Below are 72,089 nucleotides of genomic sequence, written 5' to 3' on the forward strand. Positions count from 1 at the left end.
TGTAGGTATGTGTGCTTAAAAATGGGGTTTTTTAACTGTTTTAAATTTTAAATTGTAAATTATTAGATTTGTCAGGAACAGTTTTTTGTTGTGTTGTGAGCCGCCCCGAGTCTATGGAGAGGGGCGGCATACAAATCTAATAAATAAATGAATGAATGAATGAATGAATGAATGAATGAATGAATAAATAAATAAATAAATAAATAAATAAATAAATAATGGAATGGAATGGAAAGGAAAGGAAAGGAAAGGAAAGGAAAGGAATGGAAAGGAAAGGAAAGGAAAGGAAAGGAATGGAATGGAAAGGAAAGGAAAGGAATGGAAAGGAAAGGAAAGGAATGGAATGGAAAGGAAAGGAAAGGAATGGAAAGGAAAGGAAAGGAATGGAATGGAAAGGAAAGGAATGGAATGGAATGGAAAGGAAAGGAAAGGAAAGGAATGGAAAGGAAAGGAAAGGAATGGAAAGGAATGGAATGGAATGGAATGGAATGGAAAGGAAAGGAAAGGAAAGGAAAGGAAAGGAAAGGAATGGAAAGGAAAGGAAAGGAATGGAATGGAAAGGAAAGGAATGGAATGGAATGGAAAGGAAAGGAAAGGAATGGAATGGAATGGAAAGGAAAGGAAAGGAAAGGAAAGGAAAGGAAAGGAATGGAATGGAATGGAATGGAAAGGAAAGGAAAGGAATGGAAAGGAAAGGAAAGGAATGGAATGGAAAGGAAAGGAAAGGAATGGAAAGGAAAGGAAAGGAATGGAATGGAAAGGAAAGGAATGGAATGGAATGGAATGGAAAGGAAAGGAAAGGAAAGGAAAGGAATGGAAAGGAAAGGAATGGAAAGGAAAGGAATGGAATGGAATGGAAAGGAATGGAATGGAATGGAATGGAATGGAAAGGAAAGGAAAGGAAAGGAAAGGAAAGGAAAGGAAAGGAATGGAAAGGAAAGGAAAGGAATGGAATGGAATGGAATGGAAAGGAAAGGAATGGAATGGAATGGAATGGAATGGAATGGAATGGAATGGAAAGGAAAGGAAAGGAATGGAAAGGAAAGGAAAGGAATGGAAAGGAAAGGAAAGGAATGGAAAGGAAAGGAAAGGAAAGGAATGGAAAGGAAAGGAAAGGAAAGGAATGGAATGGAAAGGAAAGGAATGGAAAGGAAAGGAAAGGAAAGGAATGGAAAGGAAAGGAATGGAATGGAATGGAAAGGAAAGGAAAGGAAAGGAATGGAAAGGAAAGGAAAGGAAAGGAAAGGAAAGGAATGGAAAGGAAAGGAATGGAATGGAATGGAAAGGAAAGGAAAGGAAAGGAAAGGAAAAAGGGATAAAGTATGTTTTTACACTTTTTAGATGGCATTGGGGGCCAAGAATGTAATGTGGATCTTCCCCTGAACAAACATGTCTTTATTAGTTTACAACCTCTCTGATTTCCCACCCCCTCTGGCATTTAGTTGTGGTTAGCCAAGGATGATGTAAAGAGATGAGAAAATGTCTAACAGAAAATAGTATCAGCAATAACTCAAGAGAACTTTACCATGCGTTCACTCTCTCCCTGCTGTTTCCTTTAAAACAGCTTTGGTTTAAGCAATTTGTGTTGGGTGGAATGTTTACAGATTCTGGTTTATTAGTCTATTTTGTTAGTCCATAAATAGGCATATTGGTATAATGGTACCGGAGTATACACTGGATTCAACTATATTGTCCTGTATCTTACACAGTTGCAACATGGGAGGTTGGAAGCAAATAAAGTTCAGAGAGGAGAAACAATCACCATATCTGAAACACATGATGCCATGGAAAACGTGGTTAATTTGTCCTGCAGGCCCAACAAACTTTAGAGAGGCAGAATATGCAACAACAACGGAACAGACGGTATCCTGATGGCATTTTTTGTGCTGACACACAAGGGCGACCGAGAGCATAATAATACAGAAATGCCTGTAGTGGGATTTCTAAATAAACATGCATGGGATTGAATTGCTTATAAGTAATAATCAGAATACATACCAAGAAGCCAAAATACAAAGGTATATTACTTTATTATTCTGGAATCATATCAGGATCCTCTATACGTGAGAGAATCGCAATACAAAATGTAAAGAACCTAGAAAATATTTTGCAAACAGAAAATGTGTGACGCAATGGAGTAGCAATCGCTTGAGTGTCTTTTATTTTTATGAAACGCTTAGCTGCTAAATGCTTCTTCTGTTGGTCCCTCATCTGTTGCTGCAACAATGCAGATGTCTACAAGTTTTTATTCAGCGTTATTAACTACATGTGGAAGACTGTCATTGTGACGAGGAACAGTTCGCTCTCTTCAAGGTCACGTTAATTTGGTACCGGAAGACAGTAAGTGAGTGAAGACATCATAATCATTACATTATGGATTATATCATTATCACCACCTTGATGCTGTTGCAAATTAAAATGGACAGCTGCTGGGCTGAGTGGCTTTTAGTCTTTCGTCTCCTGCTTGCTGAAGTGCAGAAACTCTGCACCCTGCAATGAGGAGTGAAAGAGGATGAGGCCAATTCACACAAGGAATGTTACGCTATTCTGGGATATCTTACTTGATACTTGCAATACTTAGCAATTGAAGCAGACCTGCTTATTGTTAGCCGCCCCGAGTCTACGGAGAGGGGCGGCATACAAATCCAATAAATTATTATTAATTATTATTATCAAGCTGTAGCTCTGATTATTTCATTTATTTTATGAAGCAATGAGGCTGATCAAATTTACAATTGTTGCTTCAAGGTAAGTAAGCAGCTTCAACTATTTAAGTGACTGAAAGGCCTCTACTCCAATGTTTCCCAACCTTGGCAACTTGAAGATATTTGGACTTCAACTCCCAGAATTCTGGGAGTTGAAGTCCAAATATCTTCAAGTTGCCAAGGTTGGGAAACACTGCTCTACTCTAATCAAACTTCACTAATGATATTTCCAGCCATAACTGTGAGTGCCACTATTTTACTGCACTTCCAGTTCCAGGCCTAGTTTAAAAAAAAAGGTGGACATTTATTTCCAAAGTACCATCTACAGCAGGAGTGTCAAACTCAAGGCCCACTAGTCAGATTTGGCCTGTGGGGTGTTTAGATCTGGTCTGCAGGGCTGGCTTGGAAACATTAAAGAATTGGCCCACAGTGCCTCTGCCAGCAAAAGCAGACTGTATGGGGGAGGGGCCCCCACACCCCATTTTTGGCCACAATGACCTCTTGCAGCCCTCTGCCAGGGAAAACGGAGCCCAGGAGGGTTGCATGCGCCTAGCCAAGCTCCATTTTTGCTTGCAGAAAACAAACAAAACAAAAGGAGAAATGTTTCCCCTTTTGCTTAAATTTTATAATTTAGGTAAGAAGGGACAGGAAAGGAGAAAGGGAAAGAGGAAAGACAAAGAAAAAGAAAGAAAATGGGAAGAGAGCAACAAAGGAAAAATAAGGAAGGAGAGGAAGGAAGGAAGGGAGGGAGGAAGGAAGGAAGAGAAGAAGGAAGGAAGGAAGAGAGGAAGGAAGGAAGGAAGAGAGGAAGGAAGAGAGGAAGGAAGGAAGATTATAATGAGAGTGAGGAAAGGTCTCAGGGAAGTCCTGTTTTAGCACTTGGCCACCACAGGCGCCCCCGACGCGAGTGATGTCAAGCTGGCCACGCCCACCCCTGGCCATGCCCACCCCTGGTCACACCCATCTCTGGCCACGCCCACACCCAGCCGTCCGAGGTCAAACACAACCTGATGCGACCTTCAACGAGTTTGACACCCCTGGTCTACAGTGTCCAATCAATGTTACAGTTGCTTAATTCTCTGTTCTAACGCGATGACCTCTCTTTCCATCTCATACGGGAGGTCGGCGTTCACTTGCTCTGCAAAATATTTCTTAATTTCTTCCACCTCCTTCTCCCAAAACTCTTTGGAAACGTTGCAGAGTTTCTGCAGGCTAACCCTTTCCAAGCCTTTCAAGTTCAGTCCTGTGTCGCTGGGGATGTAGCCAATGGCCGTCAGCTGCGCGCAGTCTTCTTCTCCCTGGATGCGGTTAAACATCCATTCCAGCACCCGAGAGTTTTCGCCGAAGCCGGGCCAGAGGAATCTTCCTTGTTCATCTTTCCGGAACCAGTTGACATGGAAGATCTTTGGCAGTTTTGCTGTAGGCCGATGGGCCATGCTGAGCCAGTGGGAAAGATATTGACCGAAGTTGTACCCGAAGAAAGGCCTCATGGCAAAAGGATCGTGCATGATGATCTTCCCTGAGAAGAAAAATAAAAGCATCCACAGTTAGTCTAGCATTATGTCTACGATCACCTGGCCAACATTTTATTCACTTGAAATCTTTATTTACCCAATGACCTAATTGCAGGCCCTGCATGGGGTGGCAATTGTTTACATCAGTGATTAAATTCAATTTTTTTACTGTCAGTTTGGTAGGCATGGCTTGGTGGGCATGGCAGGGGAAGGATACTGCAAAATCCCCATTCCCTCCCCACTCCTGAGGGAAGGATATTGCAAAATCCCCATTCCCTCCCCATGCCTAGGGGAAGGATACTGCAAAATCCCTATTCCCTCCCCACTCCTGGGGGAAGGATATTGCAAAATCCCCATTCCCTCCCCATTCCTGGGGGAAGGATACTGCAAAATCCCCATTCCTGGGGGAAGGATACTGCAAAATCCCTATTCCCTCCCCACTCCTGGGGGAAGGATATTGCAAAATCCCCATTCCCTCCCCATTCCTGGGGGAAGGATACTGCAAAATCCCCATTCCTGGGGGAAGGATACTGCAAAATCCCCATTCCCTCCCCACTCCTGGGGGAAGGATATTGCAAAATCCCCATTTCCTCCCCATTCCTGGGGGAAGGATACTGCAAAATCCCCATTCCTGGGGGAAGGATACTGCAAAATCCCTATTCCCTCCCCACTCCTGGGGGAAGGATATTGCAAAATCCCCATTCCCTCCCCACTCCTGGGGGAAGGATACTGCAAAATCCCCATTCCCTCCCCACTCCTGGGGGAAGGATATTGCAAAATCCCCATTCCCTCCCCACTCCTGGGGGAAGGATATTGCAAAATCCCCATTCCCTCCCCACTCCTGGGGGAAGGATATTGCAAAATCTCCATTCCCTACCCACTCCTGGGGGAAGGATATTGCAAAATCCCCATTCCCTCCCCACTCCTGGGGGAAGGATATTGCAAAATCCCCATTCCCTCCCCATGCCTGGGGGAAGGATATTGCAAAATCCCCATTCCCTCCCCATGCCTGGGGGAAGGATACTGCAAAATCCCCATTCTCTCCCCACTCCTGGGGGAAGGATATTGCAAAATCCCCATTCCCTCCCCATGCCTGGGGGAAGGATACTGCAAAATCCCCATTCCTGGGGGAAGGATACTGCAAAATCCCCATTCCTGGGGGAAGGATACTGCAAAATCCCCATTCCCTCCCAACTCATGGGGGAAGGATATTGCAAAATCCCCATTCCCTCCCCACTCCTGGGGGAAGGATACTGCAAAATCCCCATTCCCTCCCCACTCCTGGGGGAAGGATACTGCAAAATCCCCATTCCCTCCCCACTCCTGGGGGAAGGATACTGCAAAATCTCCATTCCCACCGCATTCTGGGGCCAGCCAAAAGTGGTTCTCCAAAGTCCAAACTACTCAAAATTTCTCCAAACTACTCAAAATTTCCACTACTGGAACCTGTCAGAACCTGCTGGATTTCATCCCTGGTTTAAGTACCAAAGTGTAGTAGTTTTACTATGTATGTATGTATGTATGTATGTATGTATGTATGTATGTATGTATGTGAGGGAGGGAGGGAGGGAGGGAGGGAGGAAGGAAGGAAGGAAGGAAGGAAGGAAGGAAGGAAGGAAGGAAGGAAAGTTCTTTCAAACGTTCAGAATTTCTAGGTGAAAGTATTGAGCCGCGCACTTTCAATGCCAAGGCATTATTTCACATTAACTTACCTTTATATTCAGCAGCGGCTGTTGCTTCTGATCTCATTGTTGCACCAATGAATACCCCGTGCTGCCAGTTAAAAGCCTCATAAACTAGAGGCACACCTGGAGAAAATAGAATGGTTGGAATATTTAAAGGTTACTGGTGCTGCATCTAATTGAGTTTGCTGCTTTAGATCAGCGGCAGCAGCTGGCCTACGCTCACCAGCGTTTGTAAATTTGGGATCACTGCATAGCCATCCTTCCTGTGGCTTATCTAATCTATTCAGAATGCAAACAGTTCTATCTATTTTAAGGTACAAAGAATCAGGGAAGGGGATTTATGTTAGCTAAGGCACGTTTGCCTCTGCAAAGGTACTGCTGAGTAATACATGGGGTGGGAAGAGAGTTCAGAATTGTGAATGGCAGGAAAATGCGACTTTCTCTGATCAAAGGCTGTTCTATCACTTCTATATTGTTGTGGTTGGCTCTGGCCCTGCTCCTGCCCCAAGGACTGTGGATGTGGGGAGACATCCACATGCTGCAGGCCTGTTTTGTCCCCAGTGGAATCTGCTAATGAAGGCTCCTCTGACCAAGAAGACATGAGTGACAGGGAGGAGGAGAGTGTGGCAGACAGCTCAGAAGGAGATCAATTATCTAGTTCCTCCTTGGATTCAGAACAAGAGTTAATGATACAGCCACGCATGTGGAGAGCGATGCATAGGCAACAACAACTGAGAGATTATTATCAAAGAAAATGAGGCCACCTGTGGTTGGGTGGGGCTGTGGTAATTAGTGAGGCTGCTATAAATAGCAGCCTGTGGGTTTGGCCATTGTGGAGGATTATCTGATCGTTGTGTTTCGTGACTGCTTTATTGACTTTGACTTTTTATGTGCTGATTTTTCCCCGCTTTGAAACTAAACCAGAGCAAAGTGTGTTTCACTTTGTGAAAGAAGGACTGTGAATTGCCTCACAGCTGCAAGCTAAGTTACACAGAACTGATAAGGGACTTGTACAAATTACCAGTTTGTTTGGAGACGAGTGCTCTTTGCTATACCAAAAGAGGGCTTGGTTTAAGTGAATTTTCATTATAAAGAACATTGTTTTGAATTTTCAAACGTGTGTGTGTCTGAAATTTGTACCTGTGCATTTTTGGGAGGATTCTACCAGAGAGCCCGACAGAACATATATGTACCATGAAATGCTATTGCGGTCTACAAATGAACTTCAGCTAGACATATTAAGCCCTATAGTTGGTGCCCTACAGAAATGTTGGGACTGCAATTCTTACCAGATATTCTGCTAAGAAATATCTTTCTTTTCTGCAGCAGCCTAGCCGACTTTAAAAAAAATGCAGGTGGCCTAGAATCATGGCTTAGAAGAGGTCACTTAATTCAACCTCTCTGTTCAAAGAAGGAATTCAAATTAAGGTATCTCTGGGGGCGGGCGTCTAGCTCTGCATAAAGATAACCCAAAAATGAGCACTTCTCCCCAATCATTTCCTTATATATCTTCTAGAGCAGTGGTCACCACCATGGACCACTGGCGGTCTGAAAGAAAAGTTGGTGGTCCACAGTATAATGTTGGTAGTCTGCAGAGTGTTCCAAGTATATCAATGGTTATTGAAAAGGATATCCATGTGCCTCCTGTTTGTTGAAGCAGGCATGATTCCCTTGGGTACCATTTGTTGGGGCTCATGGGAAAGGGAGGGTTTTGCCTTCTCTTTCTGCTCAAGATCCCCATGGACAATTGGTGTGCCACTGTGTGACACAGAATGCTGGACTCGATGGGCTTTGGCCCAATTCAGCATGGCTCTCCTTATGTTCTTATAATAATTATTTGCATTTTTTGTACTGCATTAAATACTATTTATCTTTTTTTAAAAATTCATAGTAGTGGTCAGTGGAATTTAAAATTATGAATTTAGTGGTCCCTGAGATCCAAAAGTTTGGTGATCACTGTTCTAGAGCAGGGGTGACAAACTCAAGGCCCAGGGCCCAGATCCGGCCCATGGGGTGCTTAGATCTGGCCAGTGGGACCATCCTTTAAATAGCAAAGGACCAGCTCGTAATGCCTTTGCCAGCAAAAATAGAGTTTGTTAGGGGTGCGCTTGGGCCCCCAAGCTATGTTTTCACTGGCAGAGGCTTGCAAGAGGCCGTCCCAGTCAAAAATGGAGCTGACGAGCCCGTTTTCACTAGCAGAGCACTTGGGCCACCACAGGCGATTTCCCTACACAAGTGACACCATGCTGGCCACGCCCACCCTGGCCATGCCCACCCGAGTTCAGACACAACCCTGATGCGTCTCTCAATGAAATTGAATTTGACACCGCTGCTCTAGACTTATTTATTTATTTATTTATTTATTTATTAGATTTGTATGCCGCCCCTCTCCGTAGACTCGGGGCGGCTCACAGCATACAATAAGACAATTCACAACAAATCTAATAAATTTAAAAAACATATAAAAACCCCATTATTAAACCAGTCATACACACAGTCACACCATGCATAAATTATATAGGCCTGGGGGAGGGAGGGGGAATGCCTCAATTCCCCCATGCCTGACGGCAGAGGTGAGTTTTGAGGAGTTTATGGAAGGCAAGGAGGGTGGGGGCAGTTCTAATCTCTGGGGGGAGGGTCCAGAGGGTCAGGGCCACCACAGAGAAGGCTCTTCCCCAGGGACCCACCAGACGACATTGTTTAGTCGATGGGACCCGGAGAAGGCCAACTCTGTGGGACCTAATCGGTCACTGAGATTTGTGCGGCAGAAGGTGGTCCCGGAGATATTCTGGTCTGATGCCATGAAGGGCTTTATAGGTCATAACCAACACTTTGAATTGTGACCGGAAATTGATCGGCAACCAATGCAGACTGTGGAGTGTTGTTGTGACATGGGCATACCTGGGGAAGCCCATGATTGCTCTCGCAGCTGCATTCTGCACAATCTGAAGTTTCCGAACACTTTTCAAGGGTAGCCCCATGTAGAGAGCATTACAGTAGTCGAATCTCAAGGTGATGAGGGCGTGAGTGACTGTGAGCAATGAGTCCCGGTCCAGATAGGGCCGCAACTGGTGCACCAGGCGAACCTGGGCAAACGTCCCCCTCACCACAGCTGAAAATCTATCGAAGTAAAATAGTGGTAAGATAGGCTTCATACTCCTATAATAGGGATTGAGTGGTGCTGTGAGGATGCCATTGTCACTAATGAGCAAATGGACTGTCGCTAGTCTAACAATAATTAACTCTTATTGTTAATTAGTAATATTTAACTGAAATCTGACTTCTTACCATTTAAGACAATTAACTCTGTATCTCAGGCACAGAAAAGACATCTTTTATGTGACGCTTTTGTTATTTTCTTTCCTCTTCTTTTCCTGAATGTAATTTGTCCCCAATATTTATCCATATTTTAATTTAATTTAATTTAATTTAATTTAATTTAATTTATTCAACTTCTATGCTGCCCAATCTTGTAGGACTCAGGGCGGCTTACAACAATAAAAATAATACAATGGTACAGTAATAAAAAAATAAGTCAAACAACAACAATAAATAAAACCCCATGACGCTAACAAACCCAATTATAACCACCACCACCCCACCCACCCCAAAACCAATCTAACAAAAATCCATGTCAACGAAGCAGTGGAAGTGATGTGCCGGTGCCTGGAGGCTTTTGGGGTCTGTATGGGTGTCAACAGAATCAAACTCAACCCGGATAAGATGGAGTGGCTGTGGGTTCTGTCTCCCAGGGACAATTCCATCTGTCCATCCATAACCCTGGGGGGGGGAATTATTGACCCCCTCAGAGAGGGTCCGCAACTTGGGCGTCCTCCTCGATCCACAGCTCACATTAGAGAAACATCTTTCAGCTGTGGCGAGGGGGGCGTTTGCCCAGGTTTGCCTGGTGCACCAGTTGTGGCCCTATCTGGACCAGGACTTACTGCTCACAGTCACTCATGCCCTCATCATCTCGAGGTTAGACTACTGTAATGCTCTCTACATGGGGCTACCTTTGAAAAGTGTTCGGAAACTTCAGATCGTGCAGAATGCAGCTGCGAGAGCAATCATGGGCTTCCCAAGGCACAGTCTGCATTGGTTGCCGATCAATTTCCGGTCACAATTCAAAGTGTTGGTTATGACCTATAAAGCCCTTCATGGCATCGGACCAGAATATATCCGGGACCGCCTTCTTCCGCACGAATCCCAGTGACCGGTTAGGTCCCACAGAGTTGGCCTTCTCCGGGTCCCGTCGACTAAACAATGTCATTTGGCGGGACCCAGGAGAAGAGTCTTCTCTGTGGCGGCCCCGACCCTCTGGAACCAGCTCCCCACGGAGATCAGAACTGCCCCCACCCTCCTTGCCTTTCGTAAAGTTCTTAAGACCCATCTCTGCCATCAGGCATGGGGGAATTGAGACATCTCCCCCGGGCCTATACAGTTTATGCATGGTATGTTTGTGTGTATGTTTGCTTTTAATAATGGGGTTTTTAGTGTTTTTTAAATTATTAGATTTGTTCTTACATTGTCTTTGTTATTGTTGTGAGCCACCCCGAGTCTACGGAGAGGGGCAGCATACAAATCTAATAGATAGATAGATAGATAGATAGATAGATAGATAGATAGATAGATAGATAGATAGATAGATAGATATCAAACAAACATGATTCAGCCATGTCTAATATAGTTCATGCCCCCAGGCCTGTCGACAAAGCCAGGTTTTATCAGCTTTTTGAAAAACCAGAAGAGTGGGATCACTACGAACATTGGAGAGGCGTTGGTTCCATAGATTTTTCTAATTTTTTAGACAACCTAATTTACACAAATGACTCTGAATTGTTTTCAATACTTTTTTTAAAGTTGAAAGATCCAGTAATCTTAGTTTGCAGTTCTTACCTTCAGGTCTCCTTCCTCCAAATATGATGCCCTCAATTGGGACCCCTTCTGGATTTTCCCAGGCAGGATCAATTATAGGACACTGGCTAGCAGGACAGCAGAATCGGGAATTGGGATGAGCACAAGGTTCCTCTGTTCAAAAAATATTCAGACAAATATATGTCACATGTCCATCATTGCAGTAACCAGAAATGCAACCCAAATAACAGAGAAATGGAAAGATAGGTCTCCTTCGTACCATTCTCGACAGTCCATTTTTTCTTCTTCCAAGACACGAGAGTAATGTCTGGTGGAAGCACCTGATCAATACCTTCCCAATATATGCCTCCATCACTAGTTTCTCCAACGTTGGTGAAGATGGTATTCTTTTTTATTGTCTTCATAGCATTGGGATTGGTTTTCACAGAGGTTCCAGGGGCAACTCCAAAAAAGCCATTCTCTGGGTTGATGGCTCTTAAATTGCCTAGGAAACATTAGGTAAGATCATCATTTACAAGGTGGTAAGATACCAGAGAGACAGTGGAAATCTTTTCTATTATCATCTCCTCTTCTTTCTGTCCATTCATCACAACTTATTCTCCTCTCTCTGAATCTTCATAGAGATTCCCAGCCATCTGAGCCATTGTTGTGCTTTTTCAAAAGGCAACTGAACTTTGTTTTTGCTTGAAGATGTTTCACTTTTCATCCGAGAACTGAAGAAGCTTCTTGAATGAGAAGCGAAACGTCTTCAAGCAAAAACAAAGGAAGTTCAGTTTATTTATTTGTTTGTTTGTTTGTTTATTTATTAGACTTGTATGCCGCCCCTCTCCGCAGACTCAGGGTGGCTAACAGCAGTAAAAAAGACAAATATAACAAATCTAATATTAAAAAGTAATTTTAAAATTTAAGAAAAACCAATCATACAAACAGACATACCATGCATAAATTTTATAAGCCTAGGGGGAAGGGAATATCTCAATTCCCCCATGCCTGATGACAGAGGTGGGTTTTAAGGAGCTTATGAAAGGCAAGGAGGGTGGGGGCAACCCTGATATCCAGGGGGGGGAGTTGGTTCCAGAGGGTCGGGGCCACCACAGAGAAGGCTCTTCCCCTGGGTCCCGCCAAACGACATTGTTTAGTCAACGGGACCCAGAGAAGGCCCACTCTGTGGGACCTAACCGGTCGCTGGGATTCGTGCGTCAGAAGACAGTCCCGGAGATATTCTGGTCTGATGCCATGAAGGGCTTTATAGGTCATAACCAACACTTTGAATTGTGACCGGAAACCGATCGGCAACTAATGCAGTTGCCTTTTGAAAAAGCATCTTTGGGACCTACCTCCAAATATTCATCAACCCAGTCTTTACCCAACTCTACTGTAACTTTCCCCCTTTTTTCCCCTGCTATTCTTTTTGTCTTCCTTAATTCCATCTGATACTCTCTGGTTGAACCAGGATTACCGCTCCCAAAATTTAAGTTAGCATGGAAGAATAGTGACAGCATAGGGGCAGGCTAACTTAACTTTGAAATGACCCAAGTTGAAATATCATGAGCCCCTTAAATGATCATTTAGGGTTCTTCCCATCCTTCACTTAATCACCTGCATTCACAAAATGTGCTATTTTTCATCCGGCCTTTTTAATTGCCTAGTCTCTCCTGGGAATGTTGGAATAGTCTCCCATTTTTCTAAGCAACTCAGTCTCGTATACTTCAAGGGCTTTCCATATCCTTCACCACTTCCCCTTCTATAAAGAAATCCAGAACATTAGAGAAAGTCCTCGGAGAACAATCGTTCTAACATTCCAGGGCTTGGCATTTGCAGAACCCTTGATTCCAACTAAATCTGGTATGATTTATAAGATAATTGCAGCAAAAACCGCTCATTGGCCATATTTCTGGCAAGCTCAGTAGCTTACTGGAATAATCTCACAGTTGAAATTGAACTCCCCCCCCTTTTCTGAACGCTCCCAGAAAGACACTTAAAACTGAATTATTTTGTAAAGCATTTTGGATTTTACCATCAATTTATTTTTACTGGTAAGTGGGTGTAACTTATGAAATCATTTTGTTTTAGAAGTTTTTAATTTATGCTGTGGATATTTTACTGTTGCCTTATATCATGCAAACTGCAAAGTCGATTTTGACTGCCCAAGGATATAAATCCAATATATAAATAGTGCACACCAATGCCTGTCTCAAATGTGTACAAATTAATCATTACCTTTTCCCTTCTTGGAACAACAACACAATTGATGGGAGGGAAAAGATAAATAGTATAGTTTTCCCCAGTTAACTGGAACAGAGCTTTGGACCATCAACTCCCAGCTGAATTCTAAGTAAATTACCTTTGTCGTCGAATTTCATCCAAGCAATATCGTCTCCAACGCATTCCACTTTCCACCCTGGCAAAGATGGATTCATCATAGCCAGGTTGGTTTTTCCGCACGCGCTAGGAAAGGCTGCTGCAAAGTATTTTTTTTCACCTTTTGGATTTGTGATCCCTAAAATCTGTTAAAAAACACAAGAAATGTTTTTTTCCCCCAAAAAAATAAATCAACATGCAGCACCAAGCAAAATAGCAATACATTTATTGGATGCTTAATGGCATTAAGATATGATGAGTGTTCTTAACAGCAACTTCCAAACTTATTATTATTCTGAAACTTCAACTAATCTTGTTGCAGGTGAAATATAGTTCAGGGAATTTAAGATTATAGTTCACAGCAGGGGTTCCGAGTTTGGTTACTTTAAGACTTGTGGACTCCAACTCCAGAATACCTCAACCATAACATGAAGTTGAAGTCTTAAAGTTACCAAGTAGTTGAAGCAGGGGTGAAATTAAAAATTTGCCTCTATCCGTTCTGTGGGCGTGGCTTGGTAGGCATGGCATGGGAAGGATACTGCAAAAATCTCCGTTCCCACCCCACTCCAGGGGAAGGATATTGCAAAATCCCCATTCGCACCCCACTCTGGGGCCAGTCAGAGGTGGAATTTGCCGGTTCTCAAAACTACTCAACATTTCCATCACCAGTTCTCCAGAACCTGTCAGAACCTGTTGGATTTCACCCAGTAAAAGGCAGCCATTCGCGGCCCTCCTGGAACGCTCCGGTGGGGGGGGAGCACGCGCGTTTGCGCACACCCACCCTTTAGCTTTCTGTGCATTCAAAGAATCATGGCCTGAAGCAGTCCCGCCCAGGAGCCACCAGTGGGAAGAAGTTTGTTTGTTTGTTTGTTTGTTTGTTTGTTTGTTTGTTTGTTTGTTTCTTTCTTTCTTTCTTTCTTTATTTATTTATTTATTTATTTATTTATTTATTTATTTATTTATTTATTTATTTATTTATTTATTTATTTATTTATTTATTTATTTATTTATTTATTTATTTATTTATTTATTTATTTATTTATTTATTTATTTATTTATTTATTTATTTATTTATTTATTATATTTGTATGCCGCCCCTCTCCGTAGAGACTTGGGGGCGGCTCACAATACAATAAAACAGTTCATGACAAATCTAATAATTTACAATTTAAAATATTTAAAAAACCCATTATTAAAAAGACATACATACAAACATACTATACATAAATTATATAGGCCCGGGGGAAATATCTCAGTTCCCCCATGCCTGACGACAAAGGTGAGTTTTGAGAAGTTTACGAAAGGCAAGGAGGGTAGGGGCAGTTCTAATCTCTGGGGGGAGCTGGTTCCAGAGAGTCGGAGCCACCACAGAGAAGGCTCTTCCCCTGGGGCCTGCCAACCGACATTGTTTAGTCGACGGGACCCGGAGAAGGCCGACTCTGTGAGACCTAACCGGTCGCTGGGATTCGTGCGGCAGAAGGCGGTCCCGAAGATATTCTGGTCCGATGCCATGAAGGGCTTTATAAGTCATAACCAACACTTTGAATTGTGACCGGAAATTGATCAGCAATCAATGCAGACTGTGGAGTGTTGGTGTAACATGGGCATACCTTGGGAAGCCCATGATTGCTCTCGCAGCTGCATTCTGCACGATCTGAAGTTTCCGAACACTTTTCAAAGGTAGCCTCATGTAGAAATCCTCCAGGAAGGAGAGCAGCTCGATGGGGAGATGACATCGTTCCCCTGTCACCTGCTTGCCAGAGTCTCCCCAATGAGCTGCTCTCCTTCCTGGAGGATTTCTTCCCATTGGTGGCTGCTGGGCAGGACTGACCGGGGCGCCTCTGCCACTGCTCTGCCACTATTGCTGCTGCAGCAGCCAATCCCACCCAGGAGCCACCGGCAGGAAGAAATCTTCCAGGAAGGAGAGCAGCTTGTTGGGGAGACGACGTAGCTCCCCCATCGTCCACTTTCCAGAGTCTACCCAATGAGCTGCTCTCCTTCATGGAGGATTTCTCCATGCTGGTTGCTCCTGGCCGGGATTGACTGCCACTGTGCCAGCGCCAGCAGCAACAGTGACAGAGGCGCCCTATGTCTGCTAGACAAGCACCATGCTCTCTGGGCCCACCTAGTGGGGGCTGCTGTTGCTGCTGGCTGGGGCAGCAAGATTTGGCTGCTGCACATGCGCAGAAGCAGAATCTTGCGTTCACGGCTGGCAGTGATGGAGCCGTGTGCGATGCTCCATTTCCGCCGGTGAAACGGCGTTCCATGCTGCTGCACTTGCTGCCCAACCCCGATTTCACCTCTGGTTTAAATCCTCAAGTCTTAAAGTAACAGAGGTTGTATACCCTTACTTTACACTATGCTAAAATTGTATAGCTGTACATCAGGTGGGGGTTGCTACTTACTTCTGCCACCAGTACAATGCAGCGTAGCTGCGCATCATCGACATGCATGTGCGCACCCAGTGAGATTTTGCTTATGCGCATGCTCAGGAAGCAAAATCTCAAGAGATGACACATGGCAACTCCAAATCTCAACTAGCAAATGCTCTGTCCTACACATTGGGAAGAAGAATCTGAACTCAAAATACGAACTAAATAATCAAATTATCACAGATAATCCCCACTCGGTTAAAGATCTTGGTATACTAATAACAAAAGATTTAAGTGCCAAAGCCCACTGCAACAATATAGCCAAGAAGGCTTCAAGAGTTGTAAACCTAATCCTACGTAGCTTCTGCTCTGGCAATCTCACACTACTTACCAGAGCTTACAAATCTTTTGCCAGACCCATCCTCGAATACAGCTCATCTGTTTGGAACCCATATCGCATCTCAGACATTAACACCCTTGAAAATGTCCAAAGATACTTCACCAGAAGAGCCCTTCATTCCTCCACTCAAAATAGAATACCCTATGCGACTAGACTTTCAAACCTGGGCCTAGAAAGTTTCAAACTAAGACGCCTTAAACAGCATCGTCAAAGCATCACTTAGCCATTGGGTTGAAGCCTATCTTCATTATTATTTTGGCACAATACAGGTAATCCTCAACTTACAGCAGTTCATTTAGTAACCGTTCAAAGTCAGAGCAGCACTGAAAAACATGACTTATGACTATTTTCAGATTTATGGGCATTGCTGGATCCCAATGGTCACGTGATTTACATTCGAATGCTTGGAGCATCCCCAAAGTCATGTGATCAAAATTCAGCCACTTGGCCACTGACTCATATTTATGATGATTGCATTGTCCCGGAGTCATATGATCGTATGGTCATATGATCCCGTTTTATGATCCTCTGACAATGGGAAAGCTGAATTCACTTAACAACCGTATTCCTAGTTTAACAATTGCAGTGATTCACTCAACAACTGTGGCCTTAAAAATCATAAAATGAGACAAAATTCACTTAACAACAGTTTCGCTTAGCAACATAAATTTTGGGCTCAATTATGGTCATAGGTCAAGGATTACCTGTAGTTTATTTATTTATTTATTAGATTTGTATGCCGCCCCTCTCCGCAGACTCGGGGCGGCTCACAACAATAATAAAACAATGTACAGAGAACAAATCTAATATTTAAAAATATCTAAAACCCATTATTTAAAAGAACATACAGCACAAGCATACCATACATAAAACTATATAGGTCTGGGGGAGATGTCTCAATTTCCCCATGCCTGATGGCAGAGGTGGGTTTCAAGGAGTTTGCGAAAGACAAGGTGGGTGGGGGCAATTCTGATCTCTGGAGGGAGCTGGTTCCAGAGGGTTGGGGATGCCACAGAGAAGGCTCTTCCCCTGGGGCCCGCCAGACAACATTGTTTAGTCGACGGGACCTGGAGAAGGCCAACTCTGTGGGACCTAATCAGTCGCTGGGATTCGTGCGGCAGAAGGCGGTCTCAGAGATATTCTGGTCCGATGCCATGAAGGGCTTTATAGCTCGTAACCAACACTTTGAATTGTGACCGGAAACTGATCGGCAACCAAAGCAGACTGCGGAGTGTTGGTGTAACATGGGCATACCTAGGGAAGCCCATGATTGCTCTCGCAGCTGCATTTTGCACGATCTGAAGTTTCCGAACAATCTTCAAAGGTTGCCCCATGTAGAGAGCATTACAGTAGTCAAACCTCGAGGTGATGAGGGCATGACTGACTGTGAGCAGTGACTCCCGGTCCAGGTAGGGCCACAACTGGTGCACCAGGTGAACCTGGGCAAGCGGCCCCCCCCCCTCGCCACAGCTGAAAGATGGTTCTCTAATGTTAGCTGTGGATCGAGGAGGACGCCCAAGTTGCGAACCCTCTCTGAGGGGGTCAATAATTCCCCCCCCAGGGTTATGGACAGACAGATGGAATTGTCCCTGGGAGGCAAAACCCACAGCCACTCCATCTTATCCGGGTTGAGTTTGAGTCTGTTGACACCCATCCAGACCCCAACAGCCTCCAGGCACCGGCACATCACTTCCACTACTTCACTGACTGGACATGGGGTGGAGGTGAATAATTCTGGATAATACTATAGGTCAGTGGTAGTGAACCTTTTTTTGCTTGGGGGCCAAAAGGGCACATGTGCCTGCAATAGCATGCACATGCATGCCCACACCCATAATGCAATGCTATCCCCCCCCATGCATGCATGCACAACCTCCCTTATGTCCCGTTCCCCCCCGGTGCATGCATGCAGACCTCATTGAAGCCTCCAGAACCTATGGGTGGTGCAAAAAGGGCCCAATAGGCCTACTGGAAGTTCGTTTCTGAACTTTCAATAGTCCAGTGATGGCGAACATTTTTTGGTTCACGTGCCAAAAGGGGTGTTTGTGGATGTGCTAGCATGCATGCATGTGCCCACACCCCTCCCCTCCCCTCCTGATGCATGCGCAACCCCCACGCTGCCCCCTGTGCATGCGCATAAACCTTTCTGAAGCCTGGTAGGTGAAAAAAATGCCCAAACAGGCAAACTGGAGGTTTGGGGATACACACTTCTGGTTTGCCGTTGTGCTGTTTTTTGCACTCTGGAGGGTTTAGCCACCCCGAGTCTTCTGAGAGGGGCGGCATACAAATCTAATATATTATTATTATTATTATTATTATTATTATTATTATTATTATTATTATTTTATGTGTTATGTTTATTAGATTTGTATGCCGCCCCTCTCCGTAGACTTGGGGCGGCTCACAACACAATAAAAACAGTTTATAACAAATCTAATAATTTACAATTTAAGATATTTTAAAAAACCCATTATTAAGCAGACATACATACAAGCATACCATACATAAATTGTATAGGCCCAGGGGAGATATTTCAGTTCCCCCATGCCTGACGACAAAGGTGGGTTTTAAGGAGTTTACGAAAGGCAAGGAGGGTAGGGGCAGTTCTAATCTCCGGGGGGAGCTGGTTCCAGAGAGTTGGGGCCACCACAGAGAAGGCTCTTCCCCTGGGGCCCGCCAACCGACATTGTTTAGTTGATGGGACCCGGAGAAGGCACACATTATTATTATTATTATTATTATTATTATTATTATTATTATTATTATTATTATTATTATTATTATTATTATTACATCACGCAGTCCTAGGTGCTTGGGAAGCGCCCGACTGGTGATGAAATATGAAATCCAGCATAATGATCTCGTTTGCTGTGTTGTACTGTTATTATTATTATTATTATTATTATTATTATTATTATTATTATTATTATTATTATTATTACATCACGCAGTCCTAGGTGCTTGGGAAGCACCCGACTGGTGATGAAATATGAAATCCAGCATAATGATCTTGTTTGCTGTATTGTACTGTAATTATTATTATTATTATTATTATTATTATTATTATTATTATTATTATTATTATTATTATTATTATTATTTAGGGAAGCTTCCTGAAGCTTCCAGAGTGCAAAAAAACAGCACAACCGCAAACCGGAAGTGAGTTTTTCCTAACTTCCGGTTCGTCCATTGGGGGATTTTTTTGCTTCCGGGGCTTCCGGGAAGCTTCCCTAAAACCTCCGAAGGGCGAAATGGCCTTTCCCAAGGCAGAAAATCCGCTGCCATCTCACGCATGTGCACTGGAACTGAAACATGGCAAAGTCCTGTGTGCCCTCCGATATGGCTCTGTGTGCCCCCTGTAGCACCCGTGTCATAGGTTCTCCATCACGGTCTTAAGTCCATTGACTGGAATTGAAAATAACCTAGTCATTAAAACGTTTCTCACCAGCATGTGCTCTGCCAGCCAGCCCTCTTCCTTGGCGATCCTGCTGGCAATTCGGAGAGCAAAACACTTCTTTCCTAGAAGAGAGTTCCCCCCATAGCCGCTTCCAAAAGAAATGATCTCCCTGTGATCTGGGATGTGAGCAATCAAGGTCAAATCTGGATTGCATGGCCAGTTATTCACCAGAGGCTCTGCCAAATGCAAAACAAGAGTTTGTTACTTCCGGTTGACCACTCGAATAAAAGTTACATTATTATTATTTATTTATTATTTATTTATTTAGATTTGTATGCCGCCCCTCTCCGCAGACTCGGGGCGGCTCACAAGAAAGTGAAAAACAATTTATAACAAATCTAAATTTCTACTAAAAACATTTAAAAACCCCATTTTCTAAACACACATACGTACACACATACCATTCATAAATCGTATATGCCCGGGGAAGATGTCTCAGTTCCCCCATGCCTGACGACACAGGTGGGTCTTAAGGAGCTTACGAAAGGCAGGAAGAGTAGGGGCAGTTCTAATCTCCGGGGAGAGTTGGTTCCAGAGGGTCGGGGCCGCCACAGAGAAGGCTCTTCCCCTGGGGCCCGCCAACCAACATTGTTTAGTTGACGGGACCCGGAGAAGGCCCACTCTGTGGGACCTAATCGGTCGCTGGGGTTCGTGCGGCAGCAGGCGGTCTCGGAGATATTCTGGTCCAGTGCCATGAAGGGCTTTAAAGGTCATAACCAACACTTTGAATTGTGACCGGAAATTGATCGGCAACCAATGCATACATCTATTTTTTGTTTTGTCTTTTTGCCATATTACCCTTTCAAAATGAGACAGGTAGCCCTCCACTTACAACAGTTCATTTAGTGACTGTTCAAAGTTCCTTGCCTTTCGTAAACTCCTCTCTGTGGTGGCCCCAGCCCTCTGGAACCAACTCCCCCCGGAGATTAGAACTGCCCCCACCCTCCCTGTCTTTCGTAAACTACTCAAGACTCATTTATACCGCCAGGCATGGGGGAGTTGAGATAGCTCTTCTCCCTAGGCCATTACAAGTTATGCATGGTATGTTTGTGTGTATGTTTGGTTTTATAATAGGGGTTTTTAGTTGTTTAGTTGGATTGTACATGTTGTGTTTATTATTGTTGTTAGCCGCCCTGAGTCTACGGAGAGGGGCGGCATACAAATCCAATAAATTATTATTATTATTATTATTATTATTATTATTATTATTATTATTATTATTAAAACTCCTTAAAACCCACCTCTGTCGTCAGGCATAGGGGAACTGATATAACTTCCCCAGGCCTATATTGTTTATGTATGGCATGTTGTGTGCATTTTTTTTAAAATTATGGGTTTTTAGTTTTAATTATTAGATTTGTATTCTACATTGTTTTTTCTATTACTGTTGTGAGCTGCCCCAAGTCTACGGAGAGGGGCGGCATACAAATTTAATAAATAATAAATAATAATAATAATATAACAGCACAGGAAAAAGTGACATCTTTCACATGATCGTTGCAGCATCCTGTGGTCATGTGACCAAAGTCAGATGCTTGGCAACTGGCACGTACTTATGACAGTTTCAATCTCCTGGGATCCTCTGATTTATTTATTTTATTTATTTAATTTGACTTCTATGCTGCCCAATCCCGAAGGATTTAGGGTGGCTTACAACAATTACAAAACAGTAGAAAGAAGTCAAAAAACTCTAAACTCTAAAACCCTAATAAGGCTAATATTAAATAGACACAACAACATGCATATACAACAACACCAATCCTTCACATTCATATATGTGGCCAGGGACATTGTTAATGATCACCTTTTGCGATCTACTGACCATCAAACTCAATGGGGAAGTCAGATTCATTTATGAACCCTGTTACTACCTTAACAACTGCAGTTACTCACTTAGTGAATGTGGCAAGAAGGGTCGTAAAGTGGCAAAAATTGCCTTAATAAATGTCTCACTTAGCAACAAAAAAAAATTGGGCTCAATAGTAGTCGTAAGTTAAGGACTACCTGTACTCCTTTCTCTTCTGTCTGGTAAATAAAAGTTGAGTTGTAATACAGTGCAGAGCTATTTGCTTAGCTAGCAGTGCTACAGAGGCTCATAGTAGACCATGATCTTCGGGGGAAAAAACCTTAATTCTTCATGGGTGCTTTGAGAAAAAGATGTGATGGGAAACAACGGACCGGATTGCACTTAATTTTCTCATCCAAGCTACAATTCAGTCATTTGGAAGAACCCCAAAATATTTAGGAATGCTTTGTTGGTTCTTTCTTTAATGAATAATTTCTGGTTTGTTGCATTTAATGACCAACCAGTCCCAACTTAGCATCTCTTATTCAAAGAGATACTTGGCAACTCCATCACTACAGCGCTCTGAATATTCTGCTTGGTAAATAAATTAACGACAATTATCTTTTGGGAAAGCCAGGGTGAACAAAGTACATTTTAACTTAAGAATGGCTTACTTTTTAATGGTAAAGGGCACCCAACCGAATGGAGGCATTTTACAAATTCTCCATCACCCAGAGCCTCTAGGACAGATGTTCCCATACGAGTCATAATTTTCATACTGGCCACCACATAAGGAGAATCAGTCAGCTCGATCCCAAACTTGGATAAAGGAGAACCAATCGGTCCCATGCTGAATGGGATGACATACATGGTACGACCTGCAGAAGAGAAACAGAGGATAGAGTGCAGTAATATTTATTTGTCATACAAATATAGTATTATATTGGAGTGTTACTCCAACACTCCGCAGTCTGCATTGGTTGCCGATCAGTTTCCGGTCACAATTCAAATTGTTGGTCATCACCTATAAAGCCCTTCATGGCACCGGACCAGGGTATCTACAAGACCGCCTTCTGCCACACGAATCCCAGCGACCGGTTAGGTCCCACAGAGTTGGTCTCCTCCGGGTCCCATCAATTAAACAATGTCATTTGGCAGGACCCAGAGGAAGAGCCTTCTCTGTGGCGGCTCCAACCTCTGGAATCAGCTCCCTCCAGAGATTAGAACTGCCCCACCCTCCTTGCGTTTCGTAAACTCCTTAAAACCCACCTCTGTCATCAAGCGTGGGGGAACTGAAACATCTCCCCCTGCCTATGTAGTTTTTTGTGTATGATATGACTGTATGGATGTTTTTATATATTGGTTTTTTTTGTTTTTTAGACTTTTTAAATGTATTATTGTTATTTTAGATTCTAACTATTAGATTTGTCATTATATATTGTTTTTATCATTCCTGTAAGCCGCCCCGAGTCTACGGAGAGGGGCTGCATACAAATCTAATAAATAATAATAATAATAATAATAATAATAATAATAATAATAATAATAATAATAGTATTGTAGTGTGTTTAATATAATATAAGTATAAAGTAGAGATAGAAAAGATAAAAAGACATTAGGACATGAACGGTAGGCACAAAGGTACACTTATGCACACCCCTCTGAACTAAATTATAAATCATTACTAAGTTACTATACTGGTCTTAAGAAAAGCTTGGGCAGCCATTTATCCAAAATTGTATAGCTTGAGCAGGTGGTTGAACTAGAAAATCTCCAAGGTCCCTTTCAACTCTGTTATTCTCCCTATTCAGACAGCTTGCAGTTGGACTGCCATCATTCTGGACTCCCATCATTCTAGAATCCCATTATTCTGAGCCAGCATGTAAGTTCAGGCTCAAAACATTTGGGAGAACCAAGTTAACGAAAGCTGCCCCCCATTCAATACTCTTTTCCTCTGTCTCCAATAAAATTCACATTTATGGGTAAAGATTTCGTTTTGTTTACAAAACTTGGGTACAAATCATTTTAATACTAGCTAACATCTGGCAAAATCATCATGTAAGGGCCAGATTCCAAATTCAGAAGAATTAAAAAACATTGTGCCAGTTAATGGGAGTTGGATTTATTGATTACTACTCTTTAGCCCCATGTTTTACTGCAAATTTATGCCAAATCCCAGCAGTACATCATTAAGCTGTTCCAAGTTTAAGTTTAGAAGATAGGTGTAGATTGCAGTCTCATTCTATCTTTGTGGAAACCGTGGTCTCATTTAAAGAGGTTCAACAGGCAGATATGACAACTTCAAAGTTGGACATATCAATAACACTGGGAAACGTTTATGTTTTGCAGAAGTTCTGGAATATCCCCAAAGGAATGATGTTTGAAAAATACAAGGGAGTGGGCAACTCTCGTGGTGGGCTATCAGGTAAGGAAACGGGAGCTGAACAATGACACTTTATATTGTAACTTTTTTTGTTGAAGATCAGTCTTGGCCATCTCAACCCTTCACTCGAAACAGAATACCCTACAAAAATAGACTAACAATCTGGGTCTAGAAAGCTTAGAACTACAACGCCTAAAACATGATTTAAGTATTGCCCGCAAGATCATATGCTGCAACATCCTACCTGTCAATGACTACTTCAGCTTCAACCGTAACAACACAAGAGCACGCGCACAGATTCAAACTTAATATTAACCGCTACAAACTTGACTGTAAAAAATATGACTTTAACAATCGAGTTGTCGAAGCATGGAACTCATTACCAGACTCAATAGTGTCAACCCCTAACCCCGCAACATTTCTCCCTTAGACTATCCACAATTGACCTCTCCAGGTTCCTAAGAGGTCAGTAAGGGGCGTACATAAGTGCACCAGTGTGCCTTTCGTCCGTTGTCCAATTGAATTTCCTTTATCTCATATATCATATATATTTTCTTCCTTTCATATATCTTCTCCTCTATTTTATATTTTTCTTTATATATATATTACCTCATGTCTATTCTCTTCTCTATATATTGTGTATTGGACAAATAAACAAATAAATTTTAAGAATTAGATGACTGGATTCCAAAACTGTAGTTCAAGAGTTACATACTGCTATCCAGTGAAGGCTACCAAAAATTTTACTACCACCTTGTGGGCATGGCTTATCCAGGACGCCCTGCATTTTCTTTCAACATCTTTCAGTGCAAATTGGGTGCTCTGGGGTGGAGCTCCATTTTCGCCATCGCACTGTGTCGTCCCACCCCCTGCTGTTATCCATCCAAATCCAGATGTGACTTCTAAGTAGACTAGCAAATCTAAAGAGAGCTAGTATTAAATACCTGGCATTATAGGCCCACCCAAACACAACTATAAGTAAACCATCATCTACTGGTTTTCCTGAGGATAAAAATAATTATAATAAAGGTGTCGTTGGCTGTGGTGTTCACACTCATTCCATTATTAACAGAATTTGCTCTTTTTGTTGGGCTTACAAAAACTGCTTCGCCATGGAAAAGTTTAAAAAATGTTTTGTGAATATCTTTGAAGCAATGTTCTTCTATCTGTTCTATGTGAAGCGCTGTGGCGTGCAGTACTGTAGGCTACTTCTAGTCACTGCAGATTACCAGCAGTTTGGCAATTTGAATGTCACCAGGCTCAAGGTTGACTCAGCCTTCCTTCCTTCTAAGGTCAGTAAAATGAGGACCCCGATTGTTGGGGGCTAGAGGTTACTCTGTAAATCACTTAGAGAGGGCTGTAAAACACTGTGAAGTGGTATATAAATCTAAGTGCTCATACTATCTCACCACAAGTAGGAAGCTGCAGTACAGTAGTACCTCTACCTACAAACGCCTCTACTTAAGAACTTTTCTAGATAAGAACCGGGTGTTAAAGATTTGTTTGCCTCTTCTCAAGAACCATTTTCCACTTACAAACCCAAGCCTCCAAAATTGTAACCAGAAAAGTTGGGGAGAAGCCTCTGTGGGGCCTGTTTAGGAATCTCCTGGGAGGAAACAGGGCCGGAAAAGGCTGGGAGAAGCCTCCGTGAGGCCTCTCTAGGAATCTCCTGGGAAGAAACAGGGCCTCCATCCTCCCTGTGGTTTCCCCAGTGCACGTATTATATGCTTTTACATTGATTCCAATGGGGAAAATTGCTTCTTTTTACAAACTTTTCTACTTAAGAACCAGGTCATGGAACAAATTAAGTTCATAAGTAGAGGTACCACTGTATTTTATTTCTAACCATAAATTGTTTTTTTTTGTATCTCTACCTTCCATGCATCCAGGGAATCTGACCCTGAAGGCTTTCTCAAAATCTTCTTCTGACATCCACCGTCCCAGCTGGCTCACTCCGCTTTGGGGGATTGGGATGGTGTCTCGCTGCTCTGAAGTCACAATTACAGTTTTACTTTCAATTCTGGCCACGTCCCTTGGATCGGTGCAGGCTAACCAGCTGTGGAGACGAGAAGCTGAACATTTACACTTGTCATGTGAGCAATAAAAATGACAGAAATCCAATTCAATTTCTCCTTATCTCAAGACAGTCTAGCACCATACAATGCTGGATCGTGAAAGGAATATTATTTATTTAAGTGCAGTCAAACCATTTACTCCCGGGGATGTTTTACTAATGAACATGACTTTATTCTGTACAGAGACATTTCACAAATGAAGCCAAACTCCTGCTAGGTTCTCATGCTATCTTTTTTAAAAACTATTTTTAGGGTGGAGAAGCAGGAAGGAGATTTTTAAAAAGGCAATAATCATTATCTAAAATAGTGTCCTGCATTCCCCATTTCTAATTGGAATGAAAAATAATGGAAGTGCTTCCTTATATTTACTTCCAAATATTAAAACTTCCAGATGCTTTATATTTACTTCCAAACATTAAAACTTTGAGAGGGTTTATATTTATTTCCAAATGTTAAACCTTCCAAAGTTTCTAGAATGGAATTTTCAGACTCCATCATTGTAATATTAGAGAGGAGATTTCAAGATACAGTGTTCCCTCGATTTTCGCGGGTTCGAACTTTACGAATAGCCTATACCATGGTTTTTCAAAAAATATTAATTTTAAAATACTTCACAGGGTTTTTTCTATACCACGGTTTTTCCCGCCCGATGACATCATACGTCATCGCCAAACTAATTATTTTTGCAAATAAATAACAAAAAAAATAATTATTGTTAATAAATTATTATGTTTATAAATATCAGGATCACTAAGTGTCTTATTCAATGGTGAGTACCAGTAATAATGGTGAGTAAATGGTTGTTAAGGGAATGGGAAATGGTAATTTAGGGGGTTAAAGTGTTAAGGGAACGCTTGTGATACTGTCCATAGCCAAAAATGGTGTATTTACTTCCGCATCTCTACTTCGCGGAAATTCGACTTTCGCGGGCGGTCTTGGAACGCATCCCCTGCGAAAATCGAGGAAACACTGTACTTTCGGTCCGGGAGAATCTTTAGGGCAGTGGCCCCAACATTTTGGCCAACAGGGACAAGTTACATGAAGAGAGATTTTTCCATGGTCCAGAATGGACGTGATTTTGTGTGCTGCTTGCATCCCTCGGATGGGGCTACACTTGTCTGCTCTATGCAAAATGGTACCCATAATTCATTAGAAGTTGCTGCCTCATCTTAGACACAATAATGGAAAGAAATGAGAATAAGAGCAGTATTTCCTTGAAGGCAGAAGGTGCATGCAAGTATGTATGTATGTATGTATGTATGTATGTATGCAGGGGTGGGCAGCAGGCAGGACGGGGTGGAATGCAGTTCCACCGGCAGAAATGAAGATGCATGCGCAGCTCCAGCTTATTGGCTGCTGTCACTTCCTGGATTACTGGTCTTGGCTTGGCTCTCCTTTTTTTCCCTGCTGCTGCTGCTGCTGCTGCGTCTGCACTCCTTGCTTTTTTCCTCTTTCCTCCTTCCTGGCCTCGGATGAGGTTCCCTCTCTCCTGCCTGGCTCCACTCCAGCCTCACACGGCCACCTCCCACCTGAGGTGCAAGCAGAAGGTGTGGGTGGAAGCGGCGCTGGCAGCATTTATGCTTCTGGCAGCACCCGTTCGCCTAGCTACCCAGCCTGACCCAGGTGTGTATGTTTTATGTTTCCCTGAAAATAAGACCGTGTCTTATATTTTTTTGAACCCTGAAATAAGCACTTGGCCTTATTGCTGTGCATTCAAAAGCCCAATTGGACTTATCAGGGATTGTCTTATTTGGGGAAAACTGGGTATTATTATTATTATTATTATTAATAATAATAATAATAATAATAATAATAATAATAATAATAATAATATTTATGCGGCTCCTCTCCAAGGACTCTGGGCGGCTTACAACATATTAAAAAAAGGTAGTATATATTGAGATACAGTTAATATTAGATTAAAAGTTACATTTAAAACGTTATATTTAAAAGCTAAAAAAATATCTCTTGCATGTATGCCTTGCATATCTCTAGGTCTATACCTATTAATTCCTTCTGTCCTCCTGATTTTCACATGTTGCTGCTTGCTTAAGGAAACCATTAATCATTCTTATGCTAGTCCCTATATTGATTACTAAAATAATAAATCCAAATTTTATGAAGCATTTTAGGGTTCCATATACTTTAAAGAACAATGTGGCCAAGCTTTAGTAAATTGTTTGATTTAGATCTGCATTTAGGATATCTTATATAAATGAGACAACTAACCTCCAATTAATTATTTAACCACTCATTGTAGGAAAGAGGGTTCTATTATTTGCCAAACTCTGGTAAATCAAAAATTCCATCATTGCAATAAAGTCAAAGATGCAAACTATGCTACTTGGGTCAATTTACATTATTATATGGGTGTGATTGCATAATTTGTGCTAATCGCTAATTGGTATTATTATTGAATGGCATAAAATGCAATTTATGCAATTCTCTAATTTGGAATTTGATCTGTGGCCTGAGAAGTCTGTGGTATCAAGTGCTAACAAATCTAAGTTTCAGTGAACCAGGAAACTAAAGTGGAGATAACCGTTTTATTGGCTTATTCTTCTAGGTTCCAGCTAAATTGTCTGTTTTATTTTGTGTTCTTAATGTGCTGCGTGTGTAATTATAAACTTATAAAATCCCTCCCTAAAGTTTGGAAAAGGGGAGAGCCAGTTTGCACTCCATGTACCAGTTACAAGAAATTTGCTTCATAGTTGCTTCACCAGACCAGATTTAAATCCCGTCCCCACCATGGCTTAAATCATGTTACATTTACTCTGTATACAAAGCTTGAATGCGTTACTTGATTTTATTTCATCTTTTCTGCACAAAGAAGAAAGAACCCAAAAAAATTTAAAAAATCAGAATGAGTGCAAAGTGACAAAGAAAAGTGATGTTTTTTAGAAGAAAACTAATGATTTTGAGAAATATTGCTATTTGAAGTTTTCTCCAGCTGAGACATTCAATAATGAGAAAATCTTTATCTATTGATATTTTGATAGCTACGTAGCCACTAAAAATATGGCACATCCATTAAAGTGTGGCAGTTCTGTATTGGAATAATGTAGAAAAAAGAAAAGGAACTTCGGTTTTTATTCTTTCCTACATTGAACTATCCAGGAAGAACATTACATTAATGATATTTACACACTGGCTACTTATGGACAGTTCCCCATTGTTGAGCTGAATTGCTCTCCATCCTGCATTGATCTAGTCCGGCATGAAATTTGCTGCCCTATAGCTGATCCCTATCTTGTCTCAATTGTCTCTCTTCCTGGTTACTTCTAGATCCCTCCACCAAGTTTTGTACACACTTACAAGGTGTTTTTGGACTATGCTAGAATACGAGATGAGACGCAGAGGAGAGAAAGGTTATTTCAAGCCCATATACCATTGCTAAAAACAAGTTGGAGAAAGCCCTAAGGAAAGGAACGTTATACAGTAGATCATATATTTGGCTTTGCATAGCATACAATAGAGACCCCTTACCAATTTTCATATTTTCTGAGCTTCTTCATCATGCCTTGTTCCACCATGATCTCCAAGATCTTTTTGTTCTCGTCCTCCGAGCCATCACAGATGTGTATGGCCTTTGGTTGACACAGCTTGGCATTGCTTTCAATGAACTTTCTCACATTGGGTGCCAAGCTCTTCAAATCCCCTTGGACCACTTTTGGAGTGGCTTTCATTCGTGCTTGCGCTTGGGGTGGCATTGCCTGTTCTCTACACCTGATGATGATGATGATGAGAATATTTATCCTGTGAGATAAATAGCAAATTATCGAGAGGAAAAAGATTATCGAGAGGAACCGCCTGCTACCGCACGAATCCCAGCAACCGATAAGGTTTAGTTTAGTTTATTTAGATTTGTATGCCGCCCCTCTCCGAAGACTCGGGGCGGCATACAAATCTAAATAAACTAAACTAAGGTCCCACAGAGTTGGCCTTCTCTGGGTCCCATCGACTAAACAATGTCGTCTGGCGGGCCCCAGGGGAAGAGCCTTCTCTGTGGTGGCCCCAGCCCTCTGGAATCAACTCCCCCTGGAGATTAGAACTGCTCCCACCCTCCTTGTCTTTCGTAAACTACTCAAGACCCCCTTATACCGCCAGGCATGGGGGATTTGAGACAACTTTCCCCCAGGCTCCTTATAATTTATGTTTGGTATGTATGTGTTGTCTGGTTTTAATATGATAGGGTTTTAGTTATTTCTTTTAATATTAGATTTGTGCCAGTATAATATTGTGTTTATCATTGTTGTGAGCCGCTCGGAGTCTTCGGAGAGGGGCGGCATACAAATCTAATTATTAATAATAATAATAATAATAATAATAATAATAATAATAATAATTTAATCCATTAAAATGTATAATTATTAGCAAACCAACATTTAGGGTGATAAGAATGGATACTGCCTTCAACTGAGCTGAGTCAAAAGAAAGGTTTTACTATAGTATCTACAACAAAGGTTAAATAACTAAATGTTTGGAAACTATCTCCACCAGTTCATGGTCATTGGCTGAATTGAAACTGATGGGTTCTGGCACAAATCTGAAGAAAACTTATATTAGCAATCTTTACCCATACTAGCAATATCCTACACCGAAAACACTGAAAATAGAAGCCAGAAAAAGAAACACAGGGATTTATTTATTTATTGCCATGGCATTAATATGTTCTACCAGTGCAACCTTTCTCAAAAAAAGAAGCAATTTTTCAGACTAAGCAATACAAGTCATAATCACCCCAAAGAATGCAATCAATTTTTTTGTAATTAAAATATCAAAATGCACGCAGGTGTTATATATTTACCCTTATATATTTACCCTTAGACTATCCACTGTTGACCTCTCCCGATTCCTAAGAGGTCAGTAAGGGGCATGCATAAGTGCACCAGAGTGCCTTCCGTCCCTTGTCCTAATGTTTCTCTTTTACTACTATCATGTATATTTAATTTAATTTTAATTAATTTAATTTAATTTATTCTTTGTCCAATATACAATACATATGGAAGAGAATAGACATTAAGTAATATATATAACGATAGAAAGTAAAAAGAAGAGAAGTAGATGGAAGGGAGAGAATATATATGATATAAGAGATAAGGAGAGAATATATATGATATATATATAGATAAGGAGAGAATATATATGATATATGAGATAAGGAAAGACAATTGTACAGGGGACGATAGGCACATCAGTGCACTTATATATGCCCCTTACTGGCCTCTTAGGAACCTGGAGAGGTCAATTGTGGAGAGTCTAAGGGAGAAGTATTATTATATCTTTGTATATCACCAATACGTACTTGACAAAACAAACAAATAAATAAAAAATAAAATAAAATAAAATATATAAATACTTACTTTACCAGAGTAGTTTCAGTTCTTAGCTTTAGAGAAGATTTAGTTGGTCCTTTCAGGGAGCATGATGCTGCTTTCTGAACTTCTTCCAGGGACCTCTGGTTTCCCTTCCTTAAATACTCTGTCTTGCTTAGTCCATCCCACTACTCAAGGTAAAGGGGGCTTGTCTCTTAAATCACCCCACAGAAAGGTTCTTCTGACATCTTGCCAAGGATGGATATCATCCAACCAACAGGTAGTCACAATTTAACTGTTATCATTTAACTGGCTCAATTAATGAGTGTTTGGAGTAGATGCTGTTCAGACCTCCTATCTTCTCAGTGGTAAGTTCCGCTTATGAAATGCCTTGGCTTGACCAACCTTTGGCCCAGTTCTGATTGGAGGGAGGGAGGGGGGGAACCTGTCGTCATTTCTCAGTAGAAGTGAAAGGCTGAGCACACGCTGCAGATGGTTGCAGCAGCCGAGGCTGAAGGCAATCGCCTGTAGTATTTAGAAAAGCAGGTTTTGACGTCACAGTAACTGCCTGTTGGCTGTGAATTGGAGGCTTGCCCTGGGTGTGTTTTCTACCCTTTGGATTCTCCCTAGGAGGCGAAGAAAGGAGGAGGACTAAATAGCAATTCAAGAACAGCCAAGACAACGTTTGCATTCTGTTCACATCTCCCGGTTCCCATATTCCGGATGAATGGAAATATTTTTAATTTGGCTTGGAAGAAAAGGTTCAGGGGGGGCATTGCTTTGGATACTTCTTTCCTTTCTCAGGATACCAAGCTACTCCGTCATCTTGTAGTCTAGATCTCAGTATCTCAGTACATTCAATGGTCTTCTTCAGGTCCCGTCAACTAAACAATGTCGTCTGGCGGGACCCAGGGGAAAAGCCTTGTCGGTGGCGGCCCCAACCCTCTGGAACCAGCTCCCCCCGGAGATCAGAATTGCCCCCACCCTCCTTGCCTTTTGTAAGCTCCTCAAAACCCACCTCTGTCATCAGGCATGGGGGAACTGAACTACCCTTTTCCCACTAGGCCTATACAATTTATGCATGGTATGTTTGTGTGTATGTTTGGTTTTAATAAGGGTTTTTTTTTAATTATTTTAAACATTAGATTTGTTACATGCTGTTTATTACTGTTGTTAGCCGCCCCGAGTCTATGGAGAGGGGCGGCATACAAATCTAAGAAATAAATAAATAAATTTCTTTCCTTTTCTGTTTTTTTTTTTTTTCAAAAGTAGGGCCAATCATTCATTTCTAGGAAAAATGGCCCCAAATATTTTCCTATCTGAGGTTGGAAAATTCTCCTGGCAATTTTAATTCCAATTTTTGATTCACCTAGCCCTACTTTTCTCATGATGTACTCTGCATATAGGTTAAATAGGCATAGATAATATATATATAGCCTTGCTGGACTCCTTTCCCAATTTTGAACCAAAAATAAACCCACTAGATGTGGTCAAATTGTCAAGATGGCAGCCAAAATGGGGTGCCTGAAGCACCATTTGTGGGGTTTTTTACATGGATTGCACGGGTGGGCATGTTGATCGTCTCCTATGAATATCCCTGCTGGAATATTCCCTCTATCTTCATGGTAGCCTAGATAAAAATTAGACTAAAAAAAAAAGAGACATGGGTGGATGAAAGAAACTCCGGAGACAGAATCTAATGGAGCAGTGATGCACTCAACTGAAACACGACTTTTTTCACATCATCCTTAACCAGATACTGTATTTTTCATACCATAAGATGCACTGTTGTATAAAACACATCAAAATTTAGAAGAGCTACTGTAAGTAGGGGAGGGAGCTTTTGTCCTACCCAGCCCCCCACAAGCACTGTGCAAATCTCCCAAACGCTGTACACACTCTGTTTTAGTGAAAATTATATCTATCCATCCATCCACTCACTCACTCACTCACTCACTCATTTCTAGGCCGCCCTTCTCCAGGGGACTCCGGGCAGCTTACAGAATACAAAGAATACAAAATAGAAAGTTATAAAATCCAACTATAAAAGCTAATTCTGGCATCGGACCAGAATATCTCTGGGACCGCTTTCTGACGCACGAATCCCAGTGACCAGTTAGGTCCCACAGAGTCGGCCTTCTCTGGGTCCCGTCAACTAAACAATGTCATTTGGCGGGGCCCAGGGGAAGAGTCTTCTCTGTGGTGGCCCTGGCCCTCTGGAACCAATTCCCCCCAGAGATCAGAATTGCCCCCACCCTCCTCGCCTTTCGTAAACTCCTTAAAACCCACTTCTGTCGTCAGGCATGGGGGAATTGAGATATACCTTCCTCCTAGGCCTATACAATTTATGCATGGTATGTTTGTGTGTATGCTTGGTTTTTAATAAGGGCTTTTAATAATTTAAATATTAGATTTGTTTTTATGCTGTTTCTTTTTATTGTTGTTAGCCGCCCCGAGTCTACGGAGAGGGGCGGCATGCAAATCTAATAAATGAATGAATGAATGAATGAATGAATGAATGCATGAATGAATGAACAAATAAATAAATAAACTTCAAGATCCAAACATTTAAAACCTAAACTTAAAAACCCAAAACATGGGCCATTTTTGCCCGTTTTTTGCCAAAATGGGGGTGGTTTTGCCCTCCTCTAGCCCCCAGGAACATTCTGCAGAACTCCAAACCCTGTTTTCACATGAGGAGGGGCCTTGGAAGGCCAAAAATGGTTTTATTCAGTGTATAAGACTCACCACCCTCTTTTGGGGAGGGAGGTGCGACTTATATTCTGAAAAATACGGTATGTCCTGTGTTCCATAATTGGTGTGTGACAGCACTCACAATAAGGATCAACATCTACAAGACAGCGGCAGTGGCTGTGTAATTAAAGTCCTGCCTTTCTTTTTATCTAAACTTCATCCTGGCTTTTTTATATATATATAAAATAGTTTATTAATGTATTGAAAAAAAGAAAAGGGGGAGTGGGGATACAGAAAATGAAAGGGATAAAAAGTGAAAAACATGATTCGAAATAACATAGATAACATATATAACTTATTGTATATCAATTCCTGGCTTTTTTAACCACCCCTTCCCAATGCCCCAATCAAAAGTATCTTGAAAATAAAGTTGGAGACACAAGAACAACCTTTTTTTACAGGGGGAGGAAATGTAATATAGTACAGACGGTACTGAAATTTGTACCAAAGATTTCATTATAATATTAGCAAAGCCGATGATAAGGGTTGAAACGTAGGCCTGTCTTAACTGTGTTGAAAATGTTTTACTTGAAGCAATACACTCCCCCAAAGAGAGGCCAAAGTATAGAAGTTCAGCAAGTGCAGAATGAATAGAAAGATAACTGTGTCACTGCCTCAGCTGAATTGCATAACTGAGTGCCTGAAGCCTTGTATTTAGAATAGTCTTAAAAGAATTTTGATTCATAAAAATTAAATGCAATAATGGAGCAAGGAAAAGAAATGAAACTAAATGATGAGGGATTATCTCACCCTTATAGAAAGATTACTATATTTGAGACTTTTTTAAAGTAGAGAAGCTAATAAAAAGAGAAGTGACAGGAAGGGATCGAATAATGCAAAAGGCTCACATGTTTCCCTTGTTTCTTCTTATATATTAGAATTTGTCCAATGAGTTTGAACTTGTGGACAATTCATCGTCAAAGTTAAAGTGCAGAATTGGACTAACACGGTGCAAAGCTAAACTAAAGAACTTCCAACAAGAAATGGGGTGAAGGCCACCAAAATGGCTTTAGAAGAGACTTCATCAACTCTTGGAAACAGGTTATCATCATCTGCTAGATATGGTGACCTCTAGGATCAGAGGCAACATACCTCTTGAGTACATCCCTTGATGGACAATAACAGAAGCTGGACTAAAGCAGCTTTAACCTGATCTCCTTTATGCTCTGTCAATAACTCAGTAACCAACAGTTGAGCAACTAATTGTGTCAATAAACGACATATGCTCAATTCCACATGAATATTGAATGGCAGGGGTAGGCAATAAGAGATAAGCACATTCAGGGTCCCCAAATCCATTTTGACTACTTACTAGTCGAAAATGGACCTTCAATGAGCTGCATGGCCAATGAAAGATACTATTTCCTATAGCGGTGATGGCAAACCTTTTTTTCCTCAAGTGCCGAAAGCACGCATGCATGTGCTATTGTGCCTGCGCAAGTGTCCACACCCTAATTCAATGTATGGGGATGGCGAAATGCCCCCCTGCCCTCCCTCAAGAGGCCCTGTGGAGGCCTGATACAGCCCATTTCCCAAACTCTGGTGGGCCTGGTAGGCCTGTTTTTCACCCTCTACAGGCTTCAGAGGCAAAAATGCCCTCCCCCATCCCCCTGGGGACTCTCAGGAAGCCAAAAATGACCTCCCAGTGCCTCCGGCAAACCTTTTTTTATAAATAAATTTAATAGCCAGTCATCAGCACCCTGATCTATCTATCTGTCTATCTATCTATCTATCTATCTATCTATCTATCTATCTATCTATCTATCTATCTATCTATCTACCTACCTACCTACCTACCTACCTATCTATCTATTTAATTTGACTTCTATGCAGTCCAATCCCGAAGGACTCAGAGTGGCTTACAACAGGTATAAAATTACAAATAACAGCAACAATAAAAAGAAATCAAGAAAAAAAAAAGAACTAATATCTAAAATCCTAATTAAAACTAAAGACAATTCAACAACATACATACTAGTCGTTCATACCAACTCAGACACATGGACAAGCTAGCGGTTGATTTAGGTCCCCCAGGCCTGCCGGCATAGCCAGGTCTTCGTGGCCTTATGGAAAACCAGCCAGGTGGACCTCGGGGGGGGGGGAGTTGGTTCCATAAAGTCGGGGCAGCAACAAAGAAGGCCCTGACAACCTGCAATGTTTAGCTGACGGGATCTGGAGGAGGCCGACTCTATGTGCTCTAATTGATCTCTGGGAGGTATGTGGCAGGAGACAGTCCCGTAAATATACATCTAAGGAGCTACACACAATGGCTCCATATAAGTACCACACACAGAAAAGTCCAAAGCACCTTGAGGATGAGGTCTTGCATGAGTCTGAAAGTTCCAAAGGCAGAACCTCTGGTTTTGACCAAATTGGATCCTGTAAGTCATTAAAGGTTTGCTTAATAAATCTTGCTAAAAGAATTGAAATTAGGGTTTCCCCAATCCTAGTTTGTCTGAAAAACAAATTTGTTTTTCAGAAGCCTAAAACATTTGTCTTCTCTTGAGTTCATCCATTGATCCATCTGGCTTTCGACAACAATTAGCGGGATCTTTCTGGAACTGGTGACTTTTTCCAGGCCTATTCGATGAAGTTGGCTTTTTTGCATGCAAAGCATGTACTCCAGCATTGACCTACATACAAAGGCTTCTTTTCCTGGAATTTAAATTGCTGTATTACTGAGCTGGATAAATCCATTAGATTGCTGAAGATCAGGAAAAAAATAAAAAGAATTCTATCCTCATGCATATCACAGGTTGATCCAAAGTTATGGTCAAAGCAAAGGGGCGGCATACAAATTTATAATAATAATAATAATAATAATAATAATAATAGTAGTAGTAGTAGTAATAATAATAATAATAATAATAATAATAATTGTTGTGGTTAGCTCTGGCCCAGCTCCTGCCCCAAGGAATGTGGAGGTGGATGTGGGGGAGACATCCACATGCCACAGGCCTGTTTTGCTCCCAGTAGAATCTCCCAATGAAGTTTCCTCTGACCAAGGAAGCGTGAGTGACAGGGAAGAGGGGAGTTTGGCAGACAGCCCAGGAGGAGATGAGTCATCTGTATCATCCCTGGATTTTGAACAAGGATTAATGACACATCCACGCATGTGTAGAGTGATGCATAGGAGACAACAACTGAAGGATTGTTACAAGAGAAAATGAGGCCACCTGTGGTTGGGTGGGCCTGTGGCTGGGTGCTGTAATTAGTGCTACAGATAAAAGTGCAGCCTGGTGTTTTAGCCTCATGGCAGTTTATCGGATTCATTGTTTCGTCAAGATCGTGGTTTTGCTGTTCAGGATTGTGTGTGTGGACTCTCTGGACTTTAGAATTGGACTCAATTTCCCAGTTATTCGGTGAGCAATTGGACTGCATTTAACCTGTGCCTTGTGTGTACCAGAAAATCCCTTTGACATTTAAAAAGGGAGCTGTTTCTGTTTTTCTGTTTATAAAAACTTTTGGGTTTTCCTTTTATCGTGTGGTGTGGGTCTTCCTGGACTAATTACCCTGTAATTATGGTCGGTTGAAACACGCTGGAATAACAAATAATAATAATATTTAAAATGTAGTTTCAATTCAAATCAAGCTACATATATTTATGTCTATTGTTTAAAAAAAATGTGAAATTGCTTTAGATCTGCTTGAAAAGAAGTTCAGTTTTCTCAGTTGTATTTTGGCATCATCAAAAGTGAAGGTTTCATGATATCAGCCATTTTATTTTTAGGGGATTTTTTCTCTTCATTCATTCTCCACACTGAGCTGATACGACTTTATTTTGTAGCTTTACTCAAAGCTCTCTTTCCTGGATAGTTACAATAAACTCTGATCTCATAGCATATATCTTATCTTTAATGCTAGCCTTGTGTTAAAACCTTACCTTATGTTAAGTTTGTACAGGGCTACCATGTCAATGCTTGAGAAAATGTGGAGATAGTTTAAAGGCAGCAAAAGGTTTCAAGAAGTCTTAAATTTTTAACAACTAAAGATGGGCTTGTAACAGCTGGCGGGCAGGGCGATACTATCTTCTACCTGCTGAAATGGTTTCTTCCTGATTATTGATCACCAAAGTTAATTTGATAATGGATTGAGACTTTGCTTATTACATAAAAAAACACTGTACCTTCTGATATTCAACAGCTATCACTCTTGGAACTCAGCATAATATTTCTACACATTTATTTGGTGTGTACAGTGATCCCCCGTTCCAGGACCCCTAGCAATGATCGTGTTTTAGCGAAGTAGCGCTGCGGAAGTAAAAACACCATCTGCGCATGCGAGGAGCCGAAGATTGGGGGCCGCGCGGCTGTTTTAAAACGTCGCCGCCGGCATGGGGGGCTTGCCTGCACCCCCCGGACCCCCAACCCGGGTTTGGGGGGCTGCTAGGAAGCCCCCCATGCCGGCGGCGACGTTTTAAAACAGCTGTGCGGCTTCCCAACTGAGTCCCGAAGACAAACGTCAAAGGCGAACTTCCGCGTTTGTCTTCGGGACTCATTGGAAAGCCGCGCGGCTGTTTTAAAATGTCGCCACCGGCATGGGGGGCTTGCCAGCACCCCCCCGAACCCGGGTGGCAGGGCGAGCAGCGAGCGAACAGCGGGTGGCCGGGTGAAGGGCGGGCGAGCGGTGAACGGCGGGCGAGTGGGTGCTGGGGGGGCTTCTCGCCCTCCCGCCAGCAAGAGGGGGAGCGAACGGCGTGGGCGGGCGAAGGGCGGGCGAGCGGCGGGCGCGCGGGCAGGCAGGCGGCGGACAAGCCGTTCGCTGGCGCCGCTCGCTCGCGCTTCCCAGCTGAGTCCTGAAGCCATTTCGCTTCAGGACTCAGCTGGGAAGCGGCGAGAATGAACGGCGTGGGCGGGCGAAGGGCGGGCGAGCGGCAGCGAGGAGTTTGCGTGGGCGGTGGGGAAACTCCTCGCTGATGCCCGCCGCTCGCCCTCCCGCCAGCAAGAGGGGGAAGACCTAGGGAAGCCGCCCAGCAGCTGATCTGCCCGGCGCCATCTACGCATGCGTGCCCATAGAAAAAAGGGCGCGCATGCGCAGATGGTGTTTTTACTTCCGGGTTGCAAAATCGCCATATAGCCATTTCGCAATGATCGGGATCGCAATACCCGGGGGATCACTGTATATGCATTCTTGTGTGCGTATATGCACACACCGTGGCTCTGTGAGTTAATACAGAAGAAAGGAATGACAGACTAAATAATTTGTCTATGAGCCGTGGTGGCGCAGTGGTTAGAGCACAGTACTGCAGGTTACTTCTGCTGATTACCGGCTGCCAGCAGTTTGGCTGATCAAATCTCACCAGATTCAAGGTTGACTCAGCCTTCCAATTTTCCAAGGTCGGCAGTGGTGGGTTTAATTTACCTGTGTTACCAGTTCGGGAATAGGAGGCCTTGTTGTGACACTTATGAGCATGTGCAGAACTTTTGTGATAACATCTGCTTTTACCTGTTCGCCTAAACTGGAGTGAAACGGTAGAAACCCACCACTGAAGGTCATTAAAATGAGGACCCAGATTGTTGGGGACAATATGCTGACTTGGTAAACCACTTAGGGAGCGTCTGTAAAGCCCTCTGAAGCGGTATATAAGTCTAAGTGTTATTGCTATTGCTACTGAATATTGATTACAGGATATTTACTACTATACTGATGAAATGTATAAAGAAATGCATTCCTGGATTGACCCAAGGCGATCAGACAGGCTATATTCCACAGAAGAGGATATTAGACAATAAATTTATCATAAATGCATCAGAATATATCCAAATGAAAACAAAAAAGGCAGCAGCAATAATTTTAGATGCAGAAAAAGCTTTTGACAACTTGGAAGTGTTGTTTTTCCCCAGAGGTTCTAAATAAAATGAATCCCAGAGAAGAATTTAAAACTCGGGATAGAGGTTATATACAGTATCAACAATAAAAAGAAAATGCTATAACGAATGGAACCTTTTCTACACATTTTTTTCAATAAACAAAGGAACAAGGCACGGATATCTATCCTCTTTCTCCTTTACTATGTGTAATTTCAAACTCCTAGCAAACATATTCTGAAAAGGTAAACAAATAAGTGGGATTATATAGAGAATATAAAATGAAGTTTCAGGCAGATGATAGGGTCAGTGAACCCTAGGTTAGTGAGAATTATTCTGTATGACTATATTCAATAAAAGATGTACAGTGGTACCTCTACATATGAACTTAATTCATTCTGTAACCAGGTTCTTAAGTAGAAAAGTTTGTAAGAAGAAGCAATTTTTCCCATAGGAATCAATGTAAAAGCAAATAATGTGTGCAATTGGGGAAACCACAGGGAGGGTGGAGGCCCTGTTTCCTCCTAGAGAGGCTTCTCCCTGCCTTTTCCAGCCCTGTTTCCTCCCAGGAGATTCCTAGAGAGGTCCCACAGAGGCTTCTCCCTGCCTTTTCCGGCCGTTTCCTCCCAGGAGATTCCTAGAGAGGCTCCATGGAGACTTCTCCCCGCCTTTTCTAGCCCTGTTTCCTTCCAGGAGATTCCTAGAGAGGCCCCACAGAGGCTTCTCCCCGCCTTTTCCGGCCCTGTTTCCTCCCAGGAGATTCCTAGAGAGGCCCCACAGAGGCTTCTCCCTGCCTTTTCCGGCCCTGTTTCCTCCCAGGAGATTCCTAGAGAGGCTCCACGGAGACTTCTCCCCGCCTTTTCCAGCCCTGTTTCCTCCCAGGAGATTCCTAGAGAGGCCCCACAGAGGCTTCTCCCCGCCTTTTCCGGCCCTGTTTCCTCCCAGGAGATTCCTAGAGAGGCCCCACAGAGGCTTCTCCCCGCTTTTCCGGCCCTGTTTCCTCCCAGGAGATTCCTAGAGATGCCCCACAGAGGCTTCTCCCCGCCTTTTCCGGCCCTGTTTCCTCCCAGGAGATTCCTAGAGAGGCCGCACAGAGGCTTCTCCCCGCCTTTTTCGCCCCTGCTTCCTCCCAGGAAATTCCTAGAGAGGCCCCACGGAGGCTTCTCCCTGGCTTTTCTGGCCCTATTTCCTCCCAGGAGATTCCTAGAGAGGCCCCACAGAGGCTTCTCCCTGCCTTTTCCGGCCCTGTTTCCTCCCAGGAGATTCCTAGAGATGCCCCACAGAGGCTTCTCCCCGCCTTTTCCGGCCCTGTTTCCTCCCAGGAGATTCCTAGAGAGGCCCCACAGAGGCTTCTCCCCGCCTTTTTCGCCCCTGCTTCCTCCCAGGAAATTCCTAGAGAGGCCCCACGGAGGCTTCTCCCTGGCTTTTCTGGCCCTATTTCCTCCCAGGAGATTCCTAGAGAGGCCCCACAGAGGCTTCTCTCTGCCTTTTCCGGTTACAGTTTCGGAGGCTCGGGTTTGTGAGTGGAAAATGGTTCCTGAGAAGAGGCAAAAAAATCTTGAACACCCGGTTCTTATCTAGAAAAGTTTGTAAGTAGAGACGTTGTTAGGTAGAGGTACCACTGTATAGTGAAAAAGAATGGTTGCTGGTTGAGATCTACTGCGAAAGGACAATAAACTACATAATTGATTTTGGTCAACCTTATTTAGAAGACATTCTCTGGTTTGTTCAAAGATAGTGGTTTACCCGTTGGGCCCGTTTCTATAGTTAAAGCTGGTCTCTGATTAATTTAGCAGTGTTCATCAATGTCAGTGAACAGAAGGAAAAGGGAGGCTTTGTGGAGAAGATATAAAATGCCAATGGGAATTGCAGCAAGGGAGAGAGAAACAGCTTTGAGGTGGAACCACTCAGAAATAGAGGCAAAGGTTTTACAAATGGTGTCAGTTTTGTAATTGCTGCCTCTAGATAGAACATGGGCTAATGGAAAACCACTATTGCACTATATATGCTTTCACAAACACCAGATTACTCATAGGTTAAGAATGCTGTAGAAATACTGTGAAAAGAATGGTATCGGGGCTCACCATAGTTGTTCAATGGGTGCAGTGATGCCAAATATAGTGTTTTTCAAGCTTGTGCAATTCAACTTCCAGAACTCTTCAGTCAACATTGCCCTAAAGCAGTCAAGGCGAACCTTTTTTTGTTTGCATGCCAATGGGGGGCAGCAGGGGGGTCACGCACATGCCTGCCTACACCTACCACACCCACGCATGTGCATATGAACCTCTGGCACATGATTGTATGCTTGTTTTTTGCTATCCCCAGGCTTCAGAGCCTTTGTAGGAGCCCAGGGAGGGCGAAAACAGCCTCCCCCACCCCCCAAGAGGTCCGCTGGAGGGTGGAAACGGCCCATTTCCCAACTTCCGGAAGTTGGCAAACAGGCCATTTCCAGCCACCAGAGGGCCTCTAGGTGAATGTGGAAGGCCATTTCCGCCCTCCCCAGGCTCCTAGAAAGGCTCTGGAGCTTGGGGAGGGCGAAAAATGGGCCTTCCTCACCTCCTCCAAAGGCTGGAAACCGCCTGTTTCCCAATTCTCAGTGGGCCAAGAAGGCCCAAAAATCAGTTGGCTGGCACACACATGCACTGGAGCTGAGCTGGCGTGCCCACTGATATGGCTCCATGTCCCACTTGTGGTACACGTGCCATAGGTTCACCATCGCTGCCCTAAAGACAATGGAGCAGGGCTGTAGCAGTAAATATTCTTTCAGATTAGTCAAGCCTAGAATTTGAAAGTTCCCTGCAAATATTAATGCTGGCTTAAGGGGCCACAACAACATACGAATAGCAATTTGGAATTACAGGTAGTCCTCGACTTACAAAATTTAATTTAATAATTTAATTTAATTTAATAATTTAATTTAATTTAATTTAATTTAATTTAATTTAATTTAATTTAATTTAATTTAATTTAATTTAACTTAACTTAACTTAACTTAACTTAACTTAACTTAACTTAATTTAATTTAATTTAATTTAATTTAATGACGCCCAATCCCTTGGGACTCAGAGTGGCTTACAACAATCAAAGGTACAACAATACAATAAGTCAAACAGAAAACAATAAAGCTTTATGGATGATCGATATTCTGCTCATGTTGTAGGATGCCCTCCTTCTCCTAGCAACCTTCAAAACACAGAGTCCAAATGTTCTCCAGAAGATCCATTGGCTCTACCAGGGCAGAACGCTGGTGGGACAAAATGACAATGCTAGAAGAGAAGAAATCCATTGCCCTGGCGAGCAAATGCAATTGAATGCAATCTGGAGGAGGAATAACACCACGATATTAGATTGCTTCATAGTGGTGGAAAGTGTTCTCGGTTTTGTAGGACATTCCCAACAGCCATTTCTACACCTACAAATTTTGCAACATTCCTGTTATGTCAATAACTCACGGCAAACTCTCTATAATTGCTGGCTGAAGCAGGGAAGTGCAGCTTTCTAACAAATGACTATGTAAGATTGAGGTGTCAAAATGTGCTCTAGAGCAGAGGTACTCAAACATTTCCAGGCTGCAGAACCTGTTAGTTTTTTTAAAAAATCCCAGAATCTGAGATTCATAAACACATAGAAGATTTACAGCAGAAAAAGACGTCATGGTCCATCTAGTCTGCCCTTATACTATTTCCTGTATTTTATCTTATGATGGATATATGTTTATCGCAGGCATGTTCAAATTCAGTTACTGTGGATTTACCAACTGTGTCTGCTGGAGGTTTGTTCCAAGCATCTACTACTCTTTCAGTAAAATAATATTTTCTCATGTTGCTTTTGATCTTTCCCCCAACTAACTTCAGATTGTGTCCCCTTGTTCTTGTGTTCACTTTCCTATTAGAAACACTTCTCTCCTGAACCTTATTTAACTCTTTAACATATTTAAATGTTTCAATCTTGTCCTCCCTTTTCATTCTGTCCTCCAGACTATACAGATTGAGTTCATTAAGTCTTTCCTGTTAAGTTTTATGCTTGAGACCTTCCACCATTTTTGTAGCCCGTCTTTGGGCCCGTTCAATTTTGTCAATACCTTTTTGTAGGTGAGGTCTCCAGAACTGAACACAGTATTCCAAATGTGGTCTCACCAGCGCTCCATAAAGCGGGATCACAATCCCCCTCTTCCTGCTTGTTATATCTCTAGCTATGCAGCCAAGCATTCTACTTGCTTTCCTTACCGTCTGACCGCACGGTTCACCCATTTTGAGACTGTCAGAAATCACTACCCCTAAATCCTTCTCTTCTGAAGTTTTTGCTAACAGAACTGCCAATACAATACAGTGGTACCTCATGATACGAACCCCTCATCTTACGAACAATCCGAGATACGAACCCGGGGTACAGAAAATTTTTGCCTCTTCTTACGAACTTTTTCCTTCTTATGAACCCGCCGCCGCATGCCGAACCTGGAAGTTCGGCAAAAGTTCAGGTTCGGGAGGCCGCTGAGAAGCCCCGCCGCCCAGCTGTCACCTTTTAAAACAGCTGGGGGGGCTTCTCAGCATCCTCCTGAACCCGAACGCCAAACCCAAACTTTCAGGTTCGGCATTTGGGAGGCCGCTGAGAAACCCCCCGGTTGTTTTAAAAGGTGACAGCTGGGCGGCGGGGCTTCTCGGTGGCCTCCCGAATGCTGAACCCGGAAGTTTGGGTTTCGCGTTCGGGTTCAGGAGGACGCTGAGAAGCCCCCCAGCTGTTTCAAAAGGTGACAGCTGGGCGACGGCGGGTTTTTTGCTCTTTTTTTTTTTCATTGCACGGATTAATTGATTTTACATTGTTTCCTATGGGAAACAATTTTTCATCTTACAAACTTTTCGTCTTACGAACCTCCCCGGGAACCAATTAGGTTCGTAAGACGAGGTATTACTGTACTCGAATTCAAGATGCAAAAGTTATAGTGACTGAAAATTGGCTCTGCTCAAATCCCCCCATCCCTTTTGTTAGTCTTTCACAAAAACCACCACAAATTCCCACCGAATCCAGGGTGTGCCACAGCCTTGACTTCTGTCCCAGAATACACAGTGAGATGATCCTTGATTGGGAATACAATATTATTTTACCTTCCTGTTGTCACCACTGGGGGCAAGGTTTAAGTGGCCGTATTTACAAAGCAGGAAGGATATTATAAAAAGATCTGGTTATAAACAAGGTAGCAGCACCCGCCCATTCATTTACGACTCGTGAAGATGTGCAAATTTTCAGCCTTATCTTTTAAAGCATCGAGACCCATTAAGATTTCTGCAAGCTTCAGCTGCTGTGGAGTTCACCTTTCCACTGGCATGCCTGAAAATCAACACGTAGCGATACGGGTTTGTTTGCTCTGTTCTTTGCAGAGAAAACCTATGCAGGGATCCATAGTGAATGTACAGTGTTCCCTCGATTTTCGCGGGTTCAAACTTCGCAAATAGCCTATACCACGTTTTTTCAAAAAAATATTAATTAAAAAATACTTCACGGTTTTTTTCCTATACCACGGTTTTTCCCACCCGATGACATCATATGTCATCGCCAAACTAATAATTTTTTGCAAATAAATAACAAAAAATAATAATTATTGTTAATAAATAATTATGTTTATAAATATCAGGATCACTAAGTGTCTTAGTGAGTACCAGTAACAATGGTGAGTAAATGGTTGTTAAGGGAATGGGAATTTGGGGGTTTAAAGTGTTAAGGGAAGGCTTGTGATACTGTCCATAGCCAAAAATGGTGTATTTACTTCCGCATCTCTACTTCGCGGAAATTCGACTTTCGCGGGCAGTCTCGGAACGTATCCCGCGCGGAAATTGAGGGAACACTGTAGTTGCACATCCCAATAAATGCCACAAGAGACAATTCTGTGCACTTTGAAGTGAAGTTCCAACGATGAAGAAAACAACTTCTTTAGAAACATAGAAACATAGAAGACTGATGGCAGAAAAAGACGTCATGGTCTATCTCGTCTGCCCTTATACTATTTTCTGTATTTTATCTTAGGATGGATATATGTTTATCCCAGGCATGTTTAAATTCAGTTACTGTGGATTTATCTACCACGTCTGCTGGAAGTTTGTTCCAAGGATCTACTACTCTTTCAGTAAAATAATATTTTCTCATGTTGCTTTTGATCTTTCCCCCAACTAACTTCAGATTGTGTCCCCTTGTTCTTGTGTTCACTTTCCTATTAAAAACACTTCACTCCTGGATCTTATTTAACCCTTTCACATATTTAAATGTTTCGATCATGTCCACCCTTTTCCTTCTGTCCTCCAGACTATACAGATTGAGTTCATGAAGTCTTTCCTGATACGTTTTATGCTTAAGACCTTCCACCATTCTTGTAGCCCGTCTCTGGACCCGTTCAATTTTGTCAATATCTTTTTGTAGGTGAGGTCTCCAGAACTGAACACAGTATTCCAAATGTGGTCTCACCAGCACTCTATATATCGGGATCATAATCTTTTATGAATTTATTAAAAAATTATGAATTTTTAATGGATTTAAATTTTTTCATGCATTTAAGCCCCCTTTGAAAACCCGTGAAATAGCAAATCCGCAAAAGATTAACCAGGAAGTAGCAAGGGATTACTGTATAGATTATATATTACATATATATATGTATGTATGATGCAAGATGGAAAGCATTGCTTCTAATGAAAACTATTCAAGGGATGGCGCTAGAATCTGGAAGATTGCAAATTCAAAATGATTTGAGAACTGGGTGTAAACAAAAATAGACAAATTAAAGTATGTAATTGAATTTGAGAAACTGAAACACCGCCTTTTTTTTTTAACCCTTACTAAAGGGAGCTCTCTAAGAAATCAGATTGGTAGAGGAATAAATTTAATGAGGGGAGAGGTTTTTATGCTATTCAATATTAGGTGATTTCAATATTAGTGATTTCTGACAGTCTCAAAATGGGTGAGCAGTGTGGTCGGGCAGTAGGAAAAGCAAGTAGGATGCTTGGCTGCATAGCTAGAGGTATAACAAGCAGGAAGAGGGAGATTGTGATCCCCTTATATAGAGCGCTGGTGAGACCACATTTGGAATACTGTGTTCAGTTCTGGAGACCTCACCTACAAAAAGATATTGACAAAATTGAACAGGTCCAAAGATGGGCTACAAGAATGGTGGAAGGTCTTAAGCATAAAACATATCAGGAAAGACTTAGTGAACTCAATCTGTATAGTCTGGAGGACAGAAGGAAAAGGGGGCGACATGATCGAAACATTTAAATATGTTAAAGGGTTAAATAAGGTCCAGGAGGGAAGTGTTTTTAATAGGAAAGTGAACACAAGAACAAGGGGACACAATCTGAAGTTAGTTGGGGGAAAGATCAAAAGCAACCTGAGAAAATATTATTTCACTGAAAGAGTAGTAGATCCTTGGAACAAACTTCCAGCAGACGTGATTGGTAAATCCACTGCTAAACATGCCTGGGATAAACATATATCCATCCTAAGATAAAATACAGGAAATAGTATAAGGGCAGACTAGATGGACCATGAGGTCTTTTTCTGCCGTCAGTCTTCTATGTTTCTATGTTTCTAGGTACACAAATATCCAAGCAGGTTATGTTAATCATTTATGGCATAGTAAAATCTTAATCAAATGAAATATTTTTTAAAAAAAAATCTGTTCACCCTCTAGAGATCCCCCTCCCTTTAATTTGCTACAGGCAGCCAAAGCAATTAAAAGAGCACTATTGAAAAAAGAAGAAATGAGAGTTTGAGGATTAGAAAAAGAAAAGATCAGAAGGACTAGTACCACTTTAGGGATAATCCAGAGTTGAAAAAAATGAATGTGTGTTGCCAGCGTGTGAGATCAATTAATATTGAGAACCTAATTTGACTTTTCCAAAAGATGAGATGGAATGAAAGTGTATGTTGTGCTTTGACAGTAAAAAAAAATTAGGAATTGGGCCTCTCTTTTTAAAAAAAAAAAAAAAAAGATCAAATTCTTAATAATTAACCTTGATGTTTCAGTCTTGCTCACAAATCAGGACAAGTGATGTTATGCTTTTGAATTCTTGTAGGAAAAGGAAAATAAATTTTACTTTCCCCGACTGCTGCTTCTGGTGGACGAGGAAGAGTTTTAATGTTACTATACAGTCCATAAATTATGCCTTGTAAAATGTTTGCCCCTGAGGTTAAAATAGAAAGTGCACTTTTATAGCCAAGAACTTCATTTAGTTTGGATGGTTGCCAAAGCAGGACAAAAGCAGGAGGTACAATTTTTATCGTTTAGCATTTCCTTTTAAAAGTCCAAAAGGAATTTTAAAAAACAAAAACAAATATGGTTCTGTCCCAGTGTTAGAACCTAGATCTATGATGGCGAACCGATGACATGTGTGGCACACAGAGCCTTATTTGTTTGTTTGCTTGCTTGCTTGCTTGCTTGCTTGCTTGCTTGCTCGCTCGCTCGCTCGCTCATTCATTCATTCATTCATTCATTCATTCATTCATTCATTCATTAGATTTGTATGCTGCCTCTCTCCGGAGACTCGGAGCGGCTCACAACAACAAAACAGTACAAATCCAATGGTTAAAACAATTTAAAACCCTTAATATAAAAAACAATCATACATCTCATGCAAACCATACGTAAAGCTGAAATTTCCCCATAGCTGATGGGAGAGGTGGGTTTTAAGGAGTTTGCGAAAGGCAAGAAGGGTGGGGGCAATCCTAATCTCTGGGGAGAGTTGATTCCAGAGGGTCGGGGCAGCCACAGAGAAGGCTCTTCCCCTGGGTCCCGCCAGATGACATTGTTTTGTCGACGGGACCTGGAGAAGGCCAACTCTGTGGGACTTAACCGGTCGCTGGGATTCGAGGGCATGTGAACTCAGGTCTGGTTTTTGGGCCCATTGGGAGTTGGGAAACAGTCTGTTTTTAGCCTCCAGAGGGGGTGGGGAAGGCTCACCATCATTGACCTAGATCAGGGGTAGGCAAAGTTGGCTCTTCTCTGACTTCAACTCCCAGAATTCCTGAGCCAATCATGCTAATTCAGGCGTTCTGGGAGTTGAAGTCCGCATGTCATAGAAGAGCCAACTTTGCCTACCCCTGACCTAGATGATAGCAATAATGCTTAGATTTATATACTGCTTTATAATCCTCTAAGCAGTTTACAGTGTCAGTTATATAGCCCCAACAATCTGGATCCCCATTTTACTGATTTCAGAAGGATGGAAGGCTGAGTCAACCTTGAACCAGTCAAGATTGAACTCCTGGCAGTGGGCAGCATCAGCCTGCAATACTTCATTATAACCATTGCACCAACAGTGGGTTAGTGTTGAGAAATGGCCCAATCCTAGTAAACTATTGAAATTTTTCTTACTGGTTCCTCTAAACCAGTGATGGCAAACCTATGGCACAAGTGCCACAGGTGGCACAACGGAGCCATATCTGCTGACAGGTGAGCTGTTGCTCTAGCTGCGCTCCAACGTGCATGTATGTGCCAGCCAGCTGATTTTTGGCTCACACAGAAACTGTGGGAGGGCGTTTTTGGCTTCCAGAGAGCCTCCAGGGGGATAGGGGAGGGCGTTTTTCCCTCCACTGGCTCCACAGAAGCCTGTGGAGCCTGGAGAGGGTGAAACACAAGCCTACTGGGCCCACCAGAAGTTGAGAAACAGGTCATTTCCAGCCTCCAGAGGGCCTCCGGAGGGCAGGGGAAGCTGTTTTCGCTTCCCCAGACATTGAATTATGGGTGTGGGCACTCACGCATGCGCGATAGTACGCATCCATGCTCTTTCGACACCCGAGGGGGAAAAGGCTCGCCATCACTTCTCTATATGCTTGCCAAACGTGGGGTCAGAATTGTGGACAATCACAAGATAGAAGTAAAGAGAAAACTATAACTCTTAGCCTGGTTTGACTAGAGATTTGCAATTCAGATCTGGCAGATACATAATGGACATTTGGATGGCATGTTGGTTCATAAAATGCCTATAATAATTAGTGTGGTCTGCAGCTCATTTATTTGAATGTTATCTGCTCCTCTACTCCCACCTTTTGCTGTGTTTTTAACTATTTTAACTTACTTTTGTCTTTCTTCTCAGGGTTGATTTGTGAGCAAAGCATTGTGTTACAGCCACTTAATTTTATTTTCTAAGAATTTCTTTTCAGGCGTATATGGGACTCAGAACCATCCATGCAAATAAGGAGAACGTTAGAGGCTCCAACTTCCCATTTATTCATTTATTTATTCTTAAAATGAAATTAAAACTAAGTGGGGCAGGGAATTTATCCGGGACCGCCTTCTGCCGCACGAATCCCAGCGACCGATTAGGTCCCATAGAGTTGGCCTTCTCCGGATCCCGTCGACTAAACAATGTCATCTGGCAGGTCCCAGGGGAAGAGCCTTCTCTGTGGCAGCCCCGACCCTCTGGAACCAGCTCCCCCCAGAGATTAGAACTGCCCCCACCCTCCTTGCCTTCGGTAAACTCCTTAAAACTCACCTCTGCATTCCCCCTCCCTCCCCCGGGCCTATATAATTTATGTATGGTGTGACTGTGTGTATGACTGGTTTAATAATGGGTTTTTTAAATGTTTTTTAAATTTATTAGATTTGTTGTGAATTGTCTTATTGTATGCGGAGAGGGGCGGCATACAAATCTAAATAAACATAAACATGCTGTGAGCCGCCCCGAGTCTACGGAGAGGAGCGGCATACAAATCTAATAAATAAAAAAAATTTCTAGGAAAATATTCACTCCCCACTAAATCTTTCCTTTGTGGTTCTTCCTGTCCTCTTTTTAAAGACATCAAAGATCACAGTAGATCACCAGAGGACACAGAACCGAATAAACATTTCACTAAAATCAAAATCTAGGAAAGAGTTCAGAAAAAAAATGCCAAGGGAAAAGATATTCTTTGGCCAAGAGAATAGCGGCAACTATCTGGAAAAGATGGAAGATGTCCATTCCATCTTGTTCAAGAAAGTATTGGAAGAAACCTAATTTTGCTGAAGACCGTGCATTTGAAAACAAAAAAGGATAATATCCGGGGGACTTGTTCCATTGATCACCCACTGGAGCTGCACACTATGTTGTGAAGAGAGGCAGACTTCATCCACTGGTTGGCGAGAATGCCAAATAGCATAGACATTCAGGAAAATCTGGGGCAATAAGTTTATTGCCAAGGCATTTATGCACTCCACGAGATGGAAGTGATCAATGGTTCAAAAGAAACACCAGGATTTAATGAGGAGAGATGTGCAGGGATTTATATTTATCTTTTTTTTAAATGAAATTGAAGAGAGAGAGAGAGAGAGCAGTATTAGTATGACAGTAAACACTATACATCTGATGAGGTTCTACAAATACATTAAACTTATTTGTTTTTTTTGTTTGTTTGATTGTTTGTTTGTTTGTTTAGTTAGTTAGTTAGTTAGTTAGTTAGTTAGTTAGTTAGTTAGTTAGTTAGTTAGTCCAATACACAATGAGGGTTTTAGTGGGTATATATCTATACAGTGATCCCCCGCTCGTTGCGAGGGTTCCGTTCCAGGACCCCCCGCAACGAGCGGGTTTTCGCGAAGTAGCGCTGCGGAAGTAAAAACACCATCTGCGCATGTGCAGATGGTGTTTTTACTCCCACAGCGCTAGCGAGGAGCTGAAGATTGGGGGCGGCGCGGCTGTTTGCCGCCGGCATGGAGGGCTTCCTAGCAGCCCCCCAAACCCGGGTTGGGGGTCCGGGGGGCGCTGGCTCTCGGCGCTTTCGAGCTGAGTCAGGGAGCGAATTCGCTCCCGGACTCAGCTCAAAAGCGCCGATAGCAAGCGGCAAGGAACGGCTTGTCCACGCCGTTCATTCTCGCCGCTTTCGAGCTGAGTCCGGGAGCGAATTCGCTCCCGGACTCAGCTCGAAAGCGCTGATAGCAAGCGGCAAGGAACGGCTTGTCCACGCCGTTCATTCTCGCCGCTTTCGAGCTGAGTCCGGGAGCGAATTCGCTCCCGGACTCAGCTCGAAAGCGGCGAGAATGAACGGCGTGGGCGGGCGAAGGGCGGGCGGCAGCGAGGAGTTTGCGTGGGCGGTGGGGAAACTCCTCGCTGACGCCAGCAAGAGGGGGAAGACTCAGGGAAGCCGCCCAGCAGCTGATCTCCCGGTTGCCATCTACGCATGCGTGCCCACGGGCACGCATGCGTAGATGGTATTTTGACTTCCGGGTTGAAAAATAGCGAAGTACCCTGTTCGCAATGGTTGGGGACGCAATAAACGGGGGATCACTGTATACACATAGTAAAATACATGATGAAGGTTATAGAGGAGATACTCATAGTAAAATATATCTAAGAAATAATAGAAAAGAAGATATAGTAATAGAACATATGAATGAAAGAATAGTAGAAGAGATATAGGAATAGAAGATTTAAGGAGGGGATGCCAACAAGCATAATGTGAGCCTTCTTGGGTGCGCCAAAAACCAGTTTCCCTTCTGAATGAGATCACTGCTCAGCCCTTGACATAGATGTCCAGTGAACTCAGCTTGAGGATTCTTAATACAAATTGCTCTGACATTTTTGTAAAAGAGCATGAAGTCTATAAATCCAAGGCCGGTATCTTGCAAGCAGTGGAACAGATGTGAAATGTTTCTGGAAGTGATGCCACCCACCAGTAAAACAGACATTCCTTTCCTGCATTGCTGATGGAACAAATAAGGTTGAAGAATTATTGCAACGGCTTTGTCTCCTGATTGCAGCAAGGAATAAACGTTTTCAGCAGTAGAAAATTAAGTGGATATACTTTCGGATCTAAATAAGTTTCACAGTCGCCAGGTATTTGTCAAAAGATCGAATATCCACGTCTGCTAAAAATGTCCATGGTTGAAGCAACTGAACTGAGTACAGTACATACATTTTAAAAATACATCCCCAAAACAGAATAGAATAGAATAGACAGAATTTTATTGGCCAAGTGTGATTGGACACACAAGGATTTTTTTTATTTTTTTATTTTTTATTTATTTATTCATTTGTCCAATACACAAATACATAGGAAGAAAAATAGACATGTAGTAATATATATAAGGGTAAAAGTGAACTTAGAGGAGAGGATATATGAAAGAAAGAAAATATATATGATAAGTGAGAGAAAGGAAAGACAATTGGACAGGGGACGAAAGGCACACCAGTGCACTTATGTACGCCCCTTACTAGCCTCTTAGGAACCTGGAGAGGTCAATCGTGGAGAGTCTAGGGGAGAAATGTTGGGGGTTAAGGGTTGACACAATTGAGTCTGGCAATGAGTTCCACGCTTCGATAACTCGATTGTTGAAATCATATTTTTTACAGTCAAGTTTGGAGCGGTTCGTATTAAGTTTGAATCTGTTGCGTGCTCTTGTGTTGTTGCGGTTGAAGCTGAAGTAGTCATTGACGGGTAGGACATTGCAGCATATGATCTTGTGGGCAATACTCAAATCGTGTTTTAGGCGCCGTAATTCTAGGCTTTCTAGGCTCAGGATTGTTAGTCTATTTACGTAGGATATTCTGTTTTGAGTTGTCTTGCTAACTCCTCTGAAAACTTTGGGGGAGGCGTAAATGACCAACATTTGAGAGGAGTCTATGACAATTTGCTACAGCCAATTTGCAGCAGCCAACTCAGTGCAGGACAAGAGTTATACTAATATCAAAGAAAAGATGGCCTAGAACAGTGATGGTGAACCTGTGGCACGCGGAGACATATCTGCTGGCACGCGAGCTGTTGCCTTAGCTCAGCTCAAAAGTGCATTTGTGTGCCGGCCAGCTGATCATTGGCTAACACAGAGGCTCTGGGAAAGTATTTTTGGCTTCCAGAGAGCCTCCAGGGAGGATGGGAGAGGGCGTTTTTACCCTCCCCTGGTTTCAGAGAAACCTTTAAGCCTGGGGAGGGTGAACCACGAGCCTACTGGGCCCACCAGAAGTTGGGAAACAGGCTATTTCTGGCCTCCAGACAGCCTCTGGGTTTTTTATTTATTTATTTATTTTATTTATTTGTTTTGTCTAATACACAATGAGGGTTTTAGTGGGTATATATATACACACACACATAGTAAAATACATGATGAAGGTTATAGAGGAGATACTCATAGTAAAATATATCTAAGAAAGAATATAAAAGAAGATATAGTAATAGAACATATCAATGAAAGAATAGAAGAAGAGATAGAGGAATAGAAGAAAGGTAGAGGAGATATAGGAGAGCAATAGGACAGGGGACGGAAGGCACTCTAGTGCACTTGTACTCGCCCCTTACTGACCTCTTAGGAATCTAGATAGGTCAACCGTAGATAATCTAAGGGTAAAGTGTTGAGGGTTTGGGAATGACACTAATGAGTTCCAAGCTTCGACAACTCGGTTACTGAAGTCATATTTTTTACAGTCAAGTTTAGAGCGGTTAATATTAAGTTTAAATTTGTTGTGTGCTCTTGTGTTGTTGTGGTTGAAGCTGAAGTAGTCGCCAACAGGCAGGACGTTGCAGCATATGATCTTGTGGGCAATACTTAGATCTTGTTTAAGGCGTCTTAGTTCTAAGCTTTCTAGGCCCAGGATTGAAAGTCTAGTCTTGTAGGGTATTCTATTTCGAGTGGAGGAGTGAAGGGCTCTTCTGGTGAAGTATCTTTGGACATTTTCAAGGGTTGGGAGAAGCTGTTTTCGCCCACCCCAGGCATTGAATTATGGGTGTGGGCACTCGCACATGAGCAATAGTATGCGCCCCCACTTTTTCGGCACCTGAGGGAAAAAATATTTGCCATCATTGGTCTAGAATAATTAAAGAAAGGATGCAAAAGGAGGAAAAATAAAATATGAACAGCAAAAATTAAAATATTTTTATGTATTTAAAATAATTCAATAGAATTGTTCAATTGTCCCGCAGTTAGTTGTGTTTTATTAAGCAAAAGAAAAATGGCAATAATTTGTAAATGATATGGTATAAGACAGTGTTTCCCAACCTATGCTGGCTGGGGAATTCTGGGAGTTGAAGTCCAGATATCTTCAAGTTGCCAAGGTTGGGAAACACTGGTATAAGAAATGTATCTTTCTGTGTTGTGGATACTGTCCCCATTGAAATCTGACTGGCTTCATACACATACAATGTATGCCTTTCTCCTTTTAAAGAAAAAAATAGAGATGCAGGCAGGGAGCAGCAGCTCCTTATAACTGAAGTGGGAAGGATTGTGTCTCTCTCTCACTCGGAAGCAGCGGATATTCCAAATGGAGCCACGCTGTTGCACAATTCTGAAAATAAAGCCCTGAGCAAGGACGGTGTATTCCAATCTCCTGTTGCAATAAGCTGTGACGTTTCTTCAGAAATCCAAGAGAACATAGTCCAGCAAGGGAAAGGTATAAAAACCACTTGCACAGTTTTATTTTTAGATACCTGTGGCTGTAAAAGGAAGGACTTCCAGTCCCTTAAAGAACACTGACATCAGCAGCAGGGTCTAAGTTGTTATTGGGAAAGTGGGTGGACTTTCACTCCAATCAGCAGAAAAGTTCTTAACAATGTTTACTTCGCCTCCTTCTTAACTTGTCGCCTTTTAATTCACAGGTGGGTTGCTCCCAGTTCAGGCCAGTTCTCTAAACCGGACCAGAATATCTCCGGGACCGCCTTCTGCCGCACGAATCCCAGCGACCAGTTAGGTCCCACAGAGTTGGCCTTCTCCGGGTCCCGTCAACTAAACAATGTCGTTTGGCGGGACCCAGGGGAAGAGCCTTCTCTGTGGCGGCCACGACCCTTTTGAACCAACTCCCCCCAGATATCAGAGTTGCCCCCACCCTCCTAGCCTTTCGTAAGCTCCTTAAAACCCACCTCTGTCGTCAGGCATGGGGGAATTGAGATTTTCCCTCCCCCTAGGCTTATAAAATTTATGTATGGTATGCTAGTATGTATGATTGGTTTCTAAATTGGGGTTTTTTAAATTAACTTAAATATTAGATTTGTTTACATTGTATTATTATTGCTGTGAGCCGCCCCGAGTCTGCGGAGAGGGGCGGCATACAAATCTGATTAATAAAAAAATTAAAATAAAAATCTCCGGGACCGCCTTCTACCGCACGAATCCCAGCGACCGGTAAGGTCCCACAGAGTGGACCTTCTCCGGGTCCCGTCGACAAAACAATGTCATCTGGCGGGACCCAGGGGAAGAGCCTTCTCTGTGGTGGCTCCAACCCTCTGGAACCAGCTCCCCCTGGAAATTAGGATTGCCCCCACCCTCCTTGCCTTTCGGAAACTCCTTAAAACCCACCTCTGCCATCAGGCATGGGGGAATTGAAACATCTCCCCCTTGCCCATGTAGTTTTGGGGTTTCTTTTGGATTTTTTAACCTAAAACTGTAATTTAGATTGCTAAATATTAGATTTGTTACTATGTATTGTTTTTTACCATTGTTGTGAGCGGCCCCGAGTCTGCGGAGAGGGGCGGCATATAAATCCAATAAATCTAATTTAAATCTAATCTAAAACTGGTAGCGGGAATTTCCCCATGCTCACCGAACCTACAGCGATCACCAGTTGACCACGCCCCTGAACTGGCTCTAATGGTGCCACCATAGGCACCGCCATCTTGTTTTTGGTATGCGCATGAACCGGCAGTGGGGTCAATTAGAACCCACCCCTGGCATATAAGTAGTCTCCAACTTACAACAGTTTCATTTAGTAACTGTTCAAAGCAGCGGTGGGCTATTAGCAGGAACGCTAAATGGCGCTTGCCGCCACGGCTTGTAAATGCTTGCAGGGCCAGCGCGATTTTCCTTTTGCACTTGTGGAGGTAGCAAAACCACGCACCGAGTTGCAGGTGTGCCCATGTTTTGACATGCGCGGAAGCAAAAAATCTCACCGAAACACAGACGCACCGTGGGTGTGGGCAAGATTTTGCTACCTCCACAGGTGCAGAAGGAAAACCACGCTGGCCCCGCAAGCACTTATGAGCCGCGGCGGCGAGCGCAATTTAGCGTTCCAGCTGGTAGCCCACAGCTGGTTCAAAGTTATAACAGCACTAAAGAAAGAATCCATTGCAGCGTCCACATGGAATCAAAAATTGGCCACTTAGCAAGTGCTTCATATTTATGACCGTTGCTGTGTCCCAAGGTCATGTGATTTCCCCTTTTGCAACCATCTGACTGGCAAAATCAATGAGGAAGCCAGATTCAGGGAACAACCATGTTACTGAGTTAAGAAATGCAATGATTCACTTAACAACCGTGGCAAGACAAGTTGCAAAATGGGGCAAACTCACTTGATAAATGTTTCACACAGCAACATAAATTTGGGGCTTGATTGTGGACGTATTTCGAGGGCTACTTGTATTTATGTATGTATTTATTTATTTATTTATTTATTTACGGAAAGGGGCGGCATACAAATCTAATATTTATTTACTTACTTACTTACTTACTTACTTACTTACTTACTTACTTACTTACTTACTTACTTACTTATTTATTTATTGGATTTGTATGCCGCCCGTCTACGGAGACTCGGGGCGGCTAACAGCAATAACAAGACAGCGTACAATAATAATCCAATTAAAAACCCATTAATATAGAAACCAAACATACATACAGACATACCATGCATAAAATTGTAAAGGCCTAGGGGGAAAGAGTATCTCAACTCCCCCATGCCTGGCGGCAGAGGTGGGTTTTAACTATCTTACGAAAGGCAAGGGGGGTGGGGGCAATTCTAATTTCTGGGGGGAGTTGGTTCCAGAGGGCCGGGGCCGCCACAGAGAAGGTTCTTCCCCTGGGTCCTGCCAAGCGGCATTGTTTAGTTGACGGGACCCGGAGAAGACCTACTCTGTGGGACCTAACTGGCCGCTGGGATTCGTGCTGTAGAGGGCGGTCCCTGTAATTATTTATGTGTAGGTAACTCAGCCTGAACTCATGTTTTTACTGTTAAAATAGTGTTCATAATATGGTCAATTGACTACTCAATAATACTATAGAAATATTAATTATTGGAGCACACACATAGGAAAATCCATACTATAGAATGTTTTCTCTTATTTGTTACCTATTGAAGTCATAAGAAACTCAAACAATGAACAACCTTTCAGTATTTTATTAGGTTAATTGTTCAGTTTATTGCCTTGAATAAGAAGTCTTGATCGATCTACTTAGAATGGGGTTCTCCTCTAGGGCAGTTCTCATTATTCTTCCCCAAACCTTGATATTTTCTAATAATTTGTTATGTATGTGTGCCACCTTTCCTCTAAGGAGCAAAAGCCTGCATGCAAAATTTTGTTTCTACTTTTCTTTTTCTCTTAGGGCTTTTTTTAGCTTGCCTTTATTATTTTCATTTATAATTTGAATGTATCCAATGCTTCTTCCTCCTGCTATTTTCCCCACAACCCTGTGAGGTGAAATGGGCTGGGAAAAAAGTGACTGCCCCAAAGTCATCCAGCCAGGTTTTCTGCCTAAGGCATGACTAGAATTCACAGTCTTAAAAATTAGTGGAACTAAAACTCCCAGTCTCCTAATTTTGAGCCTGGTGCCTTAGACCAGTGATGGCAAACTTATGGCATGGGTGCCACAGGTGGCACCTGTAACCATATTGGCTGGAACGCGGGCTGTTACCCTAGCTCAGGCTCTGGGAGGGCATTTTCGGCTTCTGAAGAGTCTCCGGGGGGAAGGGCATCTTTGCCTCTAGAGCCTAGGGAGGGTGAACTGGGCAACTATCTGCTAGTGAAAATGGACCTTGGGAGCACTCCCAAGCTCCATTTTCGCTGTCAGTGACACTTTGCACCAATCCATCACTCTTTCCAGGCAGATCTCTCTCGGGCCAGATCAAAGCATCCCGCAAGCCGGATCCTCCCTTGAGTTTGACAACCCTACTTTAAATGGAACTAGCTCTCATAGAGCAATTGCAAGATTTTCCTCTCTTGCAATTGCTCTATGACATAGTCATGACTGAGAAACTTTCTTCATCATAGTAGTACAAACATAGCCATAGACAGGGTGGGTTCTAACTTACTTTGCTGATGATTTGCTTCCTCACACGCCGTACCAATATTTTTTAAAAGCACCCCCCCCCCAAAAAAAAAATGCAAAACAAGATGGCGACACACGCGCAGTGCCAGAAACTCTGCTTCTGCACATGTGCAGAATAGAATAGAATAGAATTCTTTATTGGCCAAGTGTGCCACACAAGGAATTTGTCTTGGTACATATGTTTATTTTATTTTATTATTTATTTTATTATTTAGATTTGTATGCTGCCCCTCTCCGCGGACTCCGGGCAGCTCACAGCAAAATATAACAAATCGTAACAAATCCAAATAAATTTAAAATATTTTAAAAAGTTTAAAAAGAACCCCATTTACTAACAAGCACACACACAAACATACCATGCATAAATTGTACATGCCCGGGGGAGGTGTTTCAGTTCCTCCATGCCTGAGGGCAAAGGTGGGTTTTAAGGAGTTTATGGAAGGCAGGGAGAGTAGAGGCAGTTCTAATCTCTGGGGGGAGTTGGTTCCAGAGAGTCGGGGCCGCCACAGAGAAGGCTCTTCCCCTGGGGCCCGCCAACCGACATTGTTTAGTTGACGGGACCCGGAGAAGGCCCACTCTGTGGGACCTAATCGGTCGCTGGGATTCGTGTGGCAGAAGGCGGTCTCGGAGATATTCTGGTCCAGTGCCATGAAGGGCTTTAAAGGTCATAACCAACACTTTGAATTGTGACCAGAAATTGATCGGTTGGTGAAACATGGGCATACCTAGGTAAGCCCATGACTGCTCTCGCCGCTGCATTCTGCACGATCTGAAGTTTCTGAACACTTTTCAAAGGTAGCCCCATGTTCTCAGTGTACATAAAAGAAAATACACATTTGCCAAGAATCATATGGTACAACACTTCACCACAATGCTGGTCTGTGATCTATTGACCATTGGCACTTCTTGTTCTCTTCTACTGGCTTACCGTTACCTGATAGTAACAACAACTTCCCCCACGAACATTCCCCACGAGAGCCACGTGCCTTGTAACCATACTTTCCGGATAACCCTCATATTTTCCTTCTTCCAAGGCTGTAGCAAGGGCACCCTCATTTTTTTTAAAAAAAAATATCTTCAGTCCGTCACCCATTTACCTGCAAGGAAGTACGAGCCCTAGAGCAGCGTTTGTCAACCTTAGCATTTTTTTTAGATGTCCGTACTTCAACTCCCAGCTGAGTTAGGAATTTCAGGAAGTGAAGTCCACACATTTTAACCTTGCCAAGGTTGAGAAACATTGCCCTGGAGTAACTTGGGACAGGCAGGAGGAGCAAGATAAGGCTCTGTGATGAGACAGCATTTTCCTTGCCAGAATAGTGTCTTGCCAATTCAAGGATTGGTGGACAGCACAGCTCAGGAGCAGTGTTCCCTCTAATTTTTTGGGGGGGGGTGGGCGGAAAAGTATAGTGTCTGAGCGGCAGTCCCTTCGGGACTGGGCGACACAGAAATAATAAATAAATAAATAAATAAATAAATAAATAAATAAATAAATAAATAAATAAATAAATGAACGAACGAACGAACGAACGAACGAACGAACGAACAAACGAACAAACAAACAAACAAACTGTGTTCAGTTCTGGAGACCTCACCTACAAAAAGATATTGACAAAATTGAACGGGTCCAAAGACGGGCTACAAGAATGGTGGAAGGTCTTAAGTATAAAACGTATCAGGAAAGACTTAATGAACTCAATCTGTATAGTCTGGAGGACAGAAGGAAAAGGGGGGACATGATCGAAACATTTAAATATATTAAAGGGTTAAATAAGGTCCAGGAGGGAAGTGTTTTTAATAGGAAAGTGAACACAAGAACAAGGGGACACAATCTGAGGTTAGTTGGGGGAAAGATCAAAAGCAACATGAGAAAATATTATTTTGCTGAAAGAGTAGTAGATCCTTGGAACAAACTTCCAGCAGACGTGGTAGATAAATCCACAGTAACTGAATTTAAACATGCCTGGGATAAACATATATCCATCCTAAGATAAAATACAGAAAGTAGTATAAGGGCAGACTAGATGGACCATGGGGTCTTTTTCTGCCGTCAGACTTCTATGTTTCTATGTTTCTACAAACAAATAAAAAACCCACCCTGTTTTGCCTCAGAGAATTTCAAAATAAAATACTGTACTGTGTGTCTATAACAGTGAGCTCATAATAGGGCAACTCTATCAATATCAAACTGCCACTTAAATAGTTGAGCTAGTTTCAAACTAGATTTTGATTTTGTTTCTCTCTTCCTTACTCCCATTCTTTTTCTTTCTCTTTTCCTTCCTCTCTTTTTTCTATCTGTTTCTCTCTCTTCCTCTCTCTCTCCTTCCCTCTCACTCTTTCCCTCTCAGCTTCTGGGCAGGTTTGGAAAACTCTGAGTTGATGATGATTTTTAAGTGAGCAATTGCTCACTGCTCAGCTTAGCGGAACTATGCTCAGGAGCAGTGTTCCCTCTAATTTTTTTTTGGAGTGGGCGGAAAAGTATAGTGTCTGAGTGGCAGTCCCTTCGGGACTGGGCGGCACAGAAATAATAAATAAATAAACAAACAAACAAACAAACAAACAAACAAATAAAAACCCCACCCTGTTTTGCCTCAGAGAATTTCAAAATAAAATACTGTACTGTGTATCTATAACAGTGAGCTCACAATAGGGCAACTCTATCAATATCAAAATGCCACTTAAATAGTTGAGCTAGTTTCAAACTAGATTTTGATTTTCTTTCTCTCTTCCTTACTCCCATTCTTTTTCTTTCTCTTCTCCTTCCTCTCTTTTTTCTACCTGTTTCTCTCTCCTCCTCTCTTCCTCTCTCTCTCTTTCCCTCTCACTCTTTCCCTCTCGGCTTCTGGGCAGGTTTGGAAAACTCTGAGTTGATGATGATTTTTAAGTGAGCGATTGCTCACTGCTCAGCTTAGAGGGAACTATGCTCAGGAGTGTCTGGATTAGATGGCTTTATGTCAAAATCAGATGCTAAATAGAAATACGAACTTGGATCTCCCCAGTTCCAAGTCTGGCATTCAGATCTGTGCCGAATCAATAGGTTGTTTTAAATTGTGCTAAACAAGCCAAAGGTGTACCAGATAAATATGGAAAATGAATGAATTCACTTTATGAGTTTTGTTCTAACTCAGTAAAGTATAGAGAAATAAAGGAGAAAATGCATTCAGAATTATTTTAACTATAACAGGTTTAAAGGGAAGGCATGCTGCAGAAATAGTTTATTGGAAAATAAATGAAAAAATGCTAAAGAAATAAAATTGGACCAGAATATCTCCGGGACTGCCTTCTGCCGCACGAATCCCAGCGACCGATTAGGTCCCACAGAGTTGGCCTTCTCCGGGTCCCGTCGACTAAACAATGTCATTTGGCGGGTCCCAGGGGAAGAGCCTTCTCTGTGGCGGCCCCGACCCTCTGGAACCAGCTCCCCCCTGAGATTAGAACTGCCCCCACCCTCCTTGCCTTTCGTAAACTCCTTAAAATCCACCTCTGCCGTCAGGCATGGGGGAACTGAGATAACTTCCCCAGGCCTATACTGTTATGGTATGTTGTGTGCATGTTTTTAAAATTATAGGTTTTAAAATTATGGGGTTTTAGCCTTCTAATTATTGAATTTGTATTATATATTGTTTTCTGTTGCTGTGAGCCACCCGAGGCTGCGGACAGGGGCGGCATACAAATTAGATAGATAGATAGATAGATAGATAGATAGATAGATAGATAGATAGATAGATAGATAGATAAATAAAATTGTAGAGAGATTTTTCAGTGAGTACTTAACTGCATCAGCAGATACCAGAGGTTTTTTTTAACCACACTCATACCTGAATTGTTATTTTGAAGTAGTCCTTTTAAAGGACTCCAAAAGTATAAGCAACACATATAAGTAATTCAGTTTTACAAGCAAAAACTTCTAGTGACACTTAGGAGAACAATTAACAAAGGGCTGTTAAAGAATGCAGCTGTGAAATGGTTTACCTTTCAAATACAACACACAACATCACTAAATCCAGGAACATCTGTGGGGGATTCAGCAAGTCAAGATGGTGCGTGTCTTAATAAGATGAAAATCCATCTAAAACTTAATCCATCTGCCTTTGACTTGTCATAACAATTTATATAGCCGTCTTTCTTGCAATCTTGAGTAATGCGAACTGCTCATAAATACTCAATATCAGAAGGCAGGAATTATATTTATGGAATTATTTACTTAAGATAAATATGTTTAGGCCAACTTTGTGGGTAAAGAATTGTCACAGTTCTCCCAAGGCTTCTTAAACAGTAGAAGCAATGAAAAAGAGCACCAATAAAAACCTGTGACAATCAAGTGAACATTTCTTTACTAGCAAATATTGCAATGCCATATCAACAATTTTATGAAAACCCAGTCAAAAGGAATATTTAATTGAGCAAGCCTATTTCATATTAGTGGTTTGGGGGGTTTTAAACTACATTTTATTGAAAACTTGGACACTATCAAAACCAGAGGTGGGATACTGCCGGAACACATAATAATAATAATAATAATAATAATAATAATAATAATAATAATAATAATAATAATAAGCATAATAATAAGCATAATAATAAGCATAATAATAAGCATAATAATAAGCATAATAATAAGCATAATAATAAGCATAATAATAAGCATAATAAGCATAATAAAGCATTGTATGGACAGTTCTTGGAGAAGATTGAAGGCAAAGTGGATAAAGAAAAGACCTGGTCATGGCTTACAAGTGGAACACTCAAAAAGGAGACAGAAGGACTAATACTGGCAGCACAAGAACAGGTCATTAGAACAAATGCTGACAAAGCCAGAAATGAAAAATCAACAGACGATCCAAAGTGCAGACTCTGTAAAGAAACAGATGAAACAATCGACCACATACTCAGCTGCTGCAAAAGATTGCACAGACTGACTACAAGCATAGACATGATGCTGTGGCACAGATGATCCACTGGAACTTGTGCCGGAACTACCATTTACCAGTGGCAAAGAACTGGTGGGATCATAAGCCCAAAAAAGTGGTCGAAAATGAGCAAGCAAAACTACTGTGGGACTTCCGACTTCAGACTGTCCGAATTGTGAAGCATAACACACCAGACATTGTGATCATGGAGAAAAAGAAAGTATGGATCATCGACATCGCAATCCCAGGGGACAGCAGAATTGAGGAGAAGCAGCTAGAGAAATTAGTGAAATACGAAGATCTAAAAATCGAGCTGCAACGACTCTGGCATAAGCCAGTGAAAGTGGTCCCAGTGGTACTTGGCACGCTGGGCACAGTACCAAAGGATCTCAGCGGACATTTGAAAACCATCGGAATTGACAAAATCTCCATCTGTCAATTGCAAAAGGCCGCTTTACTGGGATCGGCAAACATAATTCGCCGCTACATCATGCAGTCCTAGGTGCTTGGGAAGTGCCCGACTGGTGATGAAATACAAAATCCAACATAGTGATCTCATTTGCTGTGTTGTACTGACATAATAATAATAATAATAATAATAATAATAATAATTATTATTATTATTATTATTATTATTAATTAGATTTGTATGTCGCCTGTCTCCGTTGCCATGCTGCTCTGGAATGCGAGTGTGGGATCAAACACAATTACGCTTCCTGCACCTGTGCAGGTAGCAAAATTGCACACAGGGATGCGCCTTTAGTAAATAGTTTGATAGTGTTGAAGGAATTATTTGTTTAGCAGAGTGATGGCATTCGGGGGGAAACTTCTTGTGTCTAATTGTCTTGGTGTGCAATGCTTTGTAGCGACGTTTTGAGGGTAGGAGTTGAAACAATTTATGTCCAGGATGCAATGGGTCAGTAAATATTTTTACAGCCCATTTTTCCCCCGTTTCATTTCAACTCATCATGTCTTTTTGTCATTTCAGGGTAGCATTACTTTCTAGTCCTTGGCTTAAAAAAGTTCATTTAGTGGCATGTCGAAGTTAACAACGGCACTGAAAAAAGTGACTTAGGTCCGATTTTTTTATTTATGACCATTGTAGCATCCTCATGATCACATTATCAAAATTCAAATGCCTGACCACTCTCTCATATTTATGACAGTAGCAGTGTTTCAGGGTCATGTAACAAGCAAAGTCAACAGGAAAGCCAGATTCGCTTAATAACTATGTTATTAACTTTAATAACTGCAGTGATTCACTTTGCAACTGATGAGAAAGGTCATAAAATCAGGCAAAATTCACCTAACGAATGTCTCACTTAGCAACAAAAACTTTGGACTCAATTGGAGTTGCAAGTTGAGGACTACAGTGGTACCTCTACCTAAGAATGCCTCTACTTAAGAACTTTTCTAGATAAGAACCAAATGTTCAAGATTTTTTGGCCTCTTCTCAGGAACCATTTTCCACTTATAAACCCGAGTCTCTGAAACTGTAACCAGAAAATGCAAGGAGAAGCCTCTGTGGGGCCTCTCTAGGAATCTCCTGGGAGGAAACAGGGCTGGAAAAGGCGGTGAGAAGCCTCCATGGGGCCTCTCTAGGAATCTCCTGGGAGGAAACAGGGCCTCCACCCTCCCTGTTGTTTCCCCAATCACACACACATTATTTGCTTTTACATTGATTCCTATGGGAATAATTGCTTCTTCTTACAAACGTTTCTACTTAACCTGGTCACAGAACGAATTAAGTTTGTAAGTAGAGGTACCACTGTACTTATATATCACACCATACATTAATCTTTTAAGCATTTCACTCCTTTCTCCTTGAGGATATTTTCGCAATCATTCATCTGTAACCTTTTCAATTCTTCAAGTATTCTTGCTGAAAATATATTTGATCTGCAGTTTGAACATCATTCATTCTCTCTATAGAACAAACTCCTTCAACATATGTATTACTATATTGATCATTCAGTCGAGATTCATTTAGCATCCATTCATTTTTACCTTGTTCATTATCTTACTATACACACTTGTTACATACTCCATTTCCACCCCATTAAGCCTGTTTTTATGTTTCTCCTTGATGTACTCAACCATCAATTCTATATCATACATTGGACAGAACTTTAAAACACAATCGTATTTGTTTTTTTCAGCATTCATTCCTGGTAGACCACAAGGCATTCCATTCTCTTTCTATAGGCCAGAGGTCTTCAAACTTGGCAACTTTTAAGACTTGTGGGCATCAACTCCCAGAATTCTCCAGCGCAAGTAGTATGGTACGCAAGTACTATTATTTATTATTATTATTATTTATTAGATTTGTATGCCGCACCTCTCCGTAGACTCGGGGCGGCTCACAACAGCAATAAAACAATTCATGACAAATCTAATAATTTAAAAACATTTTTTAAAAACCTGTTATTAAGCAGACATACACACAGATATACCATACATAAATTGTATAGGCCCGGGGGAAATATATCTCAATTCCCCTGTGCCTGGCGGCAAAGATGGGTTTTAAGGAGTTTACAAAAGGCAAGGAGGGTGGGGGAAGTTCTAATCTCTGGGGGGAGCTGGTTCCAGAGAGTCGGGGCTGCTCTTCCCCTAGGACCCACCAAACGACATAGTAGACGGGACCCGGAGAAAGCCAACTCTGTGGGACCTAATGGGTCGCTGGGATTCGTGCAGCAGAAGGCAGTCCTTGAGATATTCTGGTCCGATGCCATGAAGGGCTTTATAGGTCATAACCAACACTTTGAATTGTGACCAGAAATTGATCGGCAACCAATGCAGACTGTGGAGTTTTGGTGTAACATGGGCATACCTGGGGATGACCATGATTGCTCTCGCAGCTGCATTCTGCATGATCTGAAGTTTCCAAACACTTTTCAAAGGTAGCCCCATGTAGAGAGCATTACAGTAATTGAATCTCAAGGTGATGAGGGCATGAGTGATTGTGAGCAGTGAGTCCCGGTCCAGATAGGGCCGCAACTGGTGCACCAGGCAAACCTGGGCAAGCGTCCCCCTCGTCACAGCTGAAAGATGTTTCTCTAATTTGAGCTGTGGATCGAGGAGGACGCCCAAGTTGCAGACCCTCTCTGAGGGGGTCAGTAATTCCCCTCCATGGTTATGGACGGACAGATGGAATTGTCCTTGGGAGGCAGAACTCACAGCCACTCTGTCTTATCCGGGTTGAGTTTGAGTCTGTTGACACCCATCCAGACCCCAACACCCTCAAGGCACTGGCACATCACTTCCACTGCTTCGTTGACTGGACATGGGGTGGAGATGTACAACTGGGTATCATCTGCATACTGATGATACCTCACCCCATGCCTCTGGATGATCTCACCCAGCGGTTTCATGCAGATATTGAATAGCAGGGGGGAGAGGACCAACCCCTGAGGCACCCCACAAGGGAGTGACCTTGAGGTCAACCTCTGACTTCCCACTAACACTGACTGCAACCGACCAGAGAGGTAGGAGGAGAACCACTTAAGAACAGTGCCTCCCACTCCCAACCCCTCCAGCCGACGCAGAAGGATACCATGGTCGATGGTATCGAAAGCCGCTGAGAGGTCAAGAAGCACCAGGACAGAGGATAAACCCCTGTCCTGGGCCCACCAGAGATCATCCATCAACGCGACCAAAGCAGTTTCCATGCTGTAGCCAGGCCTGAATCCTGACTGTTGAGGGCCTAGATCATTGGCTTCTTCCAAGGACCATTGGAGTTGAAGCGCCACCATCTTCTCAACAACCTTCCCCATAAAGGTTGGAGACTGGCCGATAATTGTTAAGAATGACTGGGTCCAGGGAAGGCTTCTTGAGGAGGGGGTGCACAAGTGCCTCCTTGTAGGGATCCGGAAAGGACCCCCTCCCCAAAGAACTGTTGACAATCTCCTGGACCCAGCTCCATGTCACCTCTCTGCTGGCGGAGACCAGCCAGGAGGGACACGGATCCAGTAAGCAGATGGCGGAACTCGTAGCTCCAATGGCCTTGTCCACTTCATCAGGTGTCACCAGATCAAACTCTTCCCAGACAGGTGGACAAGTACGGGCCCTAGTCACCTCGACTGACTCATTGTCAGTCGACTCTGCTATCCAATTGGAGTCGAGGTCCGCCCGGATCTGAGCGATTTTATCAGTGAAAAACGTGTTAAAATCCTTGGCACTACTCTGTAAGGGCTCCCCAACTCCCCCCTGGTTAAGAAGGGAGCGGGTCACCCTAAACAGAGCGGCCGGGCGGGATTCCACTGATGCAATCAAGGCGGCATGATACACACATCTTGTCACCTTGAGCGCCACTTTGTAAGTCTTAATAAAAGCTCTTACAAGTGTTCGATCGGATTCAGACTTACTCTTGTGTTGCACATTTCACCATAAATTCACACAAATAATGCACATTAAGATTTCACAAATATTTGGTATAACACAATGTTTCTTGGCAACTTTACGATGTATGGATTTTAACTCCCAGAATCCCCTAGCCAGCATAGCATAATTCTGAGAATTACAATCCATAAATATAAATAAAACCTGGAAGAATACATTTGTCTGCTAACTTGAAGTTTTACTCTTAACCTGAGGTTTGAAACATGAATTTTTGATCCATATTCTGATCCATGAATCACTGCAAATCATTTAGGTTCCAAGCCAACAAGATGACACAATTTGCATATTAAAGTTAGGTTCCAAACAACATCACAACTAGAATTTTTACCTCTTTAAACCCCAGGAGTCACTGAGTGAGTTAGGCGGCTATATAAATTTCCTTAAATAAATAAACACTATATATATTTACCCTTAAGTACAATAAACAAGGAAGGATTTATTGCACATCTTACTATTAGTCCTTGGTCAATTTACTTAGCATTCCATTCTTTACTTTCATCACTTCAATTGTAACCAACTTGCAACTCTCAAAACATTCCGTAATTCAAGCTTATTTATGAGATAATGTGCTTTCTCTAAATCAACAGGAAGACAATAACCTTTTCTCCCCATATTCATAAATTTCTCAGTTATCTGTTGAACAAAAATCCGGTGTGTCTGGCATAAAGCCATAGTGTTATTTCAGATTTTATTTACATTTACTTATCAAATTTCTCCACTGTTATTTAACTTTGTTTATTATTTATTTACCTAATTTCCACACAGGTTTTTTCATTGTACCCTCTCATTCCCTTTGAATCAAATTCTGTCAGATTCCTGACCCATACATACTTAATATAAGTATGCTTTCTAAACTAAAGCCCTGTGAAGTGGTATATAAGTCTAAGTGTTACTGCTATCGCTACTGAATATTGATTACAGGATATTTACTACTATACTGATTAAATGTATAAAGAAATGCATTCCTAGATTGACCCAACGTGATCAGACAGGCTATATTCCACAGAAGAGGATATTAGACAATAAATTTATCATAAATGCATCAGAATATATCCAAACGAAAACAAAAAAGGCAGCAGCAATAATTTTAGATGCAGAAAAAACTTTTGACAACTTGGAATTGTTGTTTTTCCCCAGAGGTTCTAAATAAAATGAATCCCAGGGGAGGATTTAAAACTCGGGATAGAGGTTATGTATCAACAATAAAAAGCAAATGCTATAATGAATGGAACCTTTTCTACACATTTTCTCAATAAGCAAAGGAACAAGGCCTGGATATCTATCCTCTCTCCTTTACTATATGTAATTTCAAACTCCTAGCAAACATATTCTGAAAAGATAAACAAATAAGTGGGATTATATAGAGAATATAAAACGAAGCTTCAGCAGATGATAGGGTCAGTGAACCCTAGGTTAGTGAGAATTATTCTGTATGACTATATTCAATAAAAGATGTACAGTGGTACCTCTACTTAATTCATTCCGTGACCAGGTTCTTAAGTAGAAAAGTTTGTAAGAAGAAGCAATTTTTCCCATAGGAATCAATGTAAAAGCAAATAATGTGTGTGATTGGGGAAACCACAGGGAGGGTGGAGGTCCTTTTTTCCTCCCAGGAGATTCCTAGAGAGGACCCATGGAGGCTTCTCCCCACCTTTTCCGGCCCTGTTTCCTCCCAGGAGATTCATAGAGAGGCCCCACGGAGGCTTCTCCCTGCATTTCCCGGTTACAGTTTCAGAGGGTCAGATTTGTAAGTGGAAAATGGTTCTTGAGAAGAGGCAAAAAAATCTTGAACACCCGGTTCTTATCTAGAAAGGTTTGTAAGTAGAGGCATTCTTAGGTAGAGGTACCACTGTATACTAATTCCTTGTAGTTTTTCATTCGGTCTAGCTGTTTTTCACTTTGTGTTCTTTCTGTTGCCAAGCACAATTGCATCGTCACACTTCAAAACAAGTCACATTCAAAAAGTAAATCACACATAACATTTCTCAAGTTAATTTATTCTATTTATTACATTTTTATCACACTTTTATTCTTCTTAAAAATAACTCAAGGCAGCGAACACATTTCCTCTTATTTCCTCCTCTATCACAAAATCAGGATAATGTATTTCCTTTACACCTGATGCTGCTTTGTCTCATCTCTGCCACCTGCTATTTTAACTCCCTTTTTTTTAATGCTAATCCTATGCACAAAATTAACAGCATTTCTAAGTTGGTTTGAAAGGTTTGATGAGCCATTTCCCACCTTATTGGTTCCTGTGCCTAGGTAGATGTAAAACTAACAGCCCGCTATCACAACAAAATTTTCAGTATCCTAGGTAGATTTGGATTTAAATGTTTCAACTGAATACATTTTGAAATTCTGCTCCTCTTCTGCAGGGACCAAGGCACACAAGTGTAATGAATGTGATATGGCCTTTGTGACAGTGGGGGAACTTTCCCGCAACACGCGATATAAACATACTCTGGAGAAGCCCTTTAAATGCTCCATCTGTAACTACTGCAGCATAGAGGTAAGACAGATTGTTCTCTGCAGAACTGCTTTGCAAAATCCTCCCTTGACTAAGTAGAGAAAGATGAGGTTTCCTTTTAAAGAGTCACAGCCATTCATGCAGGGGTGAGAAGCAGGCAGGACGGGGTGGAACGCAGTTCCACCGGCGGAAATGAAGATGTGTGTGCCGCTCCAGCTGATCGGTGGCTGTCACTTCCTGGATTACTGGTCTCGGCTCAGCTCTCCTTTTTTTTCCCTGCTGCTGCTGCATCTTATTTTATTTTATTTATTAATCAGATTTGTATGCCTCCCCTCTCCGCAGACTCGGGGCGGCTCACAGCAACAATAGTACAATGTAAACAAATCTAATATTTAAGTTTAAGTTAATTTAAAACCCCAGTGTAAAAACCAATCATACATACTAGCATACCATACATAACTTTTATAAGCCTAGGGGGAGGGAAAGTATCAATTCCCCCATGCCTGATGACAGAGGTGGGTTTTAAGGAGCTTGCGAAAGGCAAGGAGGGTGGGGGCAACTCTGATATCTGGGGGGAGTTGGTTCCAAAGGGTCAGGGCCGCCACAGAGAAGGCTCTTCCCCTGGGTCCCACCAAACAACATTGTTTAGTTGATGGGATCCGGAGAAGGCCAACTCTGTGGGACCTAACTGGTTGCTGGGCTCCTTGCTTTTTTCCTCTTTCCTCCTTCCTGGCCTTGGATGAGCTTCCCTCTCTCCTGCCCAGCCTCACACAGCCACCTCCCACCTGAAGTACAAGCAGAAGTCGTGGATGGAAGCAGCACTGGCAGCATTTATGCTTCTGGCAGCACCCATTTGCCTAGCTATCCAGCCTGAGGTGGAGGGGGGCGACCCAGGAAGGAGAGGGCGGGAAACGCGAAATAAATTGTCACCCCATCAAGTGACACGTACAACTGACAAAGTTGTAAGTCGAGGATTTAACAATTCTCTTGAATGATGATGATCGTTCAAGCCACTCCCACCCAGTCACATGACCATTAAGCCACACCCACAAAATAAGCCACACCCACAGAGTGGCAGTAAAAAATTTGGCTGCCCATTACTGTGCATTTTTAGTTAGAAGCATAGTTGGTAGGGAATTTAAAAGTCAAAGTAAGAAAAATACACAACCGCATTTAACAACGCACATTGCAATTAGAAGGAGTGGGTGGATGGGACCTTTAGCCTGGCATGAAGCTGCAATGTGGTTGAGATCTAACCTAGAAGTGGCTAGGACTGTTGAGCACACTGTCTAGCTCCGCCCAACAATGACTGAATGATTTTATTCTTAGTAGTCTTAATTGTTTTTATATTCTTTTTATTGTTGTATGATGCCCAGAGTCTGGAAGGAGATGGGCGGCTTATAAATCAAATAAATAAATAAACAACAGGGTGTCCAGCAAACCTGAAAAACAGGGAAATCTGGGAATTATCAGGGAAATCGGCGGTTCGGGAAATATCAGAGATTTTGTGAAAAAAAATGCAATAAATCAGAGTGGGAAACAAATTGTATTAAAATATTTAAAAGTCAGGGAAGAATAATGTTTTTTTTAAAAAAAACAGATCGCACTGCCTGGCAGAGTCAAGCAAAAATGAGCATAACTGTAGCAGCAACTTGCTTCCTCAGCTACCCATATTTCTCCATGGCTTAGCCATTTAGTATGACATCATCTACAACCGTGCCTTAACTAGATCGCAAGTTACATGGAAATGTCAGGGAAATATCAGGGATGCTTTCCCCCTGGACACCCTGAAACTAACAAACTTCCTGATACTCAGAACAATTAATCGGTGAAATGGCTTTCCTTCAGA

The 72,089-nt window shown here is 42.3% G+C and overlaps 2 protein-coding genes across 3 annotated transcripts in view; one reads left to right on the plus strand and one right to left on the minus strand.

Moving 5' to 3' along the window:
• Window positions 1-2,855: 2,855 nt before the first annotated feature.
• PCK1 (phosphoenolpyruvate carboxykinase 1) lies at window positions 2,856-31,072 on the minus strand. 2 transcript variants are annotated; one of them, XM_070744566.1, is made up of 10 exons: window positions 30,977-31,072; window positions 29,100-29,369; window positions 25,413-25,594; window positions 21,830-22,033; window positions 19,358-19,545; window positions 13,124-13,286; window positions 11,039-11,263; window positions 10,801-10,932; window positions 5,932-6,027; window positions 2,856-4,224 (listed from the first exon to the last, which is right to left on the minus strand). In XM_070744566.1, exons 2-10 carry the CDS (start codon window positions 29,321-29,323, stop codon window positions 3,767-3,769), a joined length of 1,872 nt encoding a protein of 623 aa, XP_070600667.1. In that variant the 5' UTR covers window positions 29,324-29,369; window positions 30,977-31,072; the 3' UTR covers window positions 2,856-3,766. The 2 variants fall into 2 exon arrangements, with proteins under 2 accessions (XP_070600667.1, XP_070600666.1); XM_070744565.1 differs by having other exon boundaries at window positions 29,100-29,339; window positions 30,977-31,065.
• Window positions 31,073-67,348: 36,276 nt separating this feature from the next.
• Window positions 67,349-72,089, plus strand: part of CTCFL (CCCTC-binding factor like) — a 104,412-nt gene continuing 99,671 nt past the window's right edge. The window contains exons 1-2 of the mRNA XM_070744289.1: window positions 67,349-67,421; window positions 70,149-70,282. Of these exons, the coding sequence (XP_070600390.1) occupies window positions 67,349-67,421; window positions 70,149-70,282 (207 nt within the window). The remainder of the gene's footprint in view (window positions 67,422-70,148; window positions 70,283-72,089) is intronic.

The sequence above is a fragment of the Erythrolamprus reginae genome, chromosome 3 (genome assembly GCF_031021105.1).
Source record: "Erythrolamprus reginae isolate rEryReg1 chromosome 3, rEryReg1.hap1, whole genome shotgun sequence".
NCBI lineage: Eukaryota > Metazoa > Chordata > Lepidosauria > Squamata > Dipsadidae > Erythrolamprus > Erythrolamprus reginae.

Bases quoted from the DNA above. Each gene is read 5' to 3' on its own strand.
- PCK1 (XM_070744566.1), bottom strand. From the start codon at position 29,323: ATGCCACCCCAAGCGCAAGCACGAATGAAAGCCACTCCAAAAGTGGTC. The intron at 10,933-11,038 runs GTACGAAGGAGA...TTTTTTGAACAG, and splicing joins AAAATGGACTGTCGAGAATG to AGGAACCTTGTGCTCATCCC. The intron at 4,225-5,931 runs GTAAGTTAATGT...TTTTCTTCTCAG, and splicing joins AGCCGCTGCTGAATATAAAG to GGAAGATCATCATGCACGAT.